The 72089-nt window shown below is 41.7% G+C and overlaps 1 protein-coding gene across 4 annotated transcripts; it reads left to right on the forward strand.

The window, feature by feature from the left end:
• Positions 1 to 17389: 17389 nt before the first annotated feature.
• BMS1 (BMS1 ribosome biogenesis factor) lies at positions 17390 to 57173 on the forward strand. Of its 4 annotated transcripts, none has more exons than XM_077821799.1 (23): positions 17390 to 17473; positions 19201 to 19444; positions 19848 to 20038; positions 23282 to 23361; positions 26519 to 26707; positions 27396 to 27538; positions 29217 to 29338; positions 30021 to 30217; positions 30906 to 31045; positions 34571 to 35379; positions 36056 to 36157; positions 37596 to 37750; positions 38369 to 38450; positions 40172 to 40248; positions 43551 to 43733; positions 45699 to 45887; positions 46814 to 46994; positions 47587 to 47645; positions 51502 to 51624; positions 52749 to 52896; positions 54390 to 54565; positions 55611 to 55772; positions 56635 to 57173. In XM_077821799.1, the coding sequence occupies exons 2-23, from the start codon at positions 19269 to 19271 to the stop codon at positions 56863 to 56865; spliced, it is 3915 nt and encodes a 1304-aa protein (XP_077677925.1). In that variant the 5' UTR covers positions 17390 to 17473; positions 19201 to 19268; the 3' UTR covers positions 56866 to 57173. The 4 variants fall into 4 exon arrangements, with proteins under 4 accessions (XP_077677925.1, XP_077677923.1, XP_077677927.1 ...); XM_077821797.1 differs by having other exon boundaries at positions 17406 to 17495; XM_077821801.1 differs by having other exon boundaries at positions 17406 to 17495; positions 34574 to 35379.
• The last annotated feature ends 14916 nt before the right edge of the window (positions 57174 to 72089 follow it).

Below are 72089 nucleotides of genomic sequence, written 5' to 3' on the forward strand. Positions count from 1 at the left end.
CGATTTGTCTCCAGTCCCTGTCTGGAAAAAGCCTTGAGGCCAAGTTTACTTCTCTTCAGGGGCCTAAAGGTTTGTAATCAGGTTTGGCAGACTATGCTGTTGTCTTCCTTAGTATTTCTATCACATTATGTGAGGGTGTGGTATTTTACAGAAATCAAAGAAAGTCCTACAACACTTGCAGCCTGCTACTCTAAGGTGCTGAGGGCCCTCATGTGCCACTGAAGTAAGTCGGAGTTGAAAGTGTTGATTGATCATGTTGTAAGATCTATGACAACAGAAAATCTGTGATAAGGAGAGGGGAGATGGGGAAAAAAGATTACAATAAAGCAATGCAAATTAAGCACTTGCCCACACTGGAGATTTCAGAAGTTAGTGGCCAGATATAGTGAAGCTGTACCAGACCCACTGGCTTCTGTGGAACTGCTTGTGTGAGGGGCTTGTAGAACTGAACTGCCAATGAAACACATGCAATATAGATCAGATATATATGGGGGAAAGACCCATTTGCACACGGGGAGGATATTTTGGGGGAAAGCTTGATAGACAAAGTGTTTCTTGGGAAGGGAGGTTGGTTGGTGCCCAAGAGAGGGTTTCACTTTCAGGTTAAAGGGGTTGCATGGAAGACAACATGAAGGCAGTGCTGGATTTGACAATCCTGAGCTGCAGGTAACCCCAGTTGGAGCCCTTTTCATGGCGCTGCCCCATCCCTGCACTGAGGCGCTCTCTTGTGCTGGGGCCCTGCCCCACCTTGAGCCATCTGCTGGACTGGTGGGTGGCCACCATCCCTCCTTATTGGGAAGGCTGAACATCTCCAATCACCAGGCCATTGCTCCTCGTCTTCAGGTGGGATCGGTCCAAAAAGAGGGATGTGTATTGGGACGCCTGCTAGCAGTGCCCCAGCAGAGCCATAATTGTCCAGTGGCAGTGAGTCCTCTGCTGAGATGGTGTCAGCATCCTTTCACACCAAAGCAGTGAGTTTCAGAGTTATGACCCATAGAGATGAATGGTGTAGCCTACACCTCTCAGAGCTATTGTTTCAGGCTGTCTGAAGACTCAGGCACTGCATCGGTTCCACGCAGGTCATGTTTTCCTGCCTTTTCTTTCTTTCTTTCTTTCACCAGGAAAGCTAGATTTTTAAGAAAACTGTGCTTTGGACATCAGCACATGACTTTGGAAGCCTAGGTACTAGGCAGCAGGCAGGGAAGAGAAAAAGGCCAACTATTTTTCAAACAGAACTCTTTTAGATAGCTAATTTCAGGGCTGACCAGAGCCATGTTTCAGGGACTTACAAGCAATAGAGAGGGGGATTTTAAGGATTCAGTAAATATAACAGTTAAGGGTGAGATTTTGCCTGAATTCTGTGTGTGCTGAAATAAATGGTAAAACTCCCTCAGTGGGAGCAGAATTAGCCCAACATTGAACACATCTGAAATTTTAGGGCTGTACATTTTTGATCTGATCCTGCTCTTATTGACATGGATGTGGGAGAAGTCTGGGCAGCCTGTCTATTATCTGATGTTGGAAAATTCACTTCAGAAACAGAACTCTCCTTGGATAGAATGGCACTCTCTACTACACTAAAGGTAAAACTCATATGTGCAAGAGACAGATCTTCCGCAGGGGTTGGTCCAAGACTCTGGAATGAACTCACCAGGAACTAAGGATCATAACAAACTTCACTACCTTTCATTCCAAGAGCAAGGTGCACTTCTCCAACATGTCTTTGACCTGGCCTTCTCCGACATACATACATAACAAAAAGGTGTGTGTGGGGGGAAACTATTAAAATAAGACATTCCCCTGCCCACACTTCTCTCCCTGGAGGGAGGACAAGCGAACAAACAACATGTGTCAGATGTTAGTAAAGCTGCTTAATGTACTTCTTGAAGGCACTGAGATACTATGGTAATGAGTGCGACATAAGAACCTATATAGAATAGATTGGACCCTTTACAAACACATTATATTAGACTACATTATTATTAGACTTATTATTATGATTATTATTAGACTATATTAATACAATGCACTTGAATGTGAAATCTTTTTGGAACACTTCAGACATCCTTTGACATTTTTATTTCAGTGGCATAAGCTCTCCCTTCTATTGCTGTCTGCATTGGTGTCAAGCCCAGAATTCAAGTGGTGTTGATTAGTAAATAATGGGCTGCAAAATTTTACACCAACAAGATAATGAGGTGTTTCAGATAAGTAGGCATGAGATGAGCCGCTCTTTTATGATGTGTAAATGTCTGAGGGCAAAGTTATCCCATTGATTTTTGAACACAACTCCCTACTCCGTGCATTGGAAAGTTCTGCTTACTAACATCTGACACATGTTGTTTGTTATTTGTTTGCTTGCCCTCCCCCCAGGGAGAGAAGTGTGGGCAGTGGAATGTCTTGTTTTAGTAGGTTTTTTACATATTGTTATGTATATATGTACAACACAGAATGTGGTGCTCAGAAACATTCTGTACTCTACAACTCAGGACCCTGAGCTGCTCTGGTGGCTGATGCATAAATTAGAGCAGATGCAGAGCTTTCTCCCCTCAGTTTCCCCACAGCTGCCAATGGGCTGCTCTGCACAGTACTATGATATATTTTGGTTTCTGCCACCAACTCTCTAACTTTTTTTCATGAGTAAAGTACCCGAATGCATGGATGCTAAATAGCTAAACTGTATTCTTAAATTCATTCACCTAAATGTGGGTTATTGCTGATTATGCACTATATATATTTTATGACTTCAAAAACAGACTTTGTATCTGTGGATAATCTAAGCACTATGCCCAGATGTACAGACACTCTTTTCTCAACCTATGTATGATATAATTTTTTTAACATTAGCTTTAATAATTTTTTAAAATCTGTTCCTTGTTACCTGTTGCTGCCCCCCAGCATGTGTCTAAGCCTATGCTGCCCCTGTGCTGTAAGTATTTTCTGGGTATTTCCTGTCTGTTTCCGTCCTCTCTTAGGCCCCTTTATACCAGCAGACTGGCCTCCCTGAAATCAATGGCAAAACTACCATAGTTTTCAGTGGGACCCTGATTTAGTCCCAGATACCTGAAATCAGGGCTCATTTTAGGCCAGGTCACATTGGATCAGTGGTGACCTGTTTTGGTGGGAGGTGGTGTTTTTGCAGGGTTGGGAGGGGGACCTTTGAAACTGCCATCTTGCTTTCTGGAATCTCACTTTTTTGTTTTTTAAATAAAACCTAAATCTCTAGCCATTAGCATTGCAAAGAAAACCTTGGAAACATGGAAGTGTAAAGAGTCTGCTCAACAGAGTCTGAAACAATAGCTCTGGAAAGTGTGAACCACCCTGTTCATCTCAATGGTGTGCTAACCAAGGCCTTCTCTTGCTCTGAGTCATCATCAGTTAATGGCTAGTCACTGCACCAGTTTTGTTGCTAAACCCAACTGTAGACAAGGAATCCCCTCCCCTGACTATGCTTCCTTTCCCTTCTCTCCCCTCTTCCAGAGCAGCAGATATGTAAGCCTGGTCTATACTAATAAATTAGGTTAGCATGACTACGTCACTCAGGGTGTGAAAAATCCACACCCCTGAGCAGCGTAGTTAAGCCGACCTAAAAGTCCCCGTATAGACCAGACTAGCTATGCTAAGATCACATTGTCAAGCTTTTCTTGGCAGCTATGAGAGCTAGAAACATAACTTAAAAATGAAAGTTCCTATTCAGACATGCTCACATGACTGGAAGCTGACGCTCTATGCACATGCTTGTTGTGCCTATGCCTTAATCCAGACCTGCCCAGGGCATATCTAAACCCCAGTAAAGAGGAGCCAAAGCAAGAACACAGATGGTCATATTTTAAACATCTGCACAAGATTTCATGAGTACAGTCTCACATGGGGAGAATGTGGCTTGTGGGCTAAGTTTGGGAGATTATTGCTGTGTGTCCACCCTCCCTACAATCTGAGCCCTACCTAAAATGTATTTATTTATCATTTGAATGGAAAGGAAAGTCTTCCACATAGTTCAGAGGGTTGGTGGTTGAAGATGGCTAGCATGAAGAAGATCACATGGAATTGTTGTGTGCCATAACCGCCCAAGTTACGGAAGTGATAGGGTAAAAGAAAGCAAACATAACAAAACAAAAATCACGCAGGACAGGGATGAGGGTAGGGAGGGGATTGTGGAGGGTTTGGTCCATTCCATTAGTGCAGAATTGTTGTCTACACAAAACCCACAAGTGTTTTTTCTATGCTATCATATATGTAGATTTTATTGGATAGTGCATTTTCCTTCTTTTCTCAACTACTGTGGTATTGCTGTGTGTTTAAGTTGTTGTGTTGTGACCCAGCGGTGGGTGATGTGAGCTCTGTGTATAGAGTATAAGGACTATAGGCTTTGGCCCTTAATGTGACTGAAGTATTCATGTTCCACTGTTTGTTTTTTATTTTAATACCTGTTTGGTAGGACCACTGGCATTTTAACTAACTAATTTCCTTCATGTCAATGATAAAACTCCCCTGATGGAAACAGAACTGAACTAACAATTCTAAACAGTTAAAATTTATTTATTTTGTTTAAAAAGAGAAGCAGAAAAAACAAGTAATAATATCATAAAAGCATTAAAATCTGGGTTTGTTTTTGTTCTAAACTGGAATAAATCCACAGCCAGGGAAGCCCATCATCATAATTAGAGCTCTACTAATGTTTAAGGTAGACCTGGATTTGCAGAAACAAACAATGCCTGTTCTGTTGGAGAAGGAAACCTGCTTTGCTCACCTGGAAGCAAGGAGAAACTACAAGGCCTTCTTTCCTCTGCCCCTCCTCCCTGCCCCCATAAAATGTTATATAAGAGGGGGAAATTGTACCCTTGAACGTTTGAAAACCCTGTTTTCCAGTTGCCAGCACCGGCTTTATATATGAGAGTTTGAAGGCCTCCGTCAGAGACACTTTGGCTACTACTCAGGGGACAAGAGCTAATTGTGTGTATTTTGGTGATTTGATTACAATAGAGGTGTGGGACACCTTTCTGAGTCAGACTTTAAAAAAAAAAAAAAAAAAAAAAAGGCAGCCCAACACAACACAAACCTACAGCTCAGTTTTCTTTTTAAATTGGGAACAAAATAGGACATGATAAAAGCACTTTGTCCCCATTGGATGCAGCAGAGGCGGGGGGAGGGTTGCAAACTGCTGGGGTGAAGGGGACTATAAAACTAAAGGATCCACTTTTACTCAAACGAGGAGCCTGCAGCTAAGTTAAAACGGGTGGGGCCTTATCAGTCTCCTGGAGTGAAGATTTAAAAACAAAGCTGACAAATTTTGCAAATTACCAAACTCCTAGCTCAAAGATGGAACCTGCCAAAGTGAAAAACAGCGTTACAGGTAATTATTATGATATTCAGAAATTTCCCCAAAGTTTGATTAAAATTAAATGGTGGTCCAAGTATGGATGCTATTGGTTTGCAGCTGTGTGGATCCTGTCTAATATTAACTTCAAACGCTTTATTTCTATAACGAAGTAAGCTCTTTTAAAACTTACGAGTGAAACTTACAAGAGGTCCCATCCAGATCTCCTTCTTAAGCCCTTCCGACAAACCTTACTTGAAATTAGTTTTGGCTGTGTCAAGATTGTAAAATCAGTTGCTTTTTGCTACCTCCAGAGGTGGATCAAATCGAGACCCGTGTGGCGCATTGGGGCCAATACCATTGGTTTTTCCTCTTCTTCTTTTACCAGAGGAAAAAGTTCAGTGGTTCTTTACAGCCGCTTTTGTGCTTCGTGAAAGGTTTTAATACTTTATTTCTCAAATATCTTGTCTTACCTATTTTTTAAATGCAGAACAAGTCACGCAATGCCCCATTATTTCCAATACGCCGAAAGAAGGAGGCAGGAGGAAACGGACCACGTTTAGCAAAGCCCAGCTGGACCTCTTGGTTAAAACGTTTGAAAGGGATCCCTACCCTGGCATCACCGTGCGGGAGAGGCTATCCAGTCTGACGGAGATACCCGAGTCTAGGATTCAGGTAAGAGCTTAAGGGGAACCATGTGCTTTGGTCTTTTTTGTTTTACAACGTCTGTTCAACACCCTGTTTGCCTGGTTAAGGAGGCTTTTCGGATTACTGATATCCTGCCACTCTGTAAACAAACCACCCTAGAGCTAATTTTTGGGTGTCCCTTGACTGCTTCTGCCCCAAGGACGGGCCCTGGCACTATTCCGGGGAGGTTCACAACAAGCAAGGCCCCGAAAAGCGGCGGAGCTCGGAGCAAAAATCCTGCCCTCGAACGACTAAGGCTACCCCGTCGGTCTATAGTAGGGTTCTCCTGCCACGGGGCGTACGGATCCCGGAGTGCCGGCTTGTTGTGAACGGCACTGCAACAGTGACCTGACATGGCTCTTTCTTGTAACGACGGGACCCGAATCCCGCTGTACCGGCTTCAACGAAACTGGTATTGGAGGCGGGGTGGGTTGGGGTAGGGGGTTTTAAAGACTGGGACGTGTTTTCCCATGGGGAATACCTGGAATATACGTTTCCCCCTTTTGCTGGCTTAGCGTTTAGAGAGAGGCGCCCCGCGAAATGGTGCTTTGCCCTCTCCTTGCTTCCCCTTTCTTTGGTGACTGGTCAGGGACTAGAGCTCTTCAGCAGGCCGGTAGCAACCACAAACGCCCTCCGTTGCGCCGTGTAAAGGGATATTGGGGGATCTGGATCGAGAAGTGTCTCCAGCAGGAGCAACGCGCTGCTGCCCTCCCACATGAGCTGGGAGGCTTGAGCGGTCTGGAGAGTCTCCCTTCTCCTGTCCCGTTTCGTTTTGGCTCCTCTGCTGAGTTAAAGGCTTTGTTGCACTCTCAGGGCCAGATCCTGCAACTAGATGTTGGCGGAATTCGGAGATCTGTTCCCTTCCCCGCGATTGTAACCGCTGTGGGGCCCCAATCTGGCTTGATCTCCCGGGGAGTTGAAACCTGAGAGAGGGCACGGGGCTCCAACGTGGCCTTGCCTGAAATTGTTACAATCTGCGGAGAAAAAATAACTGATGTCCAGATTACAGTATTTATTTGCGGGATGGGAAATGCCTGCCACCACTCACTGGAAATGTTTGTTTGTTTTGTTTATGTTTAAAAAAACTACTGTAGGGCCTTCAAAACCCGCTGTTGTACACAACCCCAAGCAGCCTTTTGCTTGCAAACCTTATTCCCATAGCTGTGGGGCCATCAGAGGTGCAGTAAAATTAATAATAAAGCTTTGATTTAGAGTCCTGTGTGCAGTCACTATTCAAACTGAGCCCTCACTCAGGCAAATAATTCCACAGACGTCCATTAGACCGGTGGTTCTCAACCAGGGGTACACAAAGATCTTCCGGGGGGTTCATCAACTCAGCTAGGTATTTGCCTAGTTTCACAACAGGCTATGTAAAAAAGCACCAGCGAAGTCAGTACAAACTAACACTTCATTCAGACAATGACTTGTTTATACTTCTCTATAAACTATATTTTGACATGTAAGTACAGTATTCCAATTTATTTTATAATTGTATGGTAAAAAGAGAAAGTAAGCAATTTTACAGTACTAGTGTGCTGTGACTTTTTTTGTAAGCAAGTAGTTTTTAACTGAGGTGAAACTTGAGGTACACAAGACAAATCAGACTCCTGAAAGGGGTAGAGTAGTCTGGAAAGGTTGAGGACTACTGGGGAGAGCAAGCCCTTGCCAACATAAGGGGGAGCACAATCTAGCCCTTACTGGGGAGCTATAACTTGAATCTGTATTGTAAATAAATTAAAACAAAAACCCTCCAAGCTTAGCTCCTCACAAGGACAGGGGAAATTGATCTCTGCTACTCCCATTGAGGGCAGAAGGGTTCAATTGAATCATGGGTGGGGCCCATTATTTGCCAAGTAACAGGGCCAAACCCCTATTTTCCAACTGGGTGGAAAAGGGAAACTAAGGAACTGGAAAATGGGGGGGCGAGGGCCAAACTGGGGCCAGATTCTGCACTCTTGCATGCTGAACTGCACTGAAGCAGTACATTGACTCCAGACTTACACTGGTGTAACTGAGGAGAATTTGACCTTGTAGATTTGTGTGGTAGGGGGCTTACATCAATAAATTCACCTGCAAAGGCCCCTCTCGCAGGAATGATCATGGCTTCTTACTTTCTGTTAATTTCCTTCCAGGTTTGGTTTCAAAACAGAAGAGCCAGGCAGCTGAACCAAAAGAAGAGTGAAGCCCCCACCTTTCCCAAACCTGATTATGGCAACAAGAAGCTGACACACTTCACTGTCAATCTTCCAGACAGGCCAAGAATGACACAGACTCTTGCATCTGGTCAGAGTCTACTCAATCTACAGCCATGTCTGCCAGGAGGGAATCAAAATGTTCCTAGTCAGCCCATGCAGTATTCAGAGCAACAATTTCCTAGGTTAGATGGTCATTTCAAGAGCTTGGACAGCACTTTTAGAACAGGAACCCAAATCCAGACCCCATCAACTCATTTAAACTCCTCTTATGTGTCAAGAGAAAACCAGTTCAGTTTAGGAGCCACGGGGAGTCCTTCCCAGATTCAACACCCTGTGCAGCCACTACAGCAACATCCATACTATCAGATATCTTTACCTGAAAACTACTACTCAGATACAAATCTATTCCAGGCTGCTGCCCCCCTAGTTTTAGGGGGGCAGCAGTGCAGTCAAGGTCCTCAATATACAGCAGCCAAAGAGAATGTATACAGGATGCCTGTCACTATCAACTACTTAAACTCTAGCCAAGGAGTGATCAATGAGGAGTGTTCATATGTCAAGGCAAGCACTTCTCATCTTGGTAAGAGTCCAGTTTTAGGTCATGATGGAGGAGACCCACAAGGAAAAATGGAGCCTGAGCAGGCTGAGTGGAACATTGATTCACCTGTTTCTTCTAGCATTACTCTTCCCCCTTCAACATTTGCAAACTGTCAGGTAACATCTCAGAGGATGTTGACTCCTCTGGTTCCTTTGTTTGGGCAACAACTGAAAGATATGATAGATGAATTTGATCCTTGTTGGTCATACATGAGAAATGAAGTCTTAGGTACTGGTCTAGATTTGTTATTTGAAAGTGAACAAAACGTAGAGCCAAGTGGTGGTAGAAGTTACCTCTTCACCTCTGGTGAACAGCGTTCAAGCTGCCACTTAGGTCATACCTGAAAATGAGCTTGGTGGGTATGTTCATGCCTTATAAATTTGCATGGTTGTCAGGGTGAAAGAGGGAAGAGGCTGAGGAGTGTTGCTGGCCAGTGTGTTTTGGGTTTGTTATGAGAGCTGTGTGTGAGTCAGTAAGGGGTGGGGGGGAAGGCAGGCGTGTAGAAGTTGGAAGGTGGCTGCTAGAAATGAGTGGGAAAACTTCATCACCGAGTGTTTTCTGTTTGGGCATTGTCAACAAAGTTGCTTGCAGTGATCTTGTATTAGTTTATAATTAGCTACCAGATAACTTTACTGGTCAGGGACAGTTCACTGAGTATTTATTTATTTAGTCTCTGGTAGTCAAACTGTTGGTTAGCTTTGACTGGAGGTATGGGAAAGATTTTAGGGGATTATGTCTGTTTCCTCATGGGAAGAATGTGCTACATATCTGGTGTGACTACCCCTGTTTAAAATTCACTTTCTATACAGTATACTCCATTTCTTTCACTGACAGCTAACACAAGAGGTACAAACACACAAAAAAGCAAATAGCGTGTATTTTTGTTTTTAAATGAAAACTTCAGTGGAAATTTCAGGGAGGTGGGGTGGTATTTTTCCTACTTGATATGTGCCTTTAGTTAAAGTCGCTAGTATCCCCTCTTTCAGAAGTATTTAATATACTTTTTTTAAGTGAACAAAATGTGTAGTCCTTAAAAGGCAATGTTTTTGTGCAAATTGGTGGTATTCTAATTGAGTGAATTCTGCTATAAGAAAGGGTTTTTCAAAACCTTATATTCTTTACCATTTCTTTCTCATAGTCCTATTCCTCTAAGAAAAAAAATAAATTAACAATATCCTGATTAAGTGGGCTGTAACAGGACTTGAAGGAAAGCATCCTTTTGAGCTGCACTCTGAATACTATATTGTAGAGCTTGATCCTGAAGAGACTGAGACCCAGCTCCTCAAAGGTTTTAGGTGCTTAATTCCCATTGATCTTGGACATCAATGAGTGTTAAGTACCAAAAGACCTTTAAGAAACTGTGCCTAGAGCTCAAAATGCCTAGAGGCTACTGAATGGGCATCCCCATTTTTGCATGAGGTTTGACTGAAGTCAATGAACTCAGTGGGGTTCTGACCAAGCTCCAGCAGTTGCGAGAGTTTGGCCAGGATGTCTTATTATGTCTCTTTCATAAATGTTTGTATAATGCTCAAAAAATGGCTGTAGATTCTTTTTAAATGTTGGCTTAAAACTTTAAGATGTTAATTTTTTTAAATCAATTTCATTGCTCATTTTATAAAATAAGACAAATATAAGCTAAGTTTCTGTTTTTACATTGATGTAGCTGCAGAGAGGTAGTCCAGTGGCTTGCATATGGATTGAGAATTAACAAATCCAGAGTTGTAGTCCTGGCTTTTACGATGATTCCATCTGTGGCCTTGGACAAATCACTTAGCCTCTCTGCCTTCATCATCCCTATATTTAAAATAGAAATAATACTTAACTACCTCATCGTGGTGTTACAAAGAACAATAGGCTAATATCTGTAAAGCGTTTTGCACACAAGGCACCATGTCAGTGCTAAGTATTGTATTTATTATCAAATGATTTGTACTGATTTTTATGATTGAATTGCCTCAGTAAACTTTTGTTTCTAAAATGTATTCAGTAATGCGTATTTATTGTTTCTACTTTAATCTCTTGATTTTCTGGGGGAAAAAACCTCTCTCAAGCATCTTCTAAAAAGTTTGCTGGATTGGGACATGAGTTCTGATGTGACCGTGTTAAAACCACTTTCAGTCCTACTGGTTGCAATAGACTACTCACACTTAAAGTACATGATGAAAGGTTAATTGGGGTCTAAAGGCTAAACTTTTATTCCCCTACTTATTTAAGTAGCCTGGTGTGGCACAAGATGGTTTCTCTCAGGCTCCAAGTGGCCGGGGGGTGAGACTCTCAAATCTGGCTGCTGAACAGATTGAGAGCCACTCTGTGGCTCTTATAGGAGTCCTGAGACTGCATTGCCCTTTCTGCTCTGAAGGACAGTGTTAATGAATTCATGTAGCACTACAGGTGAGCTCTTGAAATCACAGCTCCTTTGAAGTCAATGGGTTTTTTGCCATTGATTTCAACAGGGCCAGGATATCACACCTGTGCTTTCTGTATGGCTTCCCCAAACTGGCCTGTACTGTAGAGCTTCAGTGGTTCAGCCCCTGCTTATTCTAGAGCAGTGGGCAGTCGTTGCTAATAAAAACCACTCGGGAGATCTTTGCCATGACTTTCAGAAGCGCTGAGCACCCAGAACTCCAGTTGAAGTTGGAGCAGGTGTGGGGTCTTTTGGCCTTTCTGAAGATTGGGCCTGTCTTCATTTTAAAAGTGGCTCGGAGGAGGAATGTGTTGTCTTAAAGACACTTCTATGCAGCAGTGTGAATGACAAGATTTAAATCTCAGATGCAGAAATTTTCAGTTTTCAATTAAACGAATGTCAAGTGGAAACTGTACTTTTAAGAACAGAAGTATCTTTTTTTCTTTTTAAAAAAAATATGTTCCAATGGAACATAATTATAAGTGTAAATTTAGAGAGACAAGATAGATGGGGTAATATATTTTATTAGACCAGCTTATGTGTTATGCCTCTCCCAACAGTGCTACAATACTGCAGATAAGAGTAATTGTCAGGAGCCGTGCCCCTTCCATTTGTATTTGTTACGGATGTTAAGTGGGGCAAGTATTACTGAATCTGATCCTATGTCCCCAGTAATTTTGTAACACCTTCTAGATGGCTACTAACTTTGGCCCTTGGGACCTGCTCCATGCGGGTTGGAGAGACTGGGGCTGCATCCCCTTACAGCCACCTTAGTTAATAGAATCAGGAGTGGAAGGGACCTCACGAGGTCATCTAGTCCAGTCCCCTTCACTCATAGCAGGACTAAGTATTATCTAGACCATCCCTGACAGGTGTTTAGAGATTTTTAAGAGCAGGTTATCCAATGATGGAGATTCCACAACCTCCCTAGGCAATTTTATTCCAGTGCTTAACCACCCTGGCAGGAAGTTTTTTCCTAATGTCCAATCTAAACCTTCCTTGCTGCTTGTCTTCTCAGAGGTTAAGAAGAACATTTCTCGCCCCTCCCCTGTAACAGTTTTCAAGTACATAAAAGGTTATCATGTCCCCTCTCAGTCTTCTCTTTTCCAGACTAAACAAACCCAATTTTTTTTCCATCTTCCTTCATAGGTCACATTTTCTAGACATTTCAAATAATTTTCAAAAACAAAAATGATTAAAGAAAACAAAACAGCATCCACCACTACACTTTGAATTTTTTTAATTTGAGAGAAGTAGCACATTACTGCAGGTGGTGTTTTTCAAAACACATCAGATTCATTACAGCTGCTGGCAAGGGTTCCTGTGGCTGAGTTCCCGTTTAATTTGAGAGTTTTTGGCTTAGTAAGGACTTCAGGAGTGGAACCTTACAGTCTGACCACTCTTCTCTGCTGTGGCCAAGGAGGGGCTACTGTGGAAAAGGGAGGGCAAGACTGGGGAATCATGCAGAAGATCTGCACTCTGCATGCACTACGTGTGAAGGCTTGCTGTATCCCAGCAAGCAGGGATTTTAGGGGAATGGATAGCAAGTAGCGCAACCTTAATTTTCTAGGGTAAACTAGGCCTAAATCAGCTTAACTACATTGCTCTAGGGTGTGAGAACTCCACATGCCTGAGTAGCTATAGTCAAGCCGGCCTAACCCCTGGTGTAGACAGTGGTAAACTGACAGGGGAATTCTTCCCTTGACTTAACTACCGCCTCTCAGGGAGATGAATTACCTGTGCCCACAGGAGATGCCCTTCCCATTGTTGTAGGTTGTCTAGAGTGAAGTATGGCAGTGATGAAGCTGTGTTGCTGTAGCATTTTTAGTGTAGACCTACACTAGCTAAGGGTATATTCAATTAGGCAAATCTAAAAACCACTGTCTGCAGAGAAAAGAATTGCACCAATGGTGTGGGCTACTACAGCCTCAGGCCTTCAAAGTTGCAGTTGTGCCTGCAAAAGGTTCTGTAGCTTGGGGGGCCTGAATCTTTCCCTCCATGAGTAGTACCAGCATGTCGCTCTGTCACACACTGGCTCTACACTAGTTCCAGAAGTCTTTCCATTGACAGGCTTTTCATCAGCCTTCAAAAACTAATGGCATCTCTACTTCTGAGAGACTTTAGCTGAATGTTACACCACCGAGTGTCAAGAGAATCAATTTCAAGAGACGTTCTTTTGAGAATCTCATCCTAATAATATTTTTTTTTCCCAAGGGGGAGAGGCTGATGAAATCATCCCCTCTCCTTGCATGCACTGAGGGTATGAAAAGCGCAAAAAGTACCAGCTAAAGATGGCCACTGACTGAGTAGGAGGTTGGTGGATAGCCTAAGCAGCATTGTGTACCTCTCAATGTGCACCAGCCCTGCTCTATAAGGAGAAGGTGTAGTTGCAGGGGTGGGCGAAGGGAAGTACTGCATATGGTATTTTCTCCTGTGCTACAAAAGAGCACATAGGCTAACAGTGAGTCTGTGTAACAGTACACAGGGCCCCCTGTCTCCTGTGGGAGCTGGTTATTTACCTTGTGACCTTCCAGCTGCCTCTACCCCTCAGACAGGTGCAGAGCCTGCAGAATGCTCCACGGGCAATGTGAGGTAGCTACACTAAATTTTTTTTTTTCTCTTGGAGGAGCACAGGCTGTTCCCATTTAGTATCCCATTGTGACTGCTGCAGGGCTTGTGCTCTGTGTATATGAGGAATTGCTTTCTTCTCATTGATCAGTCCTGTAGTTTAAATATGAAAGCAGAGTCTATTATGGTTACTTCTCACAAGCATGCAGTATCTCAAGGCCACATAGAATACATGTTTTTCTACACACAAAGAATTTAGTAGCAAATATCCATGGCACACTGCAGTGCTCTATCCAAATGAGCTGGTAATCAGGTGTGAATTATTTGTCCTCTCCCTTTGTTGCAAATTGCATTTATCTTAAACTGTCATGTCTAGCATGAATTTCACAGTAAGGAAATCTGCCTGGACTTGTTAAATACAAACACTCTCCTTTATAATGTCACTTTAAAGACTTTCCACAGTCTCTTTTTAGAAGACTTTATTGAATTACATTTACTGCTTGCAGAAGTTGCAGAACTCAGAGGTTTGGAGACCAAAGTCTTCTGGTTATTATTCACAGAGCAGGTATAGCATAGGCAATGACATTACAAGCTTCCCCCAGGTTTGTATACCCCAAGTCATATATATATAATATCAGAGTTGGAAGGGACCTCAGGAGGTCATCTAGTCCAACCCCCTGCTCAAAGCAGGACCAATCCCCAATTTTTGCCCCAGATCCCTAAATGGCCCCCTCAAGGATTGAACTCACAACCCTAGGTTTAGCAGGCCAATGCTCAAACCACTGAGCTATCCCTCTTTGCCAGAGCTCTGCTCTTCAGGGAGTAGTTCAAGATAAGAATGGATAGATTCTGAGACTGCCAAGAAAGAGGCCAGTTAATGCCATTTGTGGTGGTGGTTTTGGTACAGTGAATGTCTTGTCAGCTGGAAGCTTGATTGAGACTGACTCACTTCACATAAGAGAGATGGGTAATATCTTTTATTGGACCAACTTCTATTAATGAGAGAGACAAGCTTTTGAGCCACACAGAGCTCTTCTTCAGTTCACATAGGTCTTTTCACATAGGTCATGGAAAAAGAATTAGATGGTAACAAAAGATTTATTCACTTACTAACTTGGCATGGATTCAAACTGGTAAATTAAAGGTAAAGATTCTGTAACCCGCTATCAAGTCTCTGAGCCATTCAGTCCTTCATTTTCTACCTTTAACATACATTCTTATCTTCTCAGAAATGTCACTGAGCACAATGAAACCAACTGGAAGCTTGAGGACCCTTATCCCATGCAATCTCTAACACAAGCCGCCCCGCTAATCTTTGGCAGCAGGACTAGAGAGAGAGGAACACAACCAACCCTTTGCTCACTTCTTCTGTTAGCAGCATCACAGCGAAAAGAAATTAATGGCCTAAACCCCTTTTTAGCAGCTCTGCTTCCTGTATTGTTTGGCATAAGGCTGTTCCTGCATTTTCTTGTTGCAAATTACTTCAAAGAACAGCTGTCTCCATTTAATAAATCAGGGCCCAACCCTGCACCCTTTACTCTTGTAAATTCCTTATTAAAATTTATAGAAAATTTGCCTAAGTATGGAGTGAAGGTTCAGATCTCTGCTAAACAACTATGTCTTATTACTCCCAAGATATTTGAAATCAGATGCCACATCTTGCTATCATGTATTTAAGATATGTTGGATTTTGCCCCTATATGACGCATAGTTATTTCAGTGCATGGTTTTAAAAAACTCCTGCTCGTTTTCATTAATAAAAAAGATTTTCTATACTCCTTGGAAATGTAAACAATATATAGTTATGTTCATAGCAAGGATTATTAAAAAAAAATAGGGGGGAGGGAATCAGGCAGATCTTTTATATTTATTTGCAGAAACACAGACGATTCCTCATGGGTTGACTCAAGTAAACACAAATGTCTGCACGGTCTAGATATAAATGGGCAGCTTGCAATTATTATTTCATTTATTTGTATTTCACTAGTATCTAGTGGCCCAAACTGAGATCAGGAACCCATTGCGCTGGGTGCTGTATCTGAAGAGTTTACAGGCAAGTCCTTGATTCCACAAACAAGCATGTACTTAATTTTATTCCCATTGATTTCAATAGGACTACTCAGAACTGTAAAAATTAAGCATGCATGCAAATGTCTGCCAGAGTGGGGCCTAAATAGACAGGACAAACAAAAGGTGGGAAGGGAAGTACTGGACCTATCAGATAAATAGTATGTAGCTGGAGAGAAATGGGGCTTTACACTTTTCCTATTCTACTATAATAGAAAATGTGGCACTTCACTATGTAACTAAAATGGTGCTATAATCAGACTACAGAGAAACACCACTATCCTATGCCATACTTTTTCTATGAGTTTTCCCTGCTAGTCCTGTAGATTCAATACAGAAGAAAGCTGGGTTCAGTGGTGCTTCAAGTATCATTAACAACATTGTCAACTAAACTAATTGCACAACCTTCACACTGACACCAAAATGACAGCTTTATCACCAAATCTGAAGCTGAGTTTGCAGGACTTTTAGCTAGAAAAAAATCTTTTGACTTTTGTCAAGGAACTCTGATACAGATTTACTGAGAGAATAAATATGGAAAATCATACCATTTTTACAGAATCACTTTTCTGCCTGGTGTGTATTATTTTTAAAGGCTACTGTGAAAGTAATAAACATTCCCTCAGGGAATCTTCAGCCCATGTTTAAATGAAAATACATTTTGTTTACAGGTCCCTTAATTTAACTCTCATTCCTGAAGGCTTAAACACCTGCTTACCCTTCCCTCTCCCCCAGCCCCGTCAATAGCCCTGATTATCTCAGTGGGACCATTCACATTGCATAAAGTTAAGCAGGTGCATAATTATGTGCCTTAACTGTTGAATCTCAGAGCATAACATGAACAAGATGTGCCACGTGCCCTTTTTACGAGTCCACTTACAAGTCACGATTCGTCTGAAAATTTCCAGCTACCGTGTTGTTACAATGTTAGCCCTGTTACAACAGGCAGGGGTGCTAAAAAGGAAAGAAACTAGAAAACCCCACCACCAAGTCTGTATTTCGCCGGTGTGTTAACTTTGGGCGCGCTCAGCTCCCCAGCCGAGGCGGTTTCACCTCTGGTGTGTGGGAGCCTCGCACACAGCGGCGAGGGAGCCGAGGAGGCAGACTGTCGGCAGGACGAGGCAGACCCGCCGTCACTGTCGGGAGGGGGGATCAGGGCCCGCAGCCCAAACGTCTTCGCTGTGGCTGCGGGCGGCGCTGACGGACCCCCCGGCGGGGACGGCCCGGCTGCCGGAGGCGGAGCCAGGGAGCCGATGGGGAAACACCCAGCACCGGGGCGCTGCCGTCCAGGGGCGCTGTCCCGGGCAAGGGTCCTGGGTGCCAAGCGGGTTTGTGGGGGAGTCTGCTGGGCGCCCGGCCGCCTCCCGGGTTATCCAATAGGTGCTCCCAGCGCAGACAATGGCAACCCCCCCGCGGCCGGTAAGGAGGGGACCGGGTCAGCTCCTCGCCTAGCTCTGCCAGGGGGCGCCACCCTCCGCGCCCGGCCTGGTGTCCCAGCAATACCCGCCCCCCGCGCGGCCAGCCGCTGTTTCCGGGCGGGAGCAGTTGGGCGGGACGCACTTCCGGCCGCGGCGCCCATGCGGCGTTGCTGGAGGCAGCGGAGCGGCGGGATCTCCGCGCGGGGGGGAGGCCGGGCTGTGAGTCTCCCTTCTCCGGCGGGTGGGTCGCTGGGGTGTCCGAGGCCGGATCCTGCTCCCAGGGCAATCAGTGGCTCACCTCTCCCGGCCGGCTGTGGGGGTGGGGAGGCTGAGGACATGGGCCTCCCCGTGGGCGGGGATTTTGGGCTGCCCCCAACCCCACATCCCCCCCCCCCACTCATTTTTTCCTATGCGTGGAGAAGCCTGCCTCAAACTGTGCGGGGGAGCGGCGGAGTGAGCTCTTGGTCGCGTAGCGATACCCCCAGGGCGCTGGGAGCGGGGCCGCTGTCGTGAGCCTCAGGCGCCAGCTCCTCCGCTGTCCGCCCTGGCCAGTCCGACCCCATCCTTCGCCAAGCTCCCCTGCCCGGGGCGGAGCCCCTGGGGCTCTCTTACAGCCGCCGCGCCGGTTTCTGCGGGGGTGGTCTGGTCTCCCAGGCAGCCCCGCTCCTGCGGCGAGCTCCGTGAAACTCTGTGCCCACGTGGGGCTCTGTTGGGACTCCCCCCTGGCAGAGAGGCACAGGGCTTGTGTCGGAGGCCACCCCAGTAGACTCGGGCCCCTGCAGATCCCGTTGTGGAATTGGGGCCTAAATGTTAAACATGCATCTTATCAGTGACTATCACAGTACTAAGTGTAAGATTTGCAGCTGTATTTTGCAACATATGGGCAAGTAGAAATAAAGTTAAACATTTGTTATATATCTGGAATGAGAGAGTGCGATTACTGCTGTTTAATTAACTAGTGTTAATGGAGCCCAGTGGTTGCAAACTTTTTATGTTATCCAGGGAGTTGAAGCTGCTTAAAGAAATCTTAATTCCTGATACACTTCACAATTCATGCTGATTATAGGGCATTGATGATCTTGTGTTTAAAATACCGGACTAGGAGTCTGGTTATCTAATAAAATCTGTCTGTGGATTTTTTTTTTCTCTAGCGGCATGTATTTTCATGGTAGTTAAGCACTGGTCTTAATGGACAGTTCTTCTAGCTTTGTGTATGTGTGTGTTTTGATCATTTGCTTTCTGTTCCTCAGTTGTCTTAGGATGCTTTTTCTCAGGGGATGTCTTATTGACAATGTAGGGCTTGCATTTAGACCTGAACACTGTTAGGGTTAGTGTCAGTTTAATGATAAGAGTTCCATAGCTGAAGTCTTCCTGCTGAAAATACTTTGTCCCTTGAACCACGTCTGGAAGATCTGAAACATTTATCCCATGTCACGTAGTCCAAGAACTAAGCCTACTTCCTCGACTAAACTTTGCCTGCCAGTGCCCCATGCCATGAATCTCACCACTTCCTGCTTGGTCTCCCACTTATTGAATTCTGCCCTCAATTAGTGTAGGACCCTACCTCCCCTCCTCCCTCAAACCTACTTAATGAATCTTGAGTCACTTCTAAATAAAACTCTTTCAGTCCATCCAACGATAAACGGATGCTGGGCAACCCCACTGACCCCCAAAGCAATTTATACCATCCTCACCCATAGATCTCAGTGGAGATGATGAGCCTTTCATGAACAAGGCCCTCTTCCACAATCATCAAAGAAATATTCAAGTGGCAACTTCATTTGTCAGAACTCGCTTGAGTTTATTTTCTTTTAGATAGGCATGACCCTCCTAGAGGAAAATTCAGCTTTTTATGTCTTAGGTGAAAAATAGGTATTTAAATAATCCTGCTTCTCTTTTGTGTGTACGTTGCATAATAAGTGTGTGTGTTTTTCCCCATATGCCAGCTATGCTCTGTATCATTGGCAAAAGCAATCCATTTGACACTGGTGACAGGTGATCCCTGAGAAAAGAGATGGAGGAAAAGGACAGGAAGAAGCACCGTAAGAAGCACAGTGGGCCAAAGGCTGACAAAAAAAGGAAACGTCATCTGAATGATCTAGGACTTGGAGATGATGAGGATGCTCGGAAGAGAAACCCAAAGGCCTTTGCGGTCCAGTCTGCTGTGCGGATGGCCAGAACCTTCCACAGGTGTGGAGTCTTTTAGTGCATGATGGGCTTGATTGTTTTGTTTTCCCCAGTAAACTAATTTTTAGGTGCTGAGAGAACTGTGTTTTGTGAATCAGTCTCTGACATGCTTATACAACTAACACGGTTTACTATATCCACACAGCAATATATTTATTCTCTGTTATAAATGGGGCAGTAGTGTGGGCCTAACTGAGTCTATCATGCAGTACTAGTGTGTTTGCGTTATGGGAAAATCTGGTTAGCTCCTTAGTTGATGGAGTTGTGCATCTCTATGTGAGTAGCTGAGTCCTTAATGATTACACCTAAGTGAATGAGTCTTTGAAACACTTAGCACCTTAAAACAAGTGTTCTTGCTTTTTTGTAACTTCTCATTAAACTTTTTTATGAATTTCTTCATAAATAGGACTCAGGATTTGAAGACGAAAAAACATCACATTCCGGTAGTTGACCGAACTCCCTTAGAGCCTCCTCCTGTGGTGGTGGTTGTCGTTGGCCCTCCAAAAGTTGGGAAGAGCACTTTAATAAAATGTCTAATTAGGAACTTTACGAGGCAAAAATTGATTGAAATACGAGGTCCTGTAACGATCGTATCAGGTGAGAACAAAATATATAAGGAACAAATTGTTGTTTGAAACACAATATGTAGGATATGGATAAATAGTGATAAACAGAAGGGTGACTTGATCTTAGCACATGTGCATGTTTTCTCTCACACAATACATTTTGTTGTGACCTCACATATTTAAAGTATTGCAGGCAGCGTACATTGATACAGTAATCTAAGGAAACTGTCAATTTGAAAATGTCTTTTAAAAAAATGAGTTAAAAGTCGTTTAAGACACTACTCCTCTTACCCATTTTTGTAGTTTTATAATCACACTTTCCAATTTCTTTTTAAAAATTTGTCTCTCCCTGTTGTTGTTTGGAAAAACACAAGCAAAGGTGAGATTGACAAACTATTCACAAAGTGATATCAAATGCACCAAGTAAGCAAATATTTTCCTCCAGTTTTTCAATTACAGTAATTTTAAATGTTGTTTGTAACAGTAGTATGTAAATATTTCCTAGCAGATGCGTGGCTTTCTTGTGCCTTAAGAAAATAAGATACTTTCCTTATCATAAATTTTTAACATTTCGTCTATACATTACGCATACAAAAACTGTTACAAGAATATTAGTAAAGTTGCAAAATCAAGCACCCAAAAGTTAGGAAATGCCATAATTAAAGTTATCCAACCTTTGTGCATATTAATTATGGTACAGTCTTTAATTATATGATCATATACACTGGACCCTCGCTAGAACACGTGTCTATATAGCGTGAATTCGCATATAACACGGTCGCGGCCATGAATCCCAAATTTAATTACTTTAATTGGAATTCATTTTAATGCGGTCCATGCTGTAATACGGTGCCACGCATTGATCCCAAATCACACGTTCTAGCGAGGGTCAGGTGTACTAATTTTTCCACAGGACCCCATTTCATTCAGTACACAGCCTGGATGGTGCTCAATTAATAATTAGCTAATCAGTATTTTGTTTTCTTCTCATTTAATGTGTGGTACCAGGCCTTATTTACTACGTGCTATTCAAACCCTGCTCTGAAGACAGAATCCTTAATTTCTTCATGGATTTTTCTGTGGCATTCATGACTATAGTATCTGAACCGTCACAAATATTAATTTTATTTTCACAACACTGTTGTGAGGTGAGGGGAACCAGGTGGCATTGTCTACGGCGCAGATTAAGGTCAAAAGTGTCTATTGATTTTTGGGTGCCCAATTTGAAATTTGGGTGATCTAATTTTTTGAAGTACTTTGTGCTTTGAACATATAAAATCCTAAACCCGTTGTCTTCAGTTGTAGCTGAGTTCTCCGCACTTTTGCAAGTGTGGAACCTTGGTCTCCAGTCAGGCCACCTAAAGCGAGGAACACACAATTAATAACTACTTGTGAATAGTTTGGTTTAAGTGGCTTGATTAGCATTGCATAGGAACTCTGTGGTAGAAGTGGGGATAAAACCCGGTTCTCTGGGGCAGCATTCAACTGCCTTAAACATTATCCTTTCTTTGTAATTCTCCGGAAAAGTCAATACACACCTGCTTTCTGTAAAAATGAAACAGGGATCCTATAGGTAAGGCTGTGAGTCTGTCACCGAGGTCACAGATTCCATGACTTTCTGTGACTTTTGCAGTGGCTGGTGCTGGCTCAGGGGCTGCCCAAGGTAGGCAGCCCCTGCGCCAGCAGCAGCAGTTTGGGTGTGTGGGAGGGGGCTCAGGGCTAGGGGTCGGAGGGTGTGTATGTGTGTGTGTGTGGGGGGGGGGCTCCCCGGCTCCCATTGGCATGTCCCCCCTGCAGCTCCTGGGTGGGGGCTCCACGCCGCATGCTGCCTGAACCTGCAGGCCCTGCCCCTGCAGCTCCCATTGGCTGCGGTAGCCGGCACTTGTGGTGGAAGTAGCGGAGCTCCTGCCCTGGTCCCTGCATCTGCCACATAGGAGCTGCAGGGATGCGGAGCTGGGTAGGAAGGCCCTGCTCTCTACCTCCCCCCCCCCGCCCAACACCAGTTGGGGTCCCAGGCTATGTCCCGCAGCCCAGCCCCCTCTCCCCCAGTACCAGCGGAGGTCTCAGGTCACATGCCTCAGCACCTCTGGCATCCCTGGATTGCTCCCTCCCCCAAGCACCCACGGGGCCCCCCCGCCCAAGTTTTAGGCAAGGTGGGTATTTTTAGAGAAGGTCATGGTCAGGTCACAGGCCCATGAATTTTTGTTTATGGCCTGTGACCTGTCCATGACTTTTTTAGTAAAAATACCCGTGACTAAAACATAGTCTTACCTATAGATAACTGTTGTCTCTATTACTCAGTCCTGCTCCATCCCTAGAACAGGGCTAGCCTGTGCACCAAGTGAGACAGAAGGCCTGTGGCAAAAATAGTATATGCTCATGTAACAGACTATCGTAACAGAGCTTTGCAACCTGATCTGAAGCTGTCAGAACCAGATTACAAGTGCCTGCCTCTCGCCAGGTCAGATATGACTTTTCTGAACGTTTGAACTTGGGTCTCCTATATTGCAGGACGGTGCCCTGACCACTGGGTTATGGGATATCCTGGGGCAGGTGTCCCTCACCTCTCCTATTTTACTTTTTTATAAATAATTAGTCATTGGAGCAGGGGCTAGAACTTGGATCTCCTGCATCCCAGGTGAGTTCCTTAATCACCAGGCTAGAGAGCCGTTCTCACTCTTTCTCTGGCCCAATGACTACTGTTTGTTGTTATGATTTACCACTGTAAATGTTGAATAATCATGGAAAATTTCAGCCCAAGTGGTTAAAGTTTGGCAAAGTTACAAGCAACTGAAAAATGGGTCTTATAAAATGGGGAATATCAGCCAACCAGAAGAGCCAGGGGGTGCTCCCAGCCCCCCATCATTAGGCGCGTAAGAAGTTTGAACTGGGAAGAAAATGTTGGCTAATCTAGTCCATCCCTTCTATTATGGGAGAGCAACCTGTAATCCAGGAGAACAGCTGCACAATAAATCAGCACAAAGCCAATAGGAATTTAAAATTCTGCTGTCTCTGTCTGTTTAATCTCCTTCTGTTGGATATTTTTGATAGAGAAATAAATTTATCTATCAAAGGTGCATTACTTGGTATGAATCCTCACAATAAATAAATCTGAGTAACATTCCAACATGTAAGCATGGCTAATTAGAGAAGTCAACTATATCAGCACAGTATTGTAGCAGAATTGATGAAATAGCTGAGACTATTGAGGTTAATATAAAATATCTTTAGTTGGTTCACTTTTGTTTTTCCTTAAATTTGCATTTCTTCACAGGTAAAAGGCGTAGGCTGACCATTATTGAATGTGGATGCGACATTAACACAATGATTGATCTGGCTAAAGTTGCAGATTTGGTAAGTCAGCAATTGTGGAAATAATACCTTTGCCTAGATCACACCTACATATTATTGGCTTGATCTTTACTCCCATTGCAGTCACTGGTAAAACTCCCTTTGACTTCAGTAGGAGCAGGAGGGGTCCCTAAAAGGCCTAATTTTCTGGAGCAGTCACTGGGACTTGACCAGAAGTAACAAGGGGGAAACTGCCTTTGAATGTCTACTGACCCTCTGTTGCCCATTCCACTGCTGAACCTTAATGAAAAATCTCTTTAAGAAACCAGAACGGAACAGCAACTTTACGCTAAACAAATTCCAATTCAGCCCTATTGACATTTGAAATGGTTTGTTAAAACATAAGAATATAAGTATGGCTATAGTGGGTCAGACCAATGGTCCATATAGCCCAGTATCCTGTCTTCCGACTGTGGCTAATGCCAGGTGCTTTAGAGGGAATGAACAGAACAATCATCAAGTGATCCATCCCGTCATCCACTCCCAGCTTCTGGTAAACAGAGGCTAGGGACACTCAGAGACTGGTGTTGCATCCCATTGATGGACCTATCTGCAGTGAACTTATCTAGTTCTTTTTTGAACCCTGTTATAGTTTTGGCCTTCTCAACATCCCCTGGCAAACAGTTACTCAGGTTGACTCTGTTGTGTGAAGTACTTTTTAATCTCTCCTTATATGGAAGTTGTTCCATATCCCAATAATTTTTGTTGCCCATCTCTGTACATTTTAAAATTCCAATATATATTTTTTTTTTGAGATGGAGCGACCAGATCTGTATGCAGTATTCAAGATATTGGTGTACCATGGATTTATATAGAGGCATTATAATATTTTCTCTTGTCTAGTTTTTTCCTAATGGTTCCTAACATTCTGTTAGCTTTTTTTGACTGCTGCTGAATATTGAGTGAACTATCCACAATGACTCTGAGATCGCTTTCTTGAGTAGTAACAGCTAATTTAGACTCCATCATTTTGTATATATACTTGAGATTGTTTTTCAGTGTGCATTACTTTGCATTTATCTACATTTAATATCATCTGCCTTTTTGTTGCCCAGTCACCCAGTTTTGTGAGATCCCTTTGTAACTCTGCGCAGTCTATTTTGGACTTACCTATCTTGAGTAATTGTGTATCGTCACCTCACTGTCAAATTTTGCTACCTCAGTGTTTACCCCTTTTTCCAGATCATTTATGAATATGTTGAACATCACTGGTCCGAGTACAGACTCCTGGGGAAACACCACTATTTACCTCGCTCCCTTCTGAAAACTGATCATTTATTGCAATCCTTGGTTTCCTGTCTTTTAACCAGTCTCTTATTCATGTCTCTTTTCCCATGTCTGCTTACTTTGCTTAAGAGCCTTTGGTGAGGGAACTTGTCAAAGCTTTCTGAAAGGTTAAATACACTATATCCACTGGATTATCCTTGTCCGCATGTTTGTAGACCCCCTCAGAGAACTCTAATAGAAGAAAAAATTCTACAATGATCAGATTGTTCACTAAAATGTGGAAAGGGAAACATACTGCTACATCATTTGGGTTCATCTGATGCATCTAGCTGGTGAACCTTGGATTTGAAGGTCTGAGTGCTGCAGTCAGAGTGTTTTCAGATGAGAGCATCAATTCTGTAATTTACCTCCCTCTTTGGTCAAGCATATCTGAGTCTGTTGATCTTCAGGACAGGGTGCAAAGCCAACTTGTCTACTCAGATTTTTTGGCTGAGGTGGTGGATATGGAATATATTTTTGCTGATAGTTGATTGTGGGGTTATTTTTGGCAATTGTTGAATTGACCAGCTAATCTGAGTAGTCTTCTACTGCATACATGTTCTTTGAGACAATGAGATGCATTTAAAACATAAATAATAGATATGGTATATGCCTGAGGTTATGAATGTATATGATGCCGAGAAGCACTATATCGGTTTGATTGTCACAAGGTTAGGAGGACTTAGTTACTGACGGAGCCATAAGCCATTAATTCCTTTGCATCTTAGGGCTTGTCTACACTTACCGGACCCGCTAAATCAACTGCCGATCGCTCTCCCCTCAATTCCTGTACTCCCACCTAATTGAGAAGAGTAAGGGGAGTCGACGGGAGAGCGTCTCCCATCGATGTTGCGTAGTGTGGACCCCATAGTAAGTAGATCTAAGGTACGTCGATTTGAGTTACGCTATTCACGTAACTTAAGTTGAGTAGCTTAGATCGACTTTTCCCTTTAGTGTAGACAAGGCCTTAGGCTCCTTGTTGCTGAGGACCTAATTAGCTTTGCCTCATGTTCATGTGACTACAGGAGACGATTATCCTATGTCAATGTTCTGCTCCGTTATCATCATCTCTGTGACACATTACAGTAATTGCAACATATGAAGGAAGTTTGTTTACCTCACTTGTACCAAAGACCTGTTTATGATCTTAGATGCTCTAGCCCCTTAAGGCATTACTGCAGTAGTCTCTTGAGGTAACCTAATCTTTGGTTGCATTTGTCAGATACCCAAAACAATCAGGGCCTTTATCTTTACTAATTTAATCAGACATTCCTGCAAAAATTGATAAAAGCTCAGTCTTGCATGTTTTAAGAGCGGACAAAGTTTGTTAGCTGAGGAGGGCCAGATTCTGATACTCTTACGCCTGTTACGTATTATCTTACTTCTCAAAGAGCCTCATTACTGTTTGAGCAGTAAGAGGCTACTTAACTAAATAAGGATCTGTCCCTCGTTGCTGGGACTAACACTTTTTTTGCAGAGGAGGAAGGTGGTGATTGTCCAGGGGGAGACTTTTGTTCTGACTCTTGTCTGTGGGGGTGTGGTTTTTGTTTGTTTTTTTTGTCCTCCTGTAATTTTTCTGGAGAGGGGGAAACAAAGTGAAGAAAAATTATAAATATATATAGATTTAGGAGAGGGGATTTGATTTCTTAGCCTTCTCTAAACTAAGAAGGGCTTAAGACACAACTTTTAATTTAAAAGGCCACAATGGTTCACTAGGTTGTGTGAAAATCCTTGGGAGACTGCCTGACTCCTTGAGATTAAAAATTTATCAAAGCCAGCAACAGACTGAATGAAGAGATGGATCCTGTTTAAAAGCATGACTATTAAATTAGTTGAAGATGCTGATGAGGACATCTCAATAGCACCAGGGTAAATTGTTTTCATTCACTTTCAGGTTCTTATGCTCATTGATGCCAGCTTTGGATTTGAGATGGAAACCTTTGAATTCTTGAACATCTGCCAAGTACATGGGTTTCCCAAAATCATGGGTGTCCTTACTCACCTGGATACCTTCAAGAACAACAAACAGTTAAAGAAGACCAAAAAGAGATTAAAACACAGATTCTGGACAGAAGTATATCAGGTATAATACCAAACAGTTATTTTTCATAAATGTTTGAACTGTGGAAATTGATTTAGGGGTGGGGAAAATATTCAAGTATTTAAATGTACTGCATTTGTTTGGTCACAAATGTTACTGAAAGACAAGACACTGCTAGTGTAGCATTTAGCATTGAGACTCAGATTATACAATCTTTCTCTTTCTTGAAAATTGACTTGTGTAATTGAGCTCTCTCACTAAACAATAGAGCTGTTACAGCACTAGAGCCCAGTAGTCATTCACACAAGTAATGATGTGGGTAGGGGGTTGCAGGATCAACTCCTAAATTCATAAAAGCCAGATGGTGTTGCTTTGCAGACTTTAATGCGGTGTCTAACAATGCTAATGTTGTGTAGCTTCTGTATTTGTGTTGCGCCTGCTGCTGAAAAAAGACATGATTTCTGTGAAACATACATCTGCCCTTTAACAGATGCAAAAGCAAGTCTTTGCTGCTATTGTGAGCCTTGCACACCTGGTGCCAAATTGTTGGGGATAACTTTTTGCCTTGATGGAGGGGAGATAATTAACAGAAGTTAACTCAAATCTATTGAAGGCAATTGTAACTTGTTGAATGCAGTCTCTTGCTTTAGTTTTAATGAGGTAGGAATTTAATTGGGGTAAGTTTTTTTTTTTTTTTTTTTGTTAAACTTTTAATATAAATTTGATTTAGGGTGCCAAGCTGTTTTATCTCTCTGGGATGGTACACGGAGAGTACCAAAAGCAGGAAATTCATAATCTGGGGCGCTTTATCTCTGTTATGAAATTCCGTCCACTTACATGGCAGACATCTCATCCATATGTCCTAGCAGACAGGTACGTGGTTTTCTTTTTTCCTCAATTCTCTGTTTGTCCTCTGCACTCCCACCCCCAAGTTCTGTTTTTATAAGAATGTAACAGCCAGTCAGTTGATAATGGCTAAATTAAAGTTTAATCTCTTTTTTCATTACTGACGTAAATGAGGGGAAATCAGTGGTGTAAGAGGTGTATTTTCAATCCTGTGCATGTAAGTTTAGCCACGCAGCTCCGCTCATGTCAGTATGAGGGAATGGTGTAATTCTATTCCTGTACACTTCTGAAAAAATTTATTTTAATAGTACAGTTATGTAACTGTTGGGCATGCAAATGACCAATTTAATGTGTAGCTAGAATTTTATAGAGTTATCCATTACTGTGGCAGCTGGTGCATGGTCTCTATTGCTATAAATGAGTGCAACCCCACTAAATTAAAAAAACAGTTATAATAATTTGCCATCTGACTTCCGTGGAGCTGAGCCCACTTAAGTCAGTGGTAAACTTGGCCTGGTGACTTCAGTGTAAGTTTGATTTGTTCACAGACTTGTAGGATGAGGCAGTAAATGTGTCTTTAGAATGCTACAGGTTATTTGAACACTGTCCATAAAACATTTAAACAAAACTGCCGCGTGATTATGTTGAACTTCTCTGAAACCACAGCATCCCAATAGTTTAACAGCAGATAGTGAACATATCACTCTGATCTCTAATCACTGGAATGGCTCTCCATTGAATACGGAGTCTACTTCAAGGTCTCTATCCTGAATTTCAAAACTCTCCATGGGATTGGCTCTAGCCACCTGAGAGATTGTGTCTCCTTCTGTGTCCATGATCTCACACAACAGCTAGTTCCACTGGAACAATGCATCTGTCTACAAAAAGGGGGAGGGGAAGTTTGTGGCTTCTGAAGACTGTACTTTCAGAGGAGCTGGACCTAGCTCACTCTTGGAAGAGATTAACAGAAATCAATTAAAAAAAACAAGCCTTGCTTCTTTCAAAGTCCCATTCACTCATAAATGAGGGGAGGGAAATACCTATGAACTGATAAGATTATTTTTCTTGCAATTTGGGAAAGAGTTAAGAAACAGACATTTTGTGTTTTGCTTTTAAATACCGCGGCAGTGCTTAAGTGATGTGGTCGGAGAAGTACTTAGAAAGATGATACACAAAGGTCTCTGAAATGCACAGAGCACATTTGGGGAAAAGAAGAAAAAATATTCTCTAAATCTTCCAGTTCCAGTTTTAGGTGTTAGCTTAACCTTATTGTGCATGAGAGCCTAAAAGTGAAATTGGCTAGAAAGTGACTATAAACAAAAATGAAACTGATTCAGTTGTTTTCACTTTCTGCCCCCAGATAAAGGAGAAATGCCCCAAATGAACACACGCTTAATCTTTCAGAGATGTAGTATTAGATTAAATGTTATACATTTAAAATAAAATTATCATCTAAAATATTCAACACACAAGAATCTTTAACCAAAAAAAAGACTTTAACATGACAGTGTGCTTTATTGTGTTCCTATTATCAAACAGTGAAAATGTCAAAAAATGAGATTATACGATGTTTGTGATTTTTTTTTTAAATAAAGCTGCAATAGTAGTTTAATGTAGCAAGTGCAGTAATTTGCTTCAGTACTTTCTTTTTGGAGGATGATAGTTGAGAGACTGTATTTCTAATATCTCTTCTGATATTCCCTAGAATGGAAGACTTGACAAACCCAGAAGATGTTCGAGTCAATCCAAAGTGTGACAGAAAGGTGTCACTTTATGGCTACTTAAGAGGAGCATACCTAAAAAACAAAAGCCAAATTCACATGCCAGGTAATGTATCTAATCTCTTAAAATTCTTATTATTTTGATGATTTATAGCTTGTAATGCTATTACTGTTAAAGGGATAGTTTACATCTGTAAAAGACCACCGTACTATAGTTAATATTTTAATATTAATATTTTGTAAAACTTTTAATTGAGAAATCTTCTTGCAGTGCTAAATCTAAACACAATAACAATGTACTAGCATGGAAAACCAGAAAATGAAATTGATCAGTGTAGTTACGCTCTCTAGGATGATTGAAATGCAAAAAAAAGTAGTGTTAATAATGAAAAGTAAGTTAGGCTTATTTAAAATGAAAAGTATTATGTAGCGTAATAAATGAATACTAATTAATGATAACTTAGTGATTTAAGTTATTTTCTTTTTAACAAGGCTGAGATGATGTTAGTAATGAAGATAAGTGTATATTTACAGGAGTAAGTTGCCAGTGATTTATAGTCCACTAGCTGATTAATTTGTAGAATGTTTTCCAGACTTAGTAGTAGGTCTTAAAAGTGTTGCATATGGTTTATCTATGCAGCGTACTATTGATGTTAAATCACTGCATGCCACAGTAGAGCCCCTTTACCTCTTTATGGTGAACTGTACAGGTGTGTTGTTTTTTGTTTGTTTTTTTTTTTAAATCAGAGCTTTGTCAAAATCCTTTTCTTCCTTGTTCACCAACCCAGGTGTAGGGGACTTTGCTGTGAGCGATGTGAGTTTCCTGCCAGACCCCTGTGCACTTCCTGAACAGCAGAAAAAGCGTTCCTTAAATGAGAAGGATAAACTTATTTATGCCCCACTGTCAGGAGTTGGAGGTGTAGTGTATGACAAAGATGCTGTTTATATTGACCTTGGTGGAAGTCATGCTCATCAAGATGAAGAGGTGAGGAGAAAGTCTGTTTCTTTGAGTTCTCTGTTCTCCAGTAGAATATAGCTTCTGCCTAAAGAGGCAAAGCAATGGTGCTTGGAAACAGTTTTTTTGTTTTTGTTTTTTAAACATCAACCCAAATGATATGCAAACATATCCTTATCCTTAAATATCTTATTAACCACCTTTCTTTCTACAATGATTGAGAAACAAAATAGTTTGTGTGTGTGTTTGTTTTTCCCAATTACCCTCTCTCAGAAGCTGTGGAAAACAGCTAAGGAAGTAATTAATAATAAATTCTTACATAGCTTATTTTTCTTCAGATACTTACCAAGCATTAACTAAGTGTCATGCCATCCCTGAGAGCAGGGCCTATGTATTTAGTCTCATTTTGCAGGTGGGGAAATTGAGGGAGAGTGGTTGTATCTCATCCAAGAAAGTTGCTCTCCAAGGCAGGGCTTGAACTTTTTCTCTGTCTTGTGCTCAGACCATTTCAAATATTATGGTGCATGAGTTAAAATATTGTTAAATGTACAATATGTTTTTTACACACTGGTAAGGAGCCCATCTCTGTAATTTGCATGGTTTAATATTGAGTCTGTTCCTGTTGCCCAGTTTAGGCAGTTTTAAAAATTTGTTGATAGTTCAATAAACATTTGTATAATTGATCTATTAAACAGAAAAAAATCTTTTGGTTTGTCAGGAAGAAGTGAGACCAAATCATGAACTAGTCCAAAGCCTCATCTCCACACATTCCACCATTGATGTTAAGATGGCTTCAAGCAAAGTGTCTCTTTTCATGGACTCCAAACCATTAGGTTCAGAAGATGTGGAAAACCAAGAGTAAGTTTGGAATTTTACCGAGCAGTGGGAGACAGAACAACTTGATTAGAAGAGGCATAACACAGGCAACAGCTTTGGCCACTTGTGTAGCTTAGTTAATAGCTGTTGCAGTGGGCTGATATTAAAGGTGTGTGGTTTGCTTGCATGGCACATGCACAGAAAGAGTTTGGGAGAGGTTTATTGTAGAAGAGAAACAGGAGTACGGAGCTCTAAAACTTAAAGCAGACCTGTTTAAACTTCATGACTCTGTTCCCAACCTTCATTAGAACAGAGTAAGATGAGATCATCACACATATTTTCAGTAGTGATTTTATCAGGGTTTGAACTTGTTTTATGAGTTAAACAGCGCTGTTTCCTACTCTTCTGTATCAGTCCTCCCCTAAACGTGGAAAACATAATTCAACCTCAACTAAACAATAGGTGGGCATGGGAGTAAGGATGCTTCAGGATGTGGGCATGGATGTTTATAGGAGAAATAATTGTAGAATGGGTATATTTGCTTTATATCACCTTTAGACATGCATCTAGTTTTGTTTTTTTTTTTGGCCATTTCTGTTTTTGGGCACGGTAAATTATGATTATCCATTAGGTATTAACTTTTCAGAATGGAATAATCAGTACAAGGTTCTTCTTTTGTCAGGTCTTAAGAGGAGAAGAAATCTAAGCTTTATTTGCACTTTCTCTGTTTAGCGTAGTTAGTCCTAAAAGATAAGTAATCATGGTTGTAAATTTCACTGGTCTTTGTTTGAGCAATTCTGGGATTGCAGACTTCAAAGTAATGTTCAGAATAGGAGTATATTTGTAATTATAGAAGAAGTTGGTAATGCCACCCTACAATTAGATTGCTTATCACTTCCCGTTATAAGACTGTTTTTTGTTGCTTATAACTCTTTTTAACTGTTCAGGCTGAAATGTTCCATGTTGTCCACCTTCAGCTAATTATTATTTTTTTTAACTTTTGCTTAAACAGCTAAGCTGTTTTTTTAAAAAAAATTCTTATCATTTCATAAAGAGATCCTTTAGTGTACCTCTATGCCTTCTTTTAATGAAGTTTTTCGAGACAAGGTGGGAGAGGTAATATTTGTTGTTTGACCAACTTCTGTTGGTGAGAGAGACAAATTTGCAAGCTTACACAGAGCTCTTTTTCAGGTCTGGGAAACACATTCAGGGCAGGTATACACTTAAAACGCTGCATTGGTGCAGCGGCACTGATGCACCTCCGCCAGTGTAGTGCTTTAATGAAGACACTCTAAGCCGACAAGAGAGAGCTTTTCCTGTTGGCTTAGGGCATGTCTATACGTACAGCGGTGCAGCTGCATTGTGTCTGGTGAAGATGCACTATGCCGAAGCTCTCCCACCGACATAGCGCTGTCCACACCAGCACTTAAGTCAGTGTAACTACGCCACTCGGGGTGGAGTGTAGATCCAGGGCTCAGAATGTCACAGCTAAATACAAGGTAGAATAGATTGTTTAGCATAAGTAGTTAACACATTTCAACGGACCATTCAAGAAGAAGTGGCCTATGAACTCCCTTCTGATAGGGAGGAAAGGAAGGTGGGAAAGCAGCAATATAGGGAGTTGCTAGTGGGTTGTATATCATTGTAAAAAGCCATACATCCAGTATGTCTCTTCAGTCCATGATGTTTAGTGTCCAGCAAAGTTATGAATTTAGGCTCCCAGGCTCGCCTTTTGAAAGTGTTGTGCAAGTTTCCTTTAGGCAATAGGTCAGATAAAGAGTATTCACTTTGAAAAGTGTTCACCCACAGGTGATGAGGTGTTTTTGTCTTGCATCATTTTCCTGTATGAGTTCATTTGAAAGCATAGTAATTGTCTGGTTTCACCCTGGCACAGTTGCTATTGGGGCATTTAATTCACTGGATGGCATGTTGTGATAGGCAAGTGTAGGCACAGAGATTTTGAAAAGTGTGTCGCGGGGGGGTGTAGATCATTGTAGTAGTGGAAATATGTTTGCAGGTTTTGCATCTATTGTTCTGGCAGGGTCTGGTGCCGCTTTTTGAGTTGTATCCTGGTCTGTGGGGAGCTTGCTTCTGATGATGAGCTTAGATTTTTAGTGTCTTGCTAGATTCCTACACTCATGGACTGAATAGACACACTGGATTTAAGGCTTCTTACAACAGTCTATAACCAGCTACCCCATATTTCCCCCCCCCCCCGGGGGTAGATCCTTCCCCTTTTCTTCCTATAACTTCAGGAGTGTTGATGGGACTCTTCACCTTGAATGGTCCCTTGAAATATGTGTTAACTACTTATGCTAAATAATCTGTTCCATCTTGTCTTTAACTGTGACACTAATAATCCACACCCTTGAGTGACATAATTAGACCAACTCTGTGTAAGTGCAGGTCTACACTACAAACGCTGCATCGGTGCAGCTGCACTAATGTAGCACTTTGATGAAGACACCCTAAGACGACAGCTGAGCGCAATCCTGTTGGTTATTCCACCTCTGTGACAGGTGGTAGTTATGTCGGCGGGAGAAGCTCTCCTGCTGACATATCACTGTTTGCACGGAGCGGGGCGGGCGGCGTAAGGTCGGTATAACTACGTTTCTCAGGGGTGTGTATTTTTCACACTCCTGAGTGACGTCATTACACCAAAGTAAGTATTACGCCTGCTGGAATTTTGTGCCACTTCTCAATGCAGAATTTCTGTTTTCCACTTAAATGCTTCCTTTTTCTAGGGCTGAATGCGGGAGCCCCAGCTGTGCAACGTTTCCTGGATCTATTTTGTTGTCTGTATTGTTACAGATATACTTGCTGACAGATATTTTGAAATAAATTGCCAAATAATTGAAACTGGCATGATTGTATTGTAGTGTTTTGACAAATAAAATATGCAGAATTTTAAAATATTGTGCACAGAATTTTTAGATGCAGAATTCCCCTGGGAGTAAAGTGTGTATGGGAAACCTGACCTAAGCTTTAAAGCTTCTCTCTCACCAACAGAAGTTAGTCCAATCAAGCTGACCTCATCCACCTTGTCTGTCTAATATCTTGGGATGGACATGGCTACAACAGCACTGCATACAACAATAGGTTTTTTTGTCATTTATTTCTCCATATAAAACAGTACTTTTCTCCAAGTTAGAAAGGTTTGAGACTCCATCAGCACTGAACACAGTGCATTTTTTCTTCAATTTTTTTTTTAAAATAATTCACTGGCATAGCAACAGGTGATACATTTTTAGTTTTTGTGAGGGTCCTGGGAGAATGGCAATCATAATCTTCAGTAAAAAAACAACAACTTAGTGCAGGCACTTGGTCTAAACTAGTGGACAACAGTGAAGAATCGCTAATTTAGTTGTGACATTACCACAATGAGGCTTCTTGAACTAAGAGATTTCTTTGTCAGACAGTGTTGCTACTTGCTTTGATGGCACAGGTAGCCATACTTCTGCTGTTGGAGTGACACCACCAAAATGTTCTTCCGTATTTGTTTGTGACATCAAATGTTTAATTAAAGCCAACTGAATTTTTTTTTTATCTTGTTCTCCATGGTGAAAGCAGATTTGTGATGCCAAAAGAAGAGAAACAAATTGATTTGAAGACTGGGAGAGTACGTCGGAAGGCAATGTTTGAAGAAGAAAATGATGATGGAGCAAGTGATGAAGAGAAGGGACAAGATGAAGAAATGTCTGAGGATGAGATGGATGGAAGTGAAGGTGGTGATGGTGACGATGTTGAGGGAGAAAGTGACAAAGAGGTACCAGGGCAAGAGCTAGGTCTCAGGAGTGCCAAGCGTCTGAAAAGAGAGGAGACTACAGAAGAAACTGCAGTGGAACTGCCAGCATTTGCTGATAGCGATGATGATCTTGAGATGAGTTCAGGGGAAGAAGGGGAAACTGACCTTGATGAAAGCAAGGAAGAGGCAGAAGACCATGGAGATGAAGAAGAAAGTGACGAAAAGGAAAGTTCAGACAGCGCTTCTGAATCTTCAAGCAGACAAATAAGTAAATTCACACCCTGTGAATTAGGCAGGGAAGATAAAGAACGAAGAGAGAATCATAACATAGATCACCGTTCGGGTAAAAAAGTGGTTTCCACTACAGATTCTGGAAACTGCACAGCTGACGAGGCATCTGAATCTGAGGCTGAAGGATCCTCCCAGGAAGAGGAAGGATCAAATGATGACTCAGAAGTTGAAGAATCCGATAGGAAAGGGATTCAGAGTGCTCCAGAGAAGAATGTAGATGGTGTTGAATGGGCTGAATCAAAGACTGTAGAAGATGAGGATGATGATGATGATGTTGAAAATCTACTGAAGGAGGAAGAGGAGTATGGAGAAGAAAATGACTTTTCTGCAGACACAGCAGGTAAATTTTAAATTTCTCATTTTCCTTTACTGTGCATTTGGCATAATGCTCATTGCTGCAGGCAGAGTCTCTTTATCTTCCTGGGAAGCACTGTTGTCCAGTAACTAGAGCAGGAAACTGCATCTCAGACCTTTTGTAAGCCATTGATTCTCTGCTTAAGCCTCAATTTCCCTGACAGTAAAATTGATAATACCTAGCTTTTATAGAGTTCTCTGATCAAAGGCCCGAAAGACCAGCAGAATTGTTATCTTTACTGTGATATGTTTTCAAAAAAGTGAAACTCGTGTATTGCATTTGGAAAAAGTAAACTACCTTTCAGTGATTTTATTAACAGATGTCAGTGGTGAATTTATAATGATGAAAATAGTCTAGTTTAGTCTGCAGGCTCTGGTCTTAATCTTTCTTTTCCCCTTTTTCCTTCAAAAGTTAGAAACTGTCTACACTGCAAAACCAACCAAATCACAGGAGAGTGTTACAATACAGAATGAAAAATTAGAGCCAACCATGTGTATCTGTGTCACGTAACCAGTATAAAGTCTTGATCCTATCTACCAATTTTAAGTGTATTGTAATTGACTCCCTGTTTAAGTTTTCTCCCTAGTGCAGATGGTCCCTTAGTCTAATGCATTGCCAGTGGAGGAAGGAATTTACAGTGTTCTTCTCCCTCCCCTTTCAGGTGCACTTAAGTGGAAGGAAGACCTTACCCAAAAGGCAGCCGAAGCTTTTCTGAGACAACAACAGTCTGCTTCCAACCTTCGCAAACTTGTTTATGGAACAGGTAAAAATCCCATGTGTATAAGTGTAAGTTTCTCTCCCAGCCTCATGGTGCTATTGTTCTGATCCCTGTATAGCCTTTTAATCATAGGCATATTAGTTAGCCATAGCTTTTGGAGTCTACTCTTCCATGGGTGCATGAGGAAATAATGGAATTAACTCTCCTTATTGGTAACAGGAGTTCACATTTTAGTTTTTCTACAACCCCCCCCCGCACCCCCACCCCCCGAAAGATAATTTTGTCTTCCTAATTAAACATATTTTATGCTAGTTTGACCTAGTATTTATCCAGAGGCTTGCTAAACATATATTTGTTGGGTCCTTCCTTTTTGAGATACAGCAATATTTTCCCAGGTGGATAGAAAGAGTATTGAGTTCCCTTTGGTATATAGTATTTTCCCAAAACATTTAAGCTCATCTTTTTAAAAATAAAAAAAATCTAGTAGTAGATGCTATACACATACCACCTATTTTGGCAACTGGTTATTTATGATCTGTCTGGTCACATGAGATTTTTCCTCAGTGAATTTTGTCTAAATTTAACCAAGCCTTCTTCGAAAGGTGAGGAAGTGTTCATTCAGACTATGAATGAGATTAATTTTATGATGTCTGTTATAAAATGTATTTTTTAAGATAATGATGGTAATTTGTCAAGAATCAGGCAGTTGGTTTAAAGTGAAGATAAAGCTGTCATTTACATGATGTATGCACTCTGTTTAATTAATAAACTGATACATTTCCAAGCAAGAGACTGTCCTCTCAACATGTACAACTCCTGTTGATGTTACTGGGAGTTCTGTATACTAAGGTTTGCAGTATAATGCCCTAAGAAATTACCAATACATTCACAAACCCAGTGTTAGCAGTTTGCAGATGGGTACAAAACAAATGGGATTTGGTTTTGGAGAAATAGACAGCCTTTTTCTAATAGGCTGGGTTTTGTTTTGTTTTGTTTTGTTTTATTACTTTTGTGTGAAACAGTTTCTACATGAGGTGTTGAACAAAGACCTCACAGTGGCTTAATCAAAGAACAGATTTTTTCAGATAAATCCAATCATCCATGAGGCACCTGATTTTTCTGTTAAAGTATGTGAAATTTTACATGTGTAATACATTTGTCCCACAGTCCCGTCCCATCTCATTTGCTCTCCAGCTAAAGACCTGACTTTGGGTTCTGATCTCAGTATAGAATAATTCTCTTGCTGCTGCTTGCTCTGTAAGGGAATCAAACAATGTATTCGTTTTGCTGCTTTCTTAATACAAGCTGGAACGCTGGTCTCCTTACTAGTACACTTGTGCATAAACCACTTTTATGATTTAATTCCTCTTTCCTCAAACTACATCAGACATTTAAAGATGTATGGAGCAAGAGAGGTTTTTGATTAGTTTAATATATACATATGATTTGCAGATGATGCTTTTAACTATGGCATTTTATTTAGTGGCTGAGGATGCCGATGAAGAGGATGATGCTGATGAAGAGCTTGGAGGGCTGTTCCACGTCAGCCGTCCTGACAAAGAATCCAAACAAAAGGCTAATGCCCTTGACTGCTCCAAATTTCCAGTGGAAACCCCCCAGGATTGGGATTTAGATGAGGTACTGCTTTTGGAGAGACAGCTCTTACACTCTTTACTCTTAGTATGTATCCACTTACACCAGTCTTGAATTTCCCTTATAAAGAATTGCTGATATGTCATGGAGACGTGAAACGAACCCATGTGAATTACAGACAGTTCTGCCTATGTGTCGTCTTCAGAAATTCTCGTCTCCTCTTTGTCCTCACCAGAGACATTTACACACAAACAAGATCTTGGGTTTTTTTTTTTTTAGCATAGGAAGGGGAAATTAAAGTAAGTAAACTTAATGCTAGTGAAAGATGCTGGATGGATTGCTGTGATGACTGACGTCATCTTATTTATTCACTAAATGGTTACCCCAGACTCACATTAATGGGCTGACTTTAATGAGCTTTTGCCTTTTTCTGGCAGGATGATTTCTGGGGGTAGGAAGAGGTTAATTCATTCCCCCTCCACCTCTCTGTGGAGGTTGCCAGCAAGGAAGACAGTTTTGATAGTTGTGTTGCGATGTGGATAGCAAATGGACTGAGAGCAAGCCGTCTCTCTAAGCCAGAACAAGTATTACAGACAAAGTGTGTCAGCTGTAGAAGTGCTTTGTAGTCATGAGAAGTGTCCAAGTAACACTTTCATTTTACAGGTTATGAACAGTATTCAAGACTGCTTTGTAACAGGAAAGTGGGAAGCAGATAAAGATGCAGCAAAACTGCTGGAGGAAGATGGTACGTCTGATGCTCTTAGAATATGAGTAATGGAGAAAAAACTTCTAATAAATGCTGTGACTTAATATTTAACCCAAAATTCTGTTATGTATTTAAAAATGTTTTACATTAGTAACACCCTTGCCAAGTTCTCTACCTGTTTTACATATTTGAAGCACTATGCAAGCATTAACTGATTTTATTACTGTAGCTGGTATCCATCTGTGCACAAATAGGAGAGAAATAGCAGTTTGAGAGAGGGAACAGTTTACGCTCTTTGAATATAGAATCTGTCTATCATATAGAATAGAAAATAGAATCCCCACTCAAGGCTGGTTGGCTTCCACTCAGGGCATGGCTACACTTGCAGATGTAGAGCGCTTTGAGTTAAACCAGCCTTCGTAGAATGCAGTAGGGAAAGCGCTACAATCTGTCCACACTGATAGCTACAAGTGCATTGGCTGCAACGTGCTTTTCAAATGGGGGGTGGGGGGGAGGTGGAGTGTGACAGGGAGTGTGTTGTGTTTGGGGGGGGGTGGAGAGCATATCAGCATGCTGTCTTGTAAATTCAGACAGCGGCAGATCATCCCCCCCACCCCCCCTCGCTCTCTCAAAAACAGCATTCCACAGGTAATGGTTGCTTTGTCTCGGAGCAGATAAGCAGCTGGTTGTCAGAAACAGAGCTTTCAAAGGGCATATCGCATTCCTGCAGCGATTCCAAAACAATGAGAAGAGTGGCCACTTGATTTAAGGGGATTATGGGATGTTTCCAGAGGCTGATCAGAGCTCAGTAATGCAACACCTTGTTCACAGGGCGCCTGGGCGTTTTAGCCAAGGCACAACAAGTGTTAATCCTCTTACCGAGGTGGAGTTCCAGGAGAGCTCTAACCGTGAAGTCAGAGCTCTCTATGTGCCTTGCCAGTGTGGACCAGTAGTGAGCTAGGGCTCTCGGGGCTGCTTTTATGTGCTCTAACTTGCAAGTGTAGCCAAGCCCTCATAGATAATCAGCTTTCAGTTTTGTAGGTGTGCTTAGCTGTTCCTTTTGTACAGATGGGATTGAAATGTACAGAAATCCTATTTGCAGTAAGTAAGTCTTGTCTCTTAGTTTTGCTGAAAAGTTGGGATTTTAGTGTTGGCGAATTTATGGAGATACTGTTTTTAATTTCAAATATGATTATATTATCTCCAAAGCAAACTGTTTGAATATTGATAACTTTTGTAGAGCAAACTTCCATTTATTTTTCAACTTTCTGAAATTACTGGATCCATTTTAGATTTTTGCTCTCCCTGCAGTCTTTGCCTCCACATCTGACGGAAGCTGGAGCCCAGGTTGCTGTGCTAATAAATTAGTGGGCAGTGCTGAGTCAGAGATAATGAGAGGGGGCTGTCAAAATTAAGAATTGTTTCACTCTTTCCACCTGTGTGGCTTTCACTCTGAGAGATGCAGGGAGACAAGGCATGTGGGCTTTGCTAGAACTTCACTTGAATTTTGAGGCGCTGGAAATGTGTGAAGAAAGTTGCTGATGGTCCATTACTGAAAGGAAAAAGGAAGAGCTACTGAAAAGCTGGGCTGCCACTCGTTTTCTACAGAATGTGGGAAGAAAATGTGATAAATCTGTACAGCAATCAAAATGTGAAGTATTAGTGAGAAAAATATGCACAAAATACAAGCGCTTAGAAGTGTTACAGAGCAGTGCAAAAATGTTGCTAACTTGCGGATTTCTTGGCTGCTCTATTTACAGAAGAACTGTATGGTGATTTTGAAGACCTAGAAACAGGGGTTGTGCACAAAGGAAAACCACCAGCAGAAGGAGATGAGGTATGATCTCTAGCTTGATTGTTCATCAGCTGCTCTTATTTAGTGTGTTTCTCTCTGTGTGGTGGGTTGTTCTGTTTCGAACATCCTTCAGCTCAGGATCCCAACTGGAAAGTTGCTCATAAATCAGTAGAAACAAGGCTGCTGTAATGAAGAGAACATTTTGGTATCTGAGGGACTGGAATGAAATAGATAAAGTTTCCTTTCTTTTATTTTCATTAGGATCAGATGTGCTTTTAATTTTAGGGGATCTAATAAACTATATTATTCTTTACATGGAGCTCATAATTGTGGGGGAGCAGAAATCAATTTACCATAGTTAACAGTAGAGGGCAGGCTTGATCCACTTGCTGGGTCTGAAAATCAAGTTTGTGATGCATGGTACAAGTTGAACATGATCCTGACTGCTAATAACTTGTATTTTCATGTAATCTTTCCGAAGTACTGTCATAAAATAGAGGAAAACAAATGGAAGATTAGGGTGGATCTCAGACAAAAGATATATACGTGAATTTATGCTGTAGTGTTAAATGCTGCTGTGTAACATGCCCTAGTCTATGGGCTTGTCCACACTTGAAATGCTCCAGAGGCACAGCTGTGCCACTCCAGCGTTTCAGTGTAGACTCTACCTACACCAACGGGGGGGTTCTCCCATCAGTATAGGTAATTCTTTTGTCGATCTAGTGCTATCTGCAGTGCGGGTTAGGTTGGCTTAACTACTCCAGTCAGAAGTGTGGCTTTTTCACACCCTGAATGACGTAGTTGAGCTGACTTAATTTTCTAGGGTAGATCAGGCCTGCATGCTTTCAGTGCAATATATATTTTGGGGGAAAGGGCACAATTGTAAACTTAGTTTCAGTAATAATTATGGGAAAATATTTGTATTATGTTGGTGATATGTTGCTTTTAACTTTGCCCTCAATAGGGCTTTCTAATTTTGCCAGGCATAGTAATGTAGAGTGTACCTGTGTGTTGGTGACATTCACCTTTTTACAGAAAGCCAGCCCTTTTTTGAGGGCTAGTGTGGCACCTAATTGGTGATGAGGCCTTGTGCTAGCCCCAGGAGGATGAATTTCACCCAGTGTTTGATCTTTCATGGAATCATAGAAATTGGGAAGAAAAAAAAAATTTGGCCCACCTAACCCTGACTAGTACAAGATTGTTCCCGACAGTATATTCTCTGGTGACTTCAAACCATGAGCTTCCACCCTTTCTTTGGCGGGACTATTCCACTGTCTCATAGATCTTACTGTTGTATATGTATTTTTCTGATATTCAGCCTAATTTGTTCTTTGCTTAATTTCATCCTATTACTTCTGTTTAAACCTGCCTGAGTTGTTCTTTGTTGAGCAATATAGAGAGAGATACTGGGAAAAGCACCTTGCTATCATAGTGAGGCAGTAGCTCCACAATGGGTAAGGATGAGACTAGCTTATTGTTTAAAATGCGATTTTTCTAAATACTCAGAAATGTACACACTTATTTGCAAATTACTGTGCCTCATGGTGTGTGGTTCTAATTTGAGGTTGTTTGAACAAGGGGTTTCTGAGAGACAGCTCCCTTAAAAAATGCATGGCATGAAAATATTACTTAGTTTTTCCTGTACACACTTGAGCCTCAAACTATGGCTCTGATCCGTCCCAAACTGGTATCATCTGCTCAGGATTGATTTCAGATAAAGAGCTGACTGCAGTAATGAAAATTTTCTAAAGCTTACCTGCAAAGCAAAATTGTCTGGGAAATTGGTATTCCACAATAGGAACTGAGATAGACTTTGAGGGAAGGGAGAGGAGAAGGTACTTTAAGATGAATGGGTCAGTCTATGACAAAAGTGCTCAGAGCTATTATATCAGCTTTTGTTCATCTTCATGAGGTGTTCTCATTGATTTGAGAAATCCCACTGAGATGACTGAACCATTTCATACCTCTGCTGCAGAAGGTTGTGCAGAGCGCCTTCCCTCTAAAGAGGAGTCTGGGGCTCCCTCCACTCTGTTTTGCTGCGTCCTGCTGGTAGACGTGCTCTTCATAGCCCATCAGTCACCACCTTCTCTCTTTTTCCCATGGCTTCTCCAGCCCTACTGGAAGGGACAGGAGACAGGCACAGCTGGTAGCTGAGTGGGAGTAAGTTTACAAGGAAGCCTTCTTATGCCCTCCCCGCCCCCACAATCATGGTCCTCTCAGTGTCACCACCTACTAAAAAAAACAAGGAAAATTCACTGCTCCAAAACTTTGTTAGTGGAGAATTAAGATTCACTGGCAGTGCCTTTTACCCTTCCAGAGCATCAGTGCACCTATCCTTAGACCTTTGAAAACCAGGAAATAAAAAGTTAAGAAGTTTAAGTATAGGCTCATTCAGTGTTCTGGACGGGTATGTGAATTCGGTTGACAATGGAATCATGAGCTAATCTGTAGTAATAGGGACCAAATTTATTTAGGACAAATGTTGAAGACATACAAAATATTGCAAATATTAGGTTTTTTTTTCTTTTTACACTGTTTTTTTTGTTGTTGTTGCTTATTTGTGAAATTATTGCTAATCATAGCATCTTGAACTGGGCGTTATTCATGTCCAAACTTCCCCCAGTCCATCATCTCTGGCATAGTACCTCACTCCTGATGGGCAATACTCGTGTATTATTCAAGTCCTGGGCCACTCTTATGCAGTCTTCTTTATTAATATGTTTATTTTAACTTAGGCATGGTAAATTATGCCAATTCCAAGCTCTAAGTAACTTGACATACATTAAAAATGCAATCCATAGCAATAAAAATACCATTTATTTTAATATTGGTTTGAAAAGCTTTCTAATGAGGACAAAAGGAATGAGACACCATGGAAACACATTTCCACTTCTTATGGAAGACATTCTTCTCCATATGGTGAATTATTATTAAAGTTTATCTTTTTAGGATAAAAAGCTGTGTTTATCACCATTTGCATTATTAAATAGCCCCTGGTCTACCCTTGAAATTTAGATTGACCTGCCTGTGGTGCCCAGGTGTGTGTGACCTAGCCACTGTTGTAGATGCAGCTAAGGTCAATGCAAGAACTCTTGTCTCGATTAAGCTACCAGCACTTAGGTGGATTGCCTACGTTGATGGAAAACCGTCTCCTGTCAATGTAGGAAACGTACCCTGTGGTGTGCTACAGCGGTATAGCTGCAGTTGCTGCCCGTAGTATCGAACATACCCTGTGTTGCTCCTTGTCATGTTCTGTAGGTGTAGTATATAAAATGTTGGCCAGACTAGGAATTTTGTGAACTAACTTTTCAAAAGCTGTTTGATAAACTTGTCTTTCTTTCTAGGCTGGAAGTGAAGGGGAGGAAGAGGATAAAGAAGGAAAAGAACCCAAACCAGGAGAGGAGGAGGAGAAGCAAAAGCGCATGGACAAGAAGCACAAATTGAAGGAGATGTTTGATGCTGAATATGATGAAGGGGATGCCACATACTTTGATGATCTCAAAGGGGAAATGCAGAAACAAGCTCAGGTAGAAGCTGTCAACTTGGCTATTTGTCTGACTATGAAGCTTCTTAAGTACCACACACTCTTTCTCTGGGGGACTCTTAGGGCACATCTTCACGGGCAACGTTAAAGAGCTGCTCCCACTGGTGCACTGTCGACCCTGGCACTTTACAATGCTGAAACTTGCAGCACTCGGGGGTGTTTTTTCACACCCCTGAGCAAGAAATTTGCTGAGCTGTAAAGTGCCAGTGTAGACAAGCCCTTAGATTCAGCAGCCACTGATAGCTCTTCAACATTTATGTGCAAAACACCATATGTTTAGAGGGAGTTTTTTAATTGGTGAATAGTGTGATTCCATTACCGTTTTAAAAAAAAACAAAATACTAATTCTTTTGAAGCTCTTCTTTTTAATTGACTTATTGAGTCATTATTGCTACTAAAATGTGGCACTCACCTAAAGCTACTGTGTAAATGTTAGCTGTTCAGGGGTTCCCAAGCTGTGATCCGTGGAGCAGAGAGCGAGGTGGTCTCATGGCAGGTGTTTTCAATGGAAAGAAATATCAGATGAGAAGGGGAGATGAAATTAAAATCAAGTGTAGTCTGTGATTTAAAGAGGTCAAAATCTTTATTGCACTGACTACAGGTAAAAATATTTAGCTAATAATTACTTTTTCTTTTAAGCAATTGCTGTGGTTGCCATATGGCTATTAAGGCATCACAAGTGAGTAAGTAAGTGTCCACAAGGCAAAGTGTACATCAGAATGTATTCCACACTTGAAAAGTTTGAAAATCCCTGTTCCAGTTGTGTGGTGAGAATTTTCAAAGACATTTGAGAGACAATTTGAGCTGGTAACTCTGCTGCAATGTTTAGTTGTTAAATGAAACCCTGAATGTGGTTTTTAATATAGCTTTTTGTATTGCACTGACATCTTTCTGAAGAACCTTGCTGATGTATATCATAGTGTAAGGTTATTTAAAAAAAAAAAAAAGAGACCCACAGTGTACACCACCCTCTTATCTAACAAAATCTTGCTCAGATTAGCCATTAACTCAGTTGTACAGGTTTGCATTAACCTCTGACATAAGTACCAAACAACAAGACCTTGTGTTCCCATGTGCTTGCATAAGAACACTTAAAATGTAAACAAGCCTCTTCCAGGAAAAGAATGAGCCAATTTAGAGCTCCTGCACTAAAGGCCTGTTAGGGAAACATGTATTATAGTGATCCTTAAGCAGTGTATTGCCATCACAGTGTATTGCCAGAGAGAGAGAGAGAGTCCAAGTAAATTGGAGAAATCCAAAGACTTCAGAAATGTACTTGAGCCACAGGATTTATCCTATATGTTAGATTCCAACATCTGCACAAACAGCATCCAGAACAATCAGTAGTGGCCTAGCAAAATATAGATGTTCCTAGCAGTACAAAAACAGCGGGAAAGAACCCTCCTGTTAGTTACAAGGATCTTTTTTTAATTACATAGAATCTTAGGTACACATAGCATCTCACAGATAAAGATAGGGCCCTCCTCTCGGGCACTTAAGGTAAAAATATTTCACAAATGCTTAGATTTAGAAGCTCACATCCCATTTTCAAAACTGATTTTGGTGCCCCGATCATTTAGGCACTTCTTGAAATTTTACCCTAAATTCAGTATTCTAAGGATCTGTCCAAAAAGTCACTTGTTTCTTCTGGGCACTGTACTCAGGGTAGAGCAGTATGCCCAGATGTGTTTTGGACTTTCCTGTGTAAAGCTGGATCTGCTGTTTCCTAAAGGGAACTGCAAAGGAAAGAATTTGTGGTGGCAGACATCTGTTACTCTGAAGTAAGTTACTAGAACTATTCGGGCTATCCAGACAGATACCATGTAAATTAAACATTAATTTGCTTTTCAAGTAAAACTGAAACCTTCTGCACAAGCCTTGTTCATACATGGTTTTTCATGTTCCATTTTCTACCCATTAAAACTTTTCCCCCGTCTTTCTCCCGTAGCTTAATCGGGCTGAATTTGAAGACCAGGATGATGAATCCAGAGTTCAGTATGAGGGCTTCCGCCCTGGGATGTATGTTCGAATAGAGATTGAGAATATCCCATGTGAATTTGTGCTTAATTTTGACCCTCACTATCCAATTATCCTGGGTGGTTTAGGCAACAGCGAAGGAAATGTGGGATATGTACAGGTATGGAGCCAAAGCTGTGTGTGCTGTGGATGGTGGTACAGCTGTGTTTCAGTAGGCATGGTATTGCTGTTTGTTTTTATTTCCTATTTGGCAAATGTAACTAATAGCTAAAAAAAATTGAGGGAGATCCTTTGTCTGAAGGTCCTTGTGCTGAAAAAAGAGAGGGCTTTTGGCATGGTTAATTTAAAAGTCCAATGTTTGAGATTGTAACTTGGCTGCTATCCTGTTTTAATATTTTAATGCAGGTTTGATGATCAGAAGGAAAATGTTATCAATATTGTTATTTTGATATTTATATTACATTCGCACAAAGAGGCCCCTCCTCCCATCATCCTAGTTGCTGAACAAGCTCATGCAAAGACATTTGTGGTTCCCTAGGGTCTATAATCTAAGGCTTTGTCTATGCTACAGACCTTACAGTGGCACAGCTGTAAGGTCTCCCGTGTAGCTGCTGTATACCAGAGGGAGAGAACTCTTCTGCTGGCATAATTAAACCACCCCGACGAGTGGCGGTAGCCATGTAGGTGGGAGAGCATCTCCTACTGACATAGCGCTGTCCACACCAATGCTTTTGTCAGTGAAACTTTTGTCGCTCAGTGGGGTGTTTTTTCACACCTCGACCAACAAAAGTTCTAGTGTAGACAAAGTCTAAATAAGGCAAATTACAATCAGAGGTTTGGGAAAGGGGATAGATAGATGTGTGTGTATGTATATTGTATACACACAGTTTTTAAAAATTTTAAATAGATGAAATGCCAGCTATTTTAAGTCACCCTGACCATCATGAATAGACATGTTTTAAAAAAAAAAATAAAGTTCTTTGGTTGTTAAACAAGCATTTAGGAAGGATGGAGATTGCTTCAATAATCACTGATATTAGGCCTAATGCTGTGCTTTTAATATTGTCAGTCTTTTCTTTTAACTAGTTACGTCTGAAAAAACATCGTTGGTATAAGAAGATACTTAAAACACGGGACCCTATCATCTTCTCCTTGGGGTGGAGGCGATTTCAGACTATCCCTATGTACTATATTGAAGATCATAATGGTCGTCATAGGCTTCTTAAGTATTCACCACAACATATGCATTGTGGAGCAACGTTTTGGGGTAAGGATTTTATTCAGATTTACAATCTACAGCCACATGGTGAACTGCAAAACTCCCTAGCCTTAGAGGAGGCATTAGGAATTTCCTATACAAATAACCAGCTGATCACTTTGGGGAAAGAGAGAATCACTTAAAACAAATGTTTATTCCCCATAGGATATAAAATAATACTAAGAATTAACAAATGTGCAGTATGGTTAAGAGAGAGAAGGGAGGTCGAGAGGGAACTAACTCCTTCATGCAGGGTTCCAGTCAAATTCTGATCAGCCTGCTGGGATATTGCATCAAGGAGGAACTGGTGACTATATGTCCAGAAAGAGAGAACATGTTAAGGACCCAGTCCTGCAAACACTTGCTTGTGGGAGTTACTTCACTCACACAAGTAATTCCATTCACTTCAAAGTGGGACTATTTATGTGAGTAATGTGCTGAATGGCTAGTTTAACCGTCTTATTTTTTTTGGTGGGGGATCTAGAATACATAATTCTGAACATACTAATATTATTTCAGCATTCTGAGACCACCTTTAAACAATAGCCAGTTGTTGGTTAGCCAAACACGTCGTCATTTGTTTTTTCAATTTTGCTTTTAGGCCCCATCACTCCCCAAGGGACAGGATTTTTGGCAATTCAGTCAGTCAGTGGCACAACGGTAGGTTTATTATCACAAAATGTTACTTGGTTCTTTCTGTAGATCATTGTATCAAACAGTGAATTTTTTTGAAAGCTTACGTACGTTTAAACAAGGATATGACAGGCTCTTAGAGAATCTTTTAAAATTTGTAAGGCACTCAGATACTGTGATGATGAGCATGGGATGAAGACCTAGAGAAGAAGCTAGATAGATACTTCATTTGATAAAGGTTTGTATGGAGGGATGTATTCCTACTCCTGCTGGGCTGATATTCCAACTGTATAGGATAACCTCATTATAGTGAGACCAGATTAACTGAAAGGCAGTGACATACCTAATGCAAGAGTTTCTTTCCTGCACTGTGATTGATCTGAAATCCTGTTTGCCAAAAATATTACAGGTGTCCCTTCAACATTTTTATCAATGATGGTGGGCATACTATATTAAAGTACGTTTTTTGTTGTGTATACATTTAGGCTGTGTGTAACACTTAGAGCACAGGTTCCCAACTGTGGGTTGCACCATCAGTAGATGGAGTTGCAGGTCCAGGGGATCAGTTTCAGCCTGCAAGACGATACCATCTGCCCCCAAATGTCTCCAGACCCGCTTCATAGGTGCTTCACCAGAAGAATGCCGTTTTGTAGATCAGATGCCTCCTGGTGCGGCATTTGTGGAGCAGGTCCAGACATATTGCGTATGCGGAGGTGGCTCTGCGGATGCCAATTTGGGCATTTGCACCATCCAGCTGTGCAAGCATCCAGCTGAGGGACTTGAATGCAGAAGATCCTTATCTGTGGGCAGCAGCCTCATCAACAGAGCATCCTTTCTTCTCAAGCTGGTAGGAGCCTGCGCTAGCCTTTTCTGAGTTGGAAATCGGCAGTGGCTTGTATGGGCCCTACCTTAGGGAGTTTATCTTCTTTTATGCCACTCTGAGCACCCTGTTGGCACTGAAGGATAAAGAATCATTGTAAGTCACTGTCTCTGTGCTGCCCTAGTTTCACCACATGTGGCTTTCCTAAGTCCTGGCCTCATGTGCTTAACAGTGAATTCCTCTTTCTGCTCTGTGGTAAGAAGCACAATGGACTCATTTTTATGCATAGTATCTGCTTCAACCTTCAGTAGTGAGTCTAGTGATGCAGTTATGAACAAAAAACAAGAAACCAAGAAAAGTGCTCACAAATGTGAGGCTTTCTTTAATTATGGCGTCACCAGTGTTTTAGTCAAGAACGAAGAAAGGCCAAAATGCCTGTTGTGTTACACAGTGTTATCTTGTGAAAGCATGAAGCCTAATAAACTTAAACGACACTTGGAAACTCTTCACAAGGACCGCATAGGAAAACCAAGGTCATTTGTCCCGCTCCAGAAAGAACTTTCCCATCAACACGTGCAATTCGAGAGAGCCATGTCCATCTCTGACCAAGCTCAAAAGGCATTTGAGGGGAGTTACGACATCACACGGACCAAGAAGCCTCACACAATTGGAGTGACTTTGATTTTGCGAGCTGCAATTGATATAGTGAACATAATGTGCAGAGAAAACAAGGCAAACAATCTGAGCCATACCACTCTCCAATCCTTCACTTCAGCATGCTTTTGAAGTGATAGCAGCAGATCAGGAAAACACATGGCTGGAGCATCCAGAAAACACGGATGCTTTTGCTCTTCAAGTTGATGTGAGCACTGAGTGGCATGAGTGCATTTCTCAAAAGCCAAGAAATTGGCATGGGAGGGTGCAGATCTTGAAGACCTTCTGTTCTGTCTCCCTCTTCCCGGACATGAGATACAATGTTTGATGTGCTACATGCAAGACAAAAATATACCATGTGATCGCATGGTGGGCTTTTCCACAGATGGAGCTCCAGCTATGGCAGGCCACAAAGCAGGTCTGTGCGCCTCGGTAAAGAAAGTTGCTGTCTGCTATGTGGATTCATTGCATAATTCACAGAGAACAACTGGCGTCTAAAACTCTTTTGAGTCCAGAGCAAGGTGAACTTTTGCAGCAGGTCTCATCTATTGTGAACTACATCAAGGCTCGCATCTCTCTGCAAAACTGTATAAAGAAATAGGGTCTGATCATGATGTGCTGTTGTTCCACACTGAAGTTTATGGTTCTCGAGAGGAAAAGTACTGGGATGATTTTTTCAACTGAGAGACGAGCTGCATGCTCATGCAATAGACTGCAAAAAGAGTGAATTATTTGATTTTTTTTGTGACCAAAGGGAGATGTGCCTTCTTGCCTATGTCACAGACACATTTGGGAAATTGAATTAATTGAAAACACACCTGCAAGGACACCCACACCCTTCAGCTGAGTATTAGAATCCCAGGATTCACGAAGAAAATTGTTTCCTGGAAGAATAATCTGTTGAAGACAAACTATGAATTCTTCCCACAGCTTTGCAAGTTCCTATCTGACAATGTAATTTTTCTGCCTCCCACACAGGTGATGTCTGAGCATCTCAGCCAGCTGGAGGAACAGTTTTCATCCTTTTTCCACGACTTGGATATGACAAAGTATAATTGTCCTTTCAGTGCAAGCCTGATGCCATGGACTTGCCAGCAGCTGAAATCAAATAGCTCATCGAAATTTCCTGTGATTGATTCTTGTGAGGAACATATGTCCAACTTCCTCTCCTGCAGTTCTTGTTCACTGTCAAGAATGAATATCCTGCACTCTCAAACATACATTGTGAAACTGATGGTGCTATTCACAAGCACATATTTGTGTGAAGCTGGGTTCAGCACACTTGTGTCCATCGGCTGGTATCAATCTACCTTTGACGTCACATTGGAAATTAGAGGTGCAATTTCCACCACGCCACCAAACTTTGAGAAGCTGTGTTTCAACTCGCAAGCCCATGTGTCACATGAGAGAGCATTAAATAAGATGCTTAATGTGTAAATTCCTTGGATGTTTTTGGCTGCTATGTTGCTGCCTGGGGTTATAGGAAAGAGTAAGTTTCAAAATGGGGTCACGCAGGCAAAAGGTTTGGAAACCCCTGACTTAGAACTAGAGTTGTGATTCCCAGCACACACACACACGCATACATGTGCTAGCTCTTGCTGACCTAGCATGCTAAAAATGAGTAGTGTAGCCACAGGAACTTAGCAGGGCCAAGTATGTACCCACAGGAATCAGCCGAGTTCATTCTAGGCACAGCTAGCCTATGTTGCTATTTTTAGCATGCTAGCTCCATGAGAGCTTGTGCAAGTATATCTGTGAGGTGGGAATCACAACCCTAGCTCCAAGTGTAGACGTTCCTTTAATGTACGTACACTTGTTTGCACTTACACCACATATTAAGGAATGCCGATCGCTCCCTGGCTAGCCAGGTAGTATCTCTTGAGTGGTTGTTTTGTTAACCCTTAACCCAGCCCTAAGAGAAGTGCATGTGTGTCTTCTTTTATATGGCCTTCCTCTTTGGTTTTTAAATATTTAAAGGATATCTTCATACTGTCTCAACAAGAGAGGTATGATTGCTATTACAATACACACAAAGTCCCTTTGCTCTGAGCCATTCTGCATGTGTGTGCGTGTAAAATTCTTTTTCATGAAGAAACAGAGTGCAGAGTAGAGTAGAAAATGGGGGGAAAAAATCTTAAAGATGACTTTAAAATTAATTTGAATAGCCATTCCAAATAGCTCATTAATGGGTGCTAGGGATATGACATTGGCAGTAACTCAGCCAGTTTTCATGAAGTTGATTTTAGTTTGCCATGCTGCAGCGCTACTGTTAGTTGTAAAGTCTGTGAACTCTGGCTATGGCATGTAATGAAATAGTACCTGTCAAGTGAGTTCTTCAGTCGCTGGCGGTAGGATTGTTGTTATACACATTTAATGATCTATCAATCATCTATACGTTGTATATTTCAGCCTGATTTCCGGATAGCTGCCACAGGAGTCGTGCTTGATTTAGATAAATCCATAACAGTTGTGAAGAAATTAAAGCTGACTGGTTTTCCATTTAAAATTTACAAAAACACATCATTTATTAAGGTATGTGTGTGTACTGTAATCGTGCTAGAATGAAGGTTGGAAAGAAATGCAACTTGGGGCTCAGTTCATCAGTCTCTTTAAAGTAATGGAAATTTTGCTCATTTTTTTAAAGTATATTCAATAAGTTTTGTAAAAGTATTTTACAGGGAATATAAATTATTATGATCTCCATTAGCCAAACCTCACTCTTCTAAACTCTGTTGTGCCAAATACAGTACTGTCTTCCAGAGGGTTTCGTAAAAGTGGGGTGTGGATAATCAGTTGGCCAGCTTCCCCAGTGTCTGCCATCTCAGCAGTATGTTAACCCAGTCTTTTCCTTCTCCAGCAGGGTTTAATCCTATAGCATTTACAAACTGCGGGATGGAAACTGAGCTCCTGCAGAAATTAAGACTTCCTGTACAGTTGTGGAGCTAGCTGGGGGAGGAGGTGGTGTAATACTGAGTTTCCAATGAGCCAAACAGCTTTGGTGAAGCCTGCAGGCCACCTTAAACAGAGCTTTAGGTTAGGCGATTTGGGGCTTGAGCCTGCAAGTTGCTGAGCACTCTGCACCCAGTCCAACAAAGCACTCAATCCCTCACTTAACTTTAAGACCATGAGTAATCCCACTGATTTATTGTATTTTATAAATGCAGAAACTCTTGTCCTAGAATGCTGCATTATATTAGATACTCTCCCCCCCACGCCTCCCAGTGATTTAAGCCAGTTACACCTTACAAGATGCCTGCCAAATGTTATGTTATGGCAAACAAATCTTTGAAGGAGAAATGGGCAGATGCTTTCTAACTCGTTCATGGTTGAGATGGATGGGTGCAAAGGTGAAAACCTGAATTTATTGTTAAGAAATTTTACCTCTATTTATATGGTGTAAATTAGATAGTTTTCAGTTAGATGGCTATCTTAGAAGAAAAAAATAATCACTATCATAGATACTTAATGTGATCAGTGTCAGTATAAATTTAAGAACAACAATTTATGATCTCAGTTCCCTGTTTATGATAAACCACTTGGGGATGATTGTGTTTTTGTGGCCTACACAGGTCTGTGTAGAGAGTGGTAGGATTGTATTTTATTCATAATAAACATGCCATCTTTAATAAATGATCTATAATCTTTGTGTTTCACAGGGAATGTTCAATTCTCCATTGGAAGTGGCTAAATTTGAAGGGGCGGCCATTCGCACTGTGAGTGGTATTCGAGGACAGATCAAAAAGGCTCTTAGAAAACCCGAAGGGGCTTTCAGGGCAACATTTGAAGACAAGCTGCTGATGAGTGGTGAGCAGCATTCCCCAAAAAAGAGATTATCATCCCATGCCTTTTCTCCTCCTTCCCCAAGAATGGAAGCACCATTTGTATTCTTGAATCTCTAATAACCTAAATGTGAATTCAGAGAGAACAGAATCTTTTGATTATTTATCACATGTGGTGATGAATGTGTGTGTGATAAAGAGTTTCACTTATGTTGGTTCTTTTCAATTATGCTGTTGTTGAGAATAATAGGAAATACAGATGAAGAACGTCTATTAGGTGACCTATTTCTGCCCTCAGTGTTAGTTTATTTTGTAAACTGTATTCTGGAGAATTTAGAACTCTGTTTGCGTAGAAAACTCAAGCATATGCTATATATAGTGGTGTGAGTGCTAGAAAGGGATTTTTATTATAAATCAGCGGAGAGTAGATAGCCCTTAATCAGAGGGTTTTCTCTCATCTGATGTGTGATGACAAAGCAGATGTTTAATTTTTAGTGATCTGCTGGGGATTCCCTGCTGGACTGCAGTCGGATGATATGTGCATCAGGTCACTGTGCCCTATGCTCTTTTCTCATATGATTGTAGTTACACCATATTGAATTTGTGCTCCTGGAAGATAATAGCAGCATATAGTTTGGCTTTGAAAAGCATGTAGAGGGAAGACTAATTATTTGGATATGCTGCTACTAATAGGCACAATCTATACGTGACCTCCTTTGCTATAGATCATTATATGTTTTTTAATCAGGTAGGAATATCTAGTACAGTGATACTGAACTTGGGACTCTTCAGGAATATGCTTCTCTTTGGGAACTTGTATGCAGGTTTTGAGGAGTCCAGAGGTATTAATACATGCATTGCTCTGCCTGATGTTCTAGAGCAGAGATGGGCAAACTATGGCCCGTGGGCCACATCCGGCCCGCGGGACCCTCCTGGCTCGGGAGGGTAGCCCCCGGTCCCTCACCTGCTGTTCCCCCTCCCCCGCAGCCTCAGCTCAGCTTGGATAGAGGGCAGGGGAGTTTGGGGTGGTGGTCAGGGGGCGGGGAACAGGGGGGTTGAATGGGGGTAGGGGTCCGGGGGGGGCAGTCAGGAAGGAGAGGGGGGTTGGATGGAGTGGCGGGGGGGGGGCAGTCAGGGGAAGGGGGTCCGGGGGTGGTCAGGGAGCAGGGGGTAGTGGATGTGGCAGGAGTCCCAGGGAGGCCATCAGGGGGCGAGAAGCAGGGAGGCGGTCAGATAGGGGGCAGGGGCCAGGCCATGCATGGCTGTTTGGGGAGGCACAGCCTCCCCTAACCAGCCCTCCGTACAATTTTGGAAACCCAATGTGGCCCTCAGGCCAAAAAGTTTGCCCGCCCCTTTTCTAGAGACTGAGGATAAGAAGAGTGCTCCTCTTGTAAAATAGAAGTTAATTTAGTGTGCAGTTTGCAGTTCAGTTGACTTCCTTATTCAAATGTCTATCTGTAGCATGGATACAGTAAACCACATTGTCAAAAGCTAAGTGATCATGTTCTTTCCTTTCAGATATTGTCTTTATGCGGACATGGTATCCTGTTTCCATCCCAGCCTTCTATAACCCAGTAACATCCTTGCTGAAGCCAGCAGGTGAGAAAGATACTTGGACAGGAATGAAGACAACTGGCCAACTGAGGCATGAACGGGGCATCAGACTGAAGCAAAACAAAGATTCTCTCTATAAGGTATCTTCTATATTCTTGCAATCTATGTGTTAAAATATGTGTGTGTGGCCTCCGCTGCTCCTAAAATCAGTGTAAAATTAAGTGCAATATACGTGTGTGTGTGTGTGTATGTGTACATCTCGTCACTCACAGAAGAGCTGGCATGGCCCTTCTTGGGTGGTATGCAGAAAAGCTGTGGGGGATCGAGGTGATGAGTTGGATGGTGGATCAATGAGAGTTTACAAAGTGACCCATGAAAAATTGGAGAACCAGTGGGACATCCCGATTAAATGGCATTGGATTAATATAGGTAGACTTCTTAATTACCACAAAGACATTTTTCTTGGATGGCAAAGCTAATATCCAGAATCTCTTAAAAGCACATCATAGGATTTTTTGAAGACCTATAAGTGATAAGAAGACCTTTGGTTTTACATCTCACCCAAAAGATGTAATGAGACACAGTTAAGGCTATAATTTTGTCACATAGGTCATGAAAGTCACGGAATCCGTGACTTCCAAAGACCTCCATGACTTCAGCCCTGGTGGCTGGGAGCTGCAGGGTCCCACAGCTTCCCGCAGTGGCAGGGAGTTGTGAGGTATCCTTGCCTCCTGAGGCTGTAGGCCACCATGGGCAACGGGGCTACCTTGCAACTTCCCAGCCCCTGCGGCGGGGGCAGAGGTACGCAGTTAGCTCCCCAACCACCTCGGCTGGGGGACCCTGGAACTCTGAGCCCCCACGGGTGGTGGGGGCCCTGGAGCTCCCGGCCACCTTTCAGCTGCCCAGCCCTTTCCCATTTTATCATGGATATTTTTAGTAAAAGTCAGGGACAGGTCATGGGCTTCCATTAATTTTTCTTTATTGTCCATAACTTTTACTAAAAATACCCATGACAAAACCTTAGCCTTAGGTTCACCTGTACCATTCTGCTATGTCTGTCATCCCCAGCCAAGGGCAAGAATGACAGAGAACTCATTTTATTTGAAATGTAAATGTGCACAGGAAAAAATAGAAATACGTTATAGAAATACGACTCTTACGTGTGTGTGAAATTTGTTTTTTCAGCCAATAGTGAGGGAGAAGAAGCATTTCAATAAGCTCCACATTCCTAAAGCACTCCAGAAGGCACTGCCGTTTAAGAACAAGCCTAAGAATCATGAGAAGAAAGCTAAGCCTACAAAGGACCAGTGGAGACCAGCGGTTATCAGGGAGCCTCATGAAAAGAAGGTAAATATGTTTTATTGTGAAATTAACTCTTCCTGTTTAAGATTGTGTTGCTTGGATCATGTATGACTCTTAATTTAGTTTTAGGATCACTGAAATGTGCAGCTATTGCCAAAAATTTGTTCCTGAGATTATATCTTGCCTCCAGCCATCATTCCATCTCTGTATGTGGTACATAGCAGAGCTCTATGCTGAATTGGTCCTGAGCAGACTACAGAGCAGATGGTTGCTAGGAATTGTTGTACTAGATCATGTATGACAAAAGTATGTCTCCCCAATTCTCCTAGTATGTCTTAGTCGTAGTATTCTCAAGATGTTTAGGTCAATGGTGTGCAGTTATGGGAGTTTTAGGTATATAATTGCCTGCTTCTCTTTGCTCTTACGTTTGTCATCTATTAATAGTAAAGAGAGGCTTTGAACACAAATAAAGAAATTGTGATGATGCAGGATTTGGGGAAAGATAGAGGGTTTGTAAGGACGGGAGGATGTAAACCTCAGTTTAGCCTTCCTGTAACATTAAATAATCTTAATAATAATAATAATAATAATAATGATGCACAACACTTTTCAATAATACCTTCAATGCAAGGATCTCAAAATAGCTTCATAAATAATAAGTAAGCCTCTTAATGTTCCTAGGATTAGGCATGGTAATTATCCCCATTTTACAAAGGTGTGAAACAGAGTCACAGTGAGAGTAAGTGATTTGCCCAGTATCTCGGATCCTGACACTGTTCATTAAATAATATCTTTAACTCATGGTTCCCCAGGGGTTAAATTTGTTCTTTCTTTTGGGAACTGTTCTGTGGCTCACCTCAAATGTAACTATTTGTATATTTAACTGTTTGTTTTCTCTTTCAACCAGATATCAGCCCTACTTACTGCTTTGGGTACTGTGCATAGCTACAAAATAAAGAAGGCCAAATTAAACCATCATCAGCACCGTAAAGATTACCTCAAAAGGAAGAACAAGGAGGAGGAAGAGAAATTTAAGAGGCAAAAGGAAGCCAAGAAAAAACTCTTTCGAATTATGGGACAGAAGGAGAAAAAAAGGCAGAAATCAAGTTTGAAGGGATCTGGTGAGAGAGAGAAGTGAGTTTCTGGAGGTCTCATCAGATCTAAAATGGAACTGGAGGATAGTTATCTATGCAGTACCTACAAACATTTAGTCAAAAGACAATATCTGAAACATGCCTTGGAATAAATTGAACTTGCTATTGAAAAGACAAGGGGAAAAATATTAATATGACCTCTTATCATTTGGAAATGCATATAAATAGAAGTTATAAATTATTATTTGGGGGGGGGCGTAAATCTATTGGAGAACTGTCCCCTTAGTATTTCCATGCAGTTACATCCATACAGCATGCTCTGCAAGCAACCATTAAACTATTTTAATGTTAATTATTGAATGTCATTCATTTATGAATGGACCACCTTGATTTCAATGGACTGCTCGTGGAGTAAGGTGCTACTTAATGTAAATAAGGGCGTCAGAATCTGTCTCTGGGTTGGTAATGCTCAGGCCTGGTCTACACTAGAAAAGTCAGCATAACTACATGGCACAGGGGTGTGAAAAATCCACACCCTTGAGAGGCATTGTTAAGACAGTACAAGTCCCTGTGTAGACAGCACTAGGTTGACTTCTGTCGACCGAGCTACCGCCTTTCAGGGAGGTGGACAGGAGAGGTCTGCCCATTGGCATAAGTACTGTCTACTTTGAAGCGCTGCAGCCTCTGTGATGTTCTGAGTGTAGACAGGCCTTCAGTCTTTTCCTAATTCTGCCCTGCAGCAGAGCTACTGTGAAAAGGCAGGACGCTCACTAATCCACAACAGCCACATCCTGGAGAGAGCAGGGTGCGTTATTTGGCTTTGGTGTTACAGTAAATGCCATGGAAGTAGTCACTTCCATATATCTGGGTCTTGCATTCCTGAACTCGAGCACCACAGAAGTACTTCCCATATGCCTTCCGCTATAGTTCAAAGCCAAGTGTTCAAAAGAAAAAATGATTCACCAGCATCCTGCCCCTGGATGGTGGCTAGAACCATGAATGCATACTCCACAACTTGTGCAAGTACTTTGGGACCTGTCTGTCTGGGAGCAAAAGGTGTGATTTTTTTCCCCCCTCACCAATCAAGTTAGCTTAGTTGAGTTAGGATAACTCTATTGAAAACACCCTTAATGCTCATGTCTAACCAGCTCAATTGATCGTAATGATACTAAACTGCCTACATGGTGGTGGTGGGGGGGGGAAGGTCGAAGGGGGTTTTCAGTCATGTTAAAATAACTCAGTTGGAAAAAACCCAACACCTTTTGGGCTATGTGGACAAAGCATTAAATTGTAAGCTCTTAGTAAGATAGAGGGGACTATTTTCATTTTGTCATGTATAGCACCAAACATTGCTGGCACAAAGCTAATGATAATGCTTCCTCTCCCAGCTGGCAGTGGTCAGATAAAATTTTGGGATTATAATCTTTTGGGGTCTCATTCAGAGATGAGATCTTGTTTCCTCAAACTGAATTTCCTCATTATTTTTATTTTATTACTGCAGAGATCCCAATCAGGATCAGGGCTCCCTCGTGCTCACATTGTCCATAAAGGCATTATATTGAATGGGGTGGTTGTGGATTTTCATGTGAGCATTTAACATTCTAGGATTCTCTTAGTTAATCTCACCATGTTGGGGAAAAGTGCCCTTTTAGTATTGCAGTTCTAATGCATCTATTGTTCACGAGAGGTGGAAACCAGGCCTCTGTGAAAATATAACTATTTTCTTCACATGAAATGAAAAGTGCCTGGGTATGAGAAGAGGGGGGTTCACTTCGAAATAAAAGCAGACCCTCTCTGCTGAGTAGTTGAGTGGCCACCCTTAGATTTTTACCAGGCAGCTCATGACGGTTCATCTGAAGCATGGAGGAGTGACCCACTGTTATTTTATTAGTGTCCACTAGTGGTTCCAGCCTCATTGTTCTAGGCACTGTACAAACATATAATAGTCCCCACTGAGACTTCAGGTTTGATGGTACATGCATCCTGATCTGAAGTTTGCATGCTGCCATCTGTAGCTTCCACAAGCCACTCCTCTGCATTCTTCTCTAATTTATGCCAATTAGATGTAGCCCTTGGGTCCTGTCATGTTACCAGTGCAGCCCCTGCCTGCACGTTTTTCTTTATTAAAGGTAAACGTGGGAACCTAAAGTTGTGAACTGTTTCTGAACTCTGATCACGACACACTGAAGTGTGTAAAGCTTTGCTGATAGTACCTTTGCTGAAGAAGAAGAAAAAGGAGAAGGACTGCAGTTGTGTTTTTCCTTGTGGTCAGATCCACTCAGAGCACTGGTTCAGGTAAGAAAACGTGTTCTGTGGCAGGCCAATTCCAAATGTGTGTTCTGATTAGGCTTATACTATTTTTTTTTCCTATGCAGCCTCAATAAATATTGTCTAATTCAAAAGATGAGCAAATCCATTAATTTAAACAGATGCTTCCATATGAACAAACCAAATACACCTCAGTTATATATAAGGTGTGACACAGCACGCTAAATTTTTGAAAGGACCCATTTTTTAATTCTTAAATTACTCAAAAATTCTCAAATTCATTTAAAGTAAGAGCTCTTCTTTTCCCAGAGTTGCAGTGTTTTAACTAAAGGTATGATTTACCTGAACTGGGACATAGGAAACTTGGGCTTTATTCCTGGCTCTGCCACTGGCCTGCTGGGTGACCTGGAGCAAGTCTCTTCTCTGTGCCTCAGTTTTCCCATCTGTAAAATGGGCATAATGATACTGGCCTACCCGCCATTCCACCTTTTATTAAGCACTGAGATCTATGGATGAAAAGCAGTATATAAAAAATAGGTTTCATTTTTTTATTGAACTGGTGCAAAAGGCTGAATAGTCTCTTTACATCAATACAAACCCCTGGTTTATATCAATTTAGCTTAAATTAGTTTAAACTACCCTGCAATAAATCATTCTTAAAGTGACCTATGTTTAAAAATAGCTTTAAGTAAAACTGATGTAACGTGTGTGTTTGGGGAGGGTAAATTGTATCCATGTGAAACCAAAAGGTAGAACTGCTTTAAGTGGAAAACTCAACTCCACCTTAACTATGAAAGTGTAACTACCTCCATAATAGAGAAAAAACTATTTTAAAATCACCAGTAGAGCCTTTTTATTTCGGAAATTTATGAGGGGGAACATATTAAGTAACCATCAAGGCAGATTTGTTTTTCATTGTTTTGGACTTCAGGGGGCCCCCACTTTTATGATGATAGAGAATCTGGCCAAGTTCCAATACATTTGCTAATTGTTCCTGTGCTTTGATTTAGTATGCTCTAAGGTAGGTCCCTATAAATCCCTGCCTATAACATGAGGGAAGTGTGACACATAACATATAGATTAAAATGACCATGGAAAATAATGGCTATAGTACAGCCTTTGCACAGCAGGGAGAGCACATTAATACTTTATGTACCAAAAGTGAACAGAGTCTTCGTCGCATGCAACTACATGGTTTTCATTCTAAAGGACTGGAAGATATTTCTTTTTAATAACAATGGCCCCTAATATACTACTTTGGCCTGTTTTTCACATTCAAATGTTTTAGTTTTCTCTCCATGGAATAGGAGAGGGAAGTGGCTTGTTCTCAAATGTTCTGTAATGCTAGAGGGGGGCTAAATTCTAAATGGGTCCCTTGTGCGACACCATTGATGCTGGTGGACTTGCAGCTGAGAGTGATTTGGCCCAGTTCTGTGAGAACACCTGGGAAGCTTTCTGAAAGGAGCAAAACTGCTGGTCATTCTCTGGGCCTGGAGAAATGAAGGGCTTCATGCTACACTGGAGAAACCACCAAAGTGGAAGGGGAATGCCCAAGGTTTGTACTTTGGGAGTTTATTCCAGATTCTCGGGGGGGCAGAGGGGAGGGTTGGTTTTGCTCCATTCAGAATGGGCACAGAGTTTGACATTTGAACACAGGTGATTCTTGTGGAGACCTTGTGCCTCTGCACTGGCCCTTACCTACTGTGCTTTCCGCTAGCATACTGCCCTCGCTCCCCTGACCTCTGCTGTGCTGTCATAGCCTGGCAGGAGGTGCACAGATGGGTTACTCCTGACTCAGCATTCACTCTTCTTGGTTTGGCATTGGGCTTGAGAGGGAAGAGGGTGGCAAAGGCCAGCCAGCCCCCTGCTCTAGCCTAGCCTTTCCCACATACAGAGCCTGAACGCTGTGATACACCTGCCATGTGTGTGGGTGGGGCATATCATGGAACAGTTGCTCCCCAACCCGTTCTGTGCCCTAGGGGCCAGAATCCACAGGTCTAGGCTTCTCTTGGCTCCCTTCAGTAGAGATGGGAACACTTAGCCCTAAATTAGACAGCAAAAATGGCCTTTTTATGGGTCCGTTTCACAAATTGACTACCTTTTTATCTAGCATGTTATCAAATATGGACTATACTTGATAGGGCAGGATATTTGCAGATGTTTCCAGGAGACATGTGGTAGGATCAGTCTTGATGAACATCCTCTCTGTACTGTACTAGGTAACGAACAGAAGCTTGACCAGGCTCTGATCACATTTCACACTCACCTACCTGAAACAATCAGCCTCCTCTGTGTGTCTGAAGATTGTTACAAGGTAGGAACTATCTCTGTCACAAGAATAATGTCTCAGTAATATATGGCGGGGAGAATGTTACAACAAAGCCTGAGTTATCTGAGAGACTCATTGGCTATGTTCCTACCCGTGATAGAACAAGGGTTCACAGCTGTTCTTATCTTGAGTAAACATGGTGAATGTCACAGGAGGTACAAATAACAAGCAATTTTGCTCATGCCTAATCCCCAGGCAAATGTAACAACAACCACCCTTTTACACGTTTTCCACATGCAAATCTTCCAAGTCAATACACCATCCAGCTCTCTGGGAGATGGAATAAAATATGTGCTGTGCAATCCATTTGTATTGATGCATCCAGCTATATAAGTTTGGAGCCAAGGGGAGCCATTCCAGCCCCAACCAGCATTTGGGAGATTTTTATTTTAAACCCATTATGTTTTTAAAATTGGAGAGCTACTCTGTAATGACAAGAAATTATGAAATAAAAGACCCACCCACATGGCAGAGCAAACCTAGTTAATGGATGCAGTATTTAAGCACATTTCAAGGGTTTCCCCTACAGTGGAGAAACTACCTTGTTAGAAGACTGTTAAAACACAGTATCCTACTGATGCTATTAAAGCATAGGTTGACCTTGTTCGTGTAGGAGTGTGAAAGAAACCCCTCCCTCCCTGAAGCAGGGGCGGCCCTAGACTAGCTGCCAGCAACTGGCGCCCTAGGTGAACCATGCAATCAGCACCCTCAACCCCAAACCTCAAGGGCAGATCTAGGCTGAGGTTTTTGGTAAACTGGGAAACATTTTGCCCCTTTTTTCCTTTTAATGTTTTTTATGCTTTTTTTTTTATAAAAACGGAGGCTTAATTATTAGGTTTGTCCGTCCGTGTGTCCAACCAATGTTTCTGAGATCAGATAAAATAGACACACGAACTTTTCATAACAGATTTGTACACGACCTAGACGATATTTCAGTCTGATTTCAAATATTAAATTAAAAATGTTAATTATAATTATTATTATTACAAATCCAAAATCATCCATTAGGCTACCCTGCTTTAACTGCCATTACCACCACATCCAATATAGAAAGAAATAAGAAAATTCTTCAATGAACTTTAATCTGTATTTACAAAACACTCCGAATAAAAAAAACACTGCTCTTAAAACATGACTTTTCTTGCTTTAAGTTTTGAAAATTCAGTCACAAGTTCTTTTAGATCCAGTTTTCCAGCTATTTCATGCTCTATTGACATTGTGGCAAGTCCAACAAGTCTCCCTTGCTCCATTGTTGAACACAGATATGTTTTTATCAATTTTAACTTTGAGAAGCTATGTTCCCCACTAGCTACAGAAACTGGCAAAGTTAAAAGAATGCGTAGAGCTATAAAAATGTTTGGAAAACTGTCTGAGAGTTTATTTTCATAAACAAACTTCAGTACTTCTTCAGGAGTGGAATGTTTCTTAAGTCCTCTTGAAAAAGCCTGATGCTCACTACACAAATCTGTAGCATCAATGTCTTTTGAATTTTCATAAGTCAATGCCAACTCCAGTTTTATACAAAATTATTTTATCTGTTTTGCTGTTTTCTTTTGCAAGCTGTGGATATCCTATAGAAAGCCAAATACTGACTCTAGCTTCTGCATCTGTTGAAATCTTTCGTCAACCCAGTGAATAACAGTATCAAGGACTGCAAAGTAGAAATTCACTTTGAACCTTTGTTTTGGGTTCTGGGTGTGTGTCGGCCTTCATACAAAAACTGGTTTCTTTTGCCGAATGCAAACTGGCTCTGGTTCAAATTCTGTCAGAAAGTCTATTTCTTCAGCAAGCTCGAGAGAATCTACTGGTATTCTTTCGAACCCTTCATCACTTCTGAATTCCTCCAGAATATTTTTAGTTTGCTGCAGTTTTTGAATAGCAGAATGTATGTTCAAGTTCTTTTCCTGAAGCTGCTTACTAGTGAGGCTAATCTCAAAAAGGATATTATACCACAAAATGAGTCAAGTCACAAATTTGAACTTGGAAAGGCCATTTGCAAGAGCTTCTGCATCTGAACGTGCCATATTGCCGGATGATCCAGTAAAGGTAGTATCATCAGAAATTTCAGTTAGGGCATCATAAATGTTTCCAAGTTCATAGCGAAGAGATTTCAAAGCATCAGTGCGACTCTCCCATCTTGTCTGACTAAGTGGTTTCACAGTTAGAGAATTCACATGGCGAGTCAGAATCTCCCTATGGCGTGCTGAGCCTGAGAAAAACACATAAACACGTTACACCAGGCCAAAGAAACTGCTTGCCTCCAAACAGCATCTCGCAGCATCATTGACAACCAAATTCAGAGAATGTGCTCTGTAAGGAACAAAAAAGGCCCTAGGATTGATTTCCATCATTCTCCTTTGCACACCATTGTCTTTACCCTTCATATTACTCCCATTATCATAGCCTTGGCCATGTAAGTTTTCAGCAGATAATGACATTGTTTCAGGCTCTTGTAGAATAGTTTCAGTCATAAATGCTCCAGTCATCTCCTTCAGTGGTACGAAACCCAAAAAATGTTCCTTTATGAGTACTTTAACGTTATCTTCATCTGCAGACTTTTCCATATCCACAAAACGAATGACCATCGTCATTTGTTCAACATGACTCACATCTGGTGTACAGTCCAGTATTATTGAAAAGTATTTTGCAGAATGGGCAATTTTCTTTTTAATGGCATTTGCTATTATCAGTTCATTCTGCATATTTTTTTCTAAGTAATGAACCTGTGTTTCATGATCAGTTATTTTACGTAGATGCTCCTTCATGACTGGATCAAACAAAGTTGGTATTCAAAAAATTTTAAAAAGTTTCCATTACCTGGAGTGTATAAATTTTCATTTCTACCATGGCTGTGGAATGCTAAATTTTGCCCACCAAGAACTCTCACTAAAGTAATCAGATGCTCTAATATTTGTTGCCAATATTCTTCTTTTTCCTTGGTCACACGTAAATTTTCTTCATTGATAGTTTTTCCTTTTTTCAATCGTAATTCAAGGTCTTTCCAATTCTGAAAATATTCCAAATGTTCTGTACTTCTTCATGTGAAGAGAGAATTGAAGATATGTTTTTCCAGTCCTTCAAACCATTTTCAGTAAGTGATGTACTAATTGCTTGATTTCTAAATAACTTGCAACAAAAGCAAAACACAGAGTCCTTCTACACTGAATATTGTAACCAGTTTCTATTAATTTCTTCCCCATTACTGAGTTTCCTCTTGTAATGCTGAGCAGATAATTTTCTTTTATTTTCATCCTTAGGGAAGGGGAATTCATGAACTTGTTCGGGTCCATGTTCCATGAGAATTTGCCGCACACTCTCATCACATCTGAGCCATGAAGCTGGGTCCCCGTACTGTAACTTGTTTGTAACTTCCTCATCCTTTCTTCCTTCTACTTCATTTACTTCAATTTCCGCATGTGTCTCTGAAGGTGAATAAATTTTCTCCACTTCCATATCAGTCTGATGCTGTGAGCTGCCGTCATCTTGAGTTTCCAAACTGCTTTTCTGTGGATGTGTGCTACTTTCATCTCGAAGTAGTATATCTTCATCTTGATGTTCCAAACTGCTTCCATGTAAATGCGAGCTAACCTCCTCTCCAAGTAAAATTCCTTCATCTGGATGCTGTGAACTGCTTCCATCTTTATTTGGATTAAAGAGAAGATATTTCAGGAAAGATCCCTGCTATTTTGCTTGGTCCTTTTCCTTCTCAGCCTTTCATTTGTGGTACTCAACTCCTGAGGGTTTTCTTTTTCCTCTTTCTGCCATGGGGTATTTGAATATTGTTATGTACTGTGCTCCTGACTGCAAGCATTATCGCGTTAAGGATGGCTGACACACCCACCACATAGCTGACGATTTAGACCACATTGCAGCCATCCCAACACATCGTTTCACTGCTAAAAGGTTCAGTGATTAGTAACATACACTCACTTACCTATTAAAACAGTTAGTTACAGCATTTACATGGAAACAAAATGACCTTTTTCGACATGATAACCTGACACCGATTGTCTGGAAAGTAATCCCCTTCCTCGCGGTTACCCACTTGGAGTGTGACATCATCACTTTCGTAGTCTGTTAAGCGTTAATGCTGTTACTTTTCTTTTATGAACCTTATTTATTACATGTGAACCAGTTATAACAAAGAAAAGTTCATAATTATACAGCCCAAAAATAACACTAAGGTTTAATAACACTTAAAGATACCCACATTTTGGATTTATAATGCTGAAAGTCGTTATTTTCCACAGCATTCGCTCAATTCTTAACCATCTACCTGCAACGTGTGTTAAAATGACCATTTGACGTGTATCAACTCGTGATATCTCCGCTCTACATGAATTTCTGGCTATGCGACCTTGATGTATATTCAAGTTAGGTGTCACTAGCATTGCAGCTTCTGCTGCTGGTGGATGTGTTTCATTGTGGCTGAGTTGCTTATCAAAATTGCGGAGTGGGTCATCTTGACCCTACATCGCAAATCGAAAAAAATTTCGCTAAAATATTATTTATTTTTTGCAGTAAATAAAAGATTTGACATACTAATAAATTCTCAGAAATGTAGAGAAATGAATTATAATTCATATTCCCTCCATACGCACACGGGAATTGAAACAATGACAGCTTCGTTATTTTATTTTTTCATCTTTTTCATGTTTTTTCATTTGATTTTTTTTCCCTCGAATTTGGCGTGCCATTTTATTTGGCACCCTAGGTGAACGCCTAGTTCGCCTATATCCATGGGCCGCCCCTGCCCTGAATGACATATAAGCTTCGCCAGCATAAGTGGTAGTGTGCACAGCACTATGTCAGTGGGAAAACTTCTCTCACCAACACAGCTCCCACTGCTCGTGGAGGTGGTTTTATTATGTTGATGGCAGAGCTCTCTCCTGTCAGCACAGAGCGGCTACATGAGCGCTCTTACAGCAGATCAGCTGCACCGGTGCAGCTGTGCTGCTGTAAGCTCACGAGTGTAGACCTGGCCTTAAACATGTCTTAGCTGGGTCTCCAAACTAAGACAAGGTTCTGGTATAATTTAGGGATACAGTTAAAAACACGGGCCTGGTTTTCATAAAGGCTGAGAACCCACAACTCCAAATGAAGTCTGTGGGAGCTGCAGGTATTCTACACTTCTAAAGATCAGGGCTATGGTTTGTTCCTATCTACACTGTACTGTGTGTTTTAAGATTCTTTGAAGGTCATCGTGTTGACAGCACCTATTGCAATTAGGCATATTAGATATTGCTTTCTCTGGAACCAAGCTTAAACACCACCCTTGCTCTAGTTTTAAGGTCACTGTTGATGAAGCCTTATATTCACAAACACCAGTCTTAATATGTTGTCTGTTTTAATGTATTGTGCCCTAAATTATTGGGTTTTGAGAACAGAATCTATTAGGAAGCTTAATGGAGCACCTCATTCCAATTATAAGAGATGCATTGGTGGGAGAAATTGAAATGCATAGAAGATGAATGTGTTAAATAGTTGCCGAAAATGAGGCAATAGCTTTAAATTAACCCTGTACATAGGAGTACCTTGCTACAGGATGGTGCAAAAATGTGGTGTCAAATTACAGAACAGAAGAAACAGTGGTTCAGTATGTAAATGACTAGAAAAGGCAGATAACAAAAATATACCCACAACTTTTGCACAAGCCAAAATCCTTCTCCAAGATTGCGTTCACAGTGCTTTGGCCTTGGCTTTGCCTTGACTCTTACCACATTGGGCTACACCCTCTTATTTTGGCTTTTCCCTATCTCCTGACTGGAAGACTTTTGTATAGTAAATTGATATGGCAACATATTCATATATCAATGACCCTAGTTCAGTGTATCCAGGACTGCTGGATTTAAAAGCAGGGGTTTCTACTGCTAAACAAGCAGGTCCATTAGTTCCCATGGCAGTAGTGGACTCACAAACCTCTGTGCATGGTCTAACCACTGCTGGGAAACAGAGCCATGCTCTGTTGACAGAGATTGCTCTAAATTCCTTGCACATTCAGTATGGAGGAAGGTTGTGCAAGAAGTTGCTAAGCTTTTTGGCAGGCATGTGCCTAGTAGATATTAGAGATGGAAAAGACAAGAGCTGGTGGATTAATCTGCATTATATAATTTACTTGATAAATCTCCCTCTTTGTTGTTGTTGTGCACCAATTGTCCACAAACAACTGACATTTAATCATAATTTTCCATTTCATCATAATTTAATTAAAACTATTCATGGATATGTTCTGTGAATTATTCCTGTTCTGTAGGTCATTCACAAGCAAGAAGGCTGGTTGTAGTCTGCCCATGAATTAGCAGGTGGAGTTAAAGACTTTTTAAAGTTGGCAATACAGAACTTCCTTGTTTTTGTGAGGATTTTACTTCAAGTTAATGGGCATTAAGAATGCATGGTCCTGCCCTGCCCTTGAGGGCTTCAGGTGTAATGGAGCTGAACTGGCATAACAAGGTCCATGTTATAGATCTGAAAACTGTCAGGTCATTCCCTGCCAGTGAACGACGTGGGGGTGAAAAAAATGCATCTATGTAAATATATTAGTGCAAGGACCCCAGAACATCTTTAGAAGTGAATTTGGATATTGTACTAAAATGAGACTTCCTGTTGCATTTTTATTATTTGTATTTGGTTAATGGCAGCTGTCACTTGACGAATAGGTTTCAGAGTAGCAGCCGTGCTAGTCTGTATTCGCAAAAATAAAAGGAGTACTTGTGGCACCTTAGAGACTAACAGATTTATTTGAGCATAAGCTTTCGTGAACTACAGCTCACTTCATCGGATGCATCCAATGAAGTGAGCTGTAGCTCACGAAAGCTTATGCTCAAATAAATTTGTTAGTCTCTAAGGTGCCACAGGTCCTCCTTTTCTTTTTGAAGAATAGGGTATGCCATAGACTGAGAGCAATATGTGGCTGACTTTACCTGTGTAAGCTCCAGAAAGTGAGAACTGGATGTTATGAAGATTCCAGAAAGCAAGTCTCACTCTGGAAGGGGCATCATTAGCACTTATGGGGGATTGGGTGGTTCAGGGTATTACTAATAGATAGGTCACTGGTTAGAATCCCATGCAGCTAAACAGAGATATAAAATAGTCCCAATTTAATGGATATTTGATAGTCCCTGGTATAAGATGACTGTGTTTTGCTCTAGACCAGGGGGTGGGCAAATTACGGTCTGGGGCCCATATCAGGCCCTTCAGAGGTTTTAATCCGGCCCTCAAGCTCCTGCCAGGGAGTGGGGTGGGGTCGGGGTCTTGGCCTGCTCTGCTGCTCCAGCTGGGGAGCGGGGTTGGGGGCTTGCCCTGCTCCACACATACCGTGGCTCCATGCGGCTCCCAGAAGTAATGGCATGTTCCTCCTCTGGCTCCTACACATAGGGGGAGCCAGGGGGCTCCGCATGCTGTCCCTGCCCCAAGTGCCACCCCCGCTGCTCCCATTGGCCGGGAACCATGGCCAATGGAAGCTGCAGGGGTGGCGCCTGCGGATGGGACAGCACACAGAACTGCCTGGCCACCCCTCCACGTAGGAGACAGAGGGGACATGCCGCTGCTTCTGGGAGCTGCCTGAAGTAAGGGCCGCCCGGAGACTGCATCCCTGACCCCTTCCCATGCCCCTCACCCTCTGCCCCAGGCCTGGTCCCCCTCCTCCCCTCCAAACCCTTCAGTCCCAGCCCAGAGCACCCTCCTGCACTCCCAACCCCTCATCCCCACTCCAGAGCCCGCACCTCCAGCCAGAGCCCACACGCATACCCCAAACCCCTGTCCCAGCCCAGAGCCCCTTCCTGCACCCTGAACACCTCATTTATGGCCCCACTCCAGAGCCTGCACCCCCAGCTGGCACCCTCACCCCTTCCCACACCCCAAACCCCAGTTTCATGCACATTCATGACCCCCCATACAATTTCCATACCTAGATGTGGCCCTTGGGCCAAAATGTTTGTGCACCCCTGCTCTAGACTGTAAACTTTCTGGTCCAGGGATTCTCTTATTTCTTCACTCTCTATAAATGTGTGAGCATTGGCAACACCGACATGCCTTGGGGGTGGTCAGGAGCATGTTCAGCAAGGGAACATGAATCTTATGGGGTCTAGAATCTTATGTCCCGCGTATGTATGTTTGGCTCATGATGTTGGCCAAGATGCTCTGCAGGTGCTCAGGACCAGGAGTTACCTGAAGAAATGGCTGTGGAGTCCATAAAGTGCTGGGTTGTGTTCTGTTTGTTAGAAATCCCCAGTCTTCCCTTGCCCCCTTCCCTACCACACCAAAATGAAACAGAAAACAGTGCCCCTACCGGAGATGACAGGAGCCTGGAGAGCACCTTTGAGTGTTTGATTCACAAATAATCCAAATAGGTTTAACCAGCTTTAATTTGGGCTTTGATCATATCTCCCCATTAAAGTAAATGGAAGGGATGTTCATGGCTTTGCTACTGTGGCTAATGTTAACCTGGAGACACTTTACCGCTCTACCCCACCAAGAACAGACCTCTCTTCTTTCAGCAAAGAAGGGGAGATTGAATTTGCCACAGGATGCCCCCTTTGCTGCTGAAGTATGCTCAAGGAGCTAAGCTTTTCATTAAAAATGAATCCAGTGTAACTAATGCAACCTTATCTGCCTGACTCAGCAGACTCAGGGCAGGAAACAATAGCTCTGAAAGGTGTGAAATGCCCCATTCATCTCAACAAGGCATCAATTTTTGGAATGGAATAATGCCAATTTAAATGTCAATGTCATTAAGGCATACACAACAAGGTCAACAGTGCAAGCTTAGCAGATAAAGCTTACACTTACCATAGGCATGGAATGGATAGGTCACGCTTTTCTTATGAGAGAAAGTTTCATGTTGATTGGCTTTTGACTCAGCCAATCACTGCATGGGGCCACTTTCAGACGTGGTCCCTCCCCCCAACCAGAGACCTCCTCAAAATTTGGATCTGTATTTGCAGTCAGATGCAGACAGAGCCCTGGTGTTTTTATCACTGTGCCACAGAATTTCAGAGCAGGTTTCAGTGGCTGCAATCTCTGCTAGTCACTTGGTACCGTTGCACCTGGTCTGGGGCCAGGAGTTCCCGAAATACAGGTACTAATTTTGCCAGTGCATATGCAGCTAGGCTTTTAACAAAAGCCTCAATTCCTCAGAAACTGATGGGGCTGTAATGAAGTTCATTGTAACTTGGGGTCAATTCCAGCTGATTTTGAGCCCTATGGAAAACATGTTGGAATGAAGTGCTTAGAAGGCTGGGATTTTTCACTGAGCTGTTCTACCCCCATACTATTTGTGAATGTACTCCACAAAATCAAAGAAAGGGTGCAGAGTACTCTCATCAGGTGAGATGAGCAGTGGAGGATGGTGTATTAAACCAGCAGACCAAGCACAGCTGTGTTTCAACAGCCAGTTATTGTGGGGGGTTTATTACATAAAGTTGGGACTGAGCAGCGGTGAGACCAACTGGAGGGAGGGAGAGAGGGGAAGAAAGCTTGTGTGTGTTGATCATAAACAGCTGCTGCCTCTTCAAAAATTACTCAGCACTGTGTGCTGTTATGCCATAGTTCAGCTCTGTGGTTTAACTGCAATTAGCCTACCTCCTTCCTGTGGGTGGGGCTTATTCTATAAAGGGGCTGCCCAACTGAGGTTTGCTTTTGACTACTATTCTTCGATCAAATGGTGTTCCTGGTGTAGAGAAGAAGGTAGAGTTGAAAGAGAAAGGGGCAGGTGAAGAAAGAAAAGGCAGAAGGAGGAATGATCCAAGTTTTGACAGAGTGTAGTTGTCACTACAAGCTACTCTCATTCTCTTTCTCAAGCAAGAAAAGAAAGTAAGGGAAGGAAATAAATGAAATTACAGGAAAATCTTCTGTTTGAGCTACCTCTGTGGGATATGAGAATATTAGGCATCTCCTTGTTCGGAATAGAAACCACTATAAGGCATGTTAATGCTACAAAAATAGAAGAAATGTTTTAAAAATTAAATAACTAGTACAAGAAGATAGGTAGGAGCAACAGGGATACATTTAATAATCAAATATGATGTTACAAAAATAAGAACTGATTAGAGATGACCCGATGTTCTGTTTTTCCCCCTAAGCATCTCTGATTTTCAGTTTGTAGGTGAGATATCTAATATCCAAAAATTCCAATCTATTTATCATTATAAACAACAAAGAAAAATTGACTGTGGTGACCTATAACAAAGTAATGCCCAATCCTACAAAGATGCAGGCATATGTTTAACTCTGAGTGTATGCAATCCCATTGTCTTCAGTGGGACTATTGCACATGTACAAATGTTTGCAAGGTGGGGTCAAAATACACAGGGATTATTTTACTCATCAAGGACATGCAACCATCCTATTAGTGTGCTGCCAGCTGGCCTGAGCAGACATCTGAGTATATGTGACTATATGGGGCAATGAGGCAATTTGGTTGCTGCCGAATTCTAATTCACTCACAGTCTGCCTGAAAGCGTTGCCAGACAAGGAGTAGCCTTTGTTCACTAAGCAGTGCTAGGTGAAAATAAAAGGGCCAAAAGTTCAGACCTAGGAGAACAATCACCATTTTAGGGAAGGAACTTTTTGAGGAACTGTGTTCTTGTACTTGCCCATCTCTTGGTGCCCCCCTTTACTTGTTGGTTAGGAGCCTAGCTGCACAGTTTAATCTGTTGTTTGTGTGGGGTGGGG

The sequence above is a fragment of the Eretmochelys imbricata genome, chromosome 7, assembly GCF_965152235.1.
Source record: "Eretmochelys imbricata isolate rEreImb1 chromosome 7, rEreImb1.hap1, whole genome shotgun sequence".
Taxonomy (NCBI): Eukaryota; Metazoa; Chordata; order Testudines; family Cheloniidae; genus Eretmochelys; species Eretmochelys imbricata.

Coding starts and splice junctions, on each gene's coding strand:
- BMS1 (XM_077821799.1), top strand. CDS start 19,269: ATGGAGGAAAAGGACAGGAAGAAGCACCGTAAGAAGCACAGTGGGCCA. Junction 35,380..36,055: donor CTTTTCTGCAGACACAGCAG/GTAAATTTTAAA, acceptor CTCCCCTTTCAG/GTGCACTTAAGTGGAAGGAA. Junction 51,625..52,748: donor AAAACACATCATTTATTAAG/GTATGTGTGTGT, acceptor TGTGTTTCACAG/GGAATGTTCAATTCTCCATT.